This window comes from Sapajus apella, unplaced genomic scaffold (genome assembly GCF_009761245.1).
Source record: "Sapajus apella isolate SASKATOON/1434 unplaced genomic scaffold, GSC_monkey_1.0 scaffold180, whole genome shotgun sequence".
Classification (NCBI taxonomy): Eukaryota; Metazoa; Chordata; class Mammalia; order Primates; family Cebidae; genus Sapajus; species Sapajus apella.
This window is the reverse complement of record NW_022437120.1, coordinates 677,994-750,082: the sequence shown is the minus strand read 5'-3', so window position 1 is coordinate 750,082 and position 72,089 is coordinate 677,994. Positions and strand designations below refer to the sequence as shown.

General features: G+C 40.6%; 1 protein-coding gene across 2 annotated transcripts; it reads left to right on the top strand.

Annotated features, from left to right (window-relative positions):
• Nucleotides 1-21,757: 21,757 nt before the first annotated feature.
• Nucleotides 21,758-69,819, top strand: MTMR9 (myotubularin related protein 9). Of its 2 annotated transcripts, XM_032268384.1 has the most exons (10): nt 21,758-22,468; nt 31,966-32,074; nt 43,443-43,568; nt 48,073-48,246; nt 49,388-49,605; nt 53,033-53,194; nt 58,964-59,105; nt 60,781-61,001; nt 64,067-64,218; nt 67,277-69,819. In XM_032268384.1, exons 1-10 carry the CDS (start codon nt 22,287-22,289, stop codon nt 67,438-67,440), a joined length of 1,650 nt encoding a protein of 549 aa, XP_032124275.1. In that variant the 5' UTR covers nt 21,758-22,286; the 3' UTR covers nt 67,441-69,819. The 2 variants fall into 2 exon arrangements, with proteins under 2 accessions (XP_032124275.1, XP_032124276.1); XM_032268385.1 differs by lacking the exon at nt 43,443-43,568 and having other exon boundaries at nt 67,277-69,165.
• Nucleotides 69,820-72,089: the final 2,270 nt, after the last annotated feature.

Genomic DNA, 72,089 nt, shown 5'->3' with positions numbered 1-72,089 from the left:
TGCAAACATTTTCATCACCTCAAAAAGAGACTCCCATATGCTTTACTCATCACTCCCCAAGTCTCCCATACTCTTGGCTCTAAGCAACCACCAATCTATTTTCTGTCCCTACATTTTGCTTATTGTGAACATTTCGTATAAATGGGTCATGTAATATGCAGTCTTTTGTGACTGTTTACCTCCCATGCTGTTTTCAAGTTTCATCAGTGTGGTAGCATGTATCAGGACTTCATTTCTTTTTGTGGCCAAATAATATTTCATTTTATGGATATATCATGTTTTGTTTATCCATTCATAGTTCATAAATATTTGGGTTTCCATCTTTTTCTTTATGAATAATGCTGCTATAAATATTCATGTACAAGTTTTCATATAGACATACATTTTCATTTCTCTTGGGTATATACCAAGTAGCAGAATTGCTGGTCAAATGGTTACTCTACGTTTAGCTTTTTAGAGAAACTGCCACACTGTTTTCCAAGTGACTGCATCATTTTTACATTTCCACCAGAAATGTATGAGAGTTCTAATTTCTCCACATCCTCACCAAAGCTTATTATCTTTTTGATTATAGCCATCATGGTAGTTGCTAAGAGATATCTTATTGTGATTGGTCATCAAAAAAGAGTGTTGGATTTTGTCAAGTGCTTTTTCTGTGTCTATTAATATGAGCATGTGGCTTTTGGTTTTTATTCTATTGATAGGGTGTATTACAATAATTAATTTCCAAGTGTTAAGCTAATTTGGCATTTCTGGGATAAATCCCACTTGGTCATCGTGTATGATTCTTTTTATATGTCATTGGATTTGATTTGCTAGTATTTTGTGGAGGATTTTTGTATACATAGTAGTAAGAGATAGTTATTGTAGCTTTCTTTCTTTGTGATGTCTTTGATTTTGGAATTAGGGTAATACTGGCATCATAGAATGAGTTGAGAAACATCCCTTCCGTCCTATTCTTTGGAAGAGTTTGTGAGGAATTGGTATTGATTCTATAATTCTAATAATTTAAGTCTTCTTTCTTGCATCTTGGTGAATTCTGTCATTTTTGCTGATCTTTCCAAAGAACTAGCTTTTGGTTTCCTTGTTTCTTTACCGTTTTGTATTCTCTATTTCATTAATTTTCATTATAGTATTTACTATTTCCTTTCTTCTTCTTGAATTAAGTTTAGTTTGCTGTTCTCTTTCCAGTGTCTTAAGATGGAAGTAATTGTTTTGAGATATATCTTTCTTTTTTGGAAGAAGCATTTACTGCTATAATTTTTCCTAGGCACTTTTTTAGCTGGATTTCATAAGTTTTGGAATGTTATGGTTTCCATTTTAATTCATCTCAAAGTATTTTCTAATTTTCATTTTGATTTTTCCTTTGACCTACTGGCTATTTAGGAGTATGTTGTTCAATTTCCACATATTTGTGAGTTCCCCAAATTACTTTATGTTATTGATTTCTAATTTAATTCCATTGTGGTTGGAGAACATACTTTGTATCATTTCAATCCTTTTAAATTTACTGAGGTTCGTTTTATGACCTAGCATAAAATCTACCATAGAGAACATTCCATGTTCACTTGAAAAGGATACACATTTTGCCATTGTTTGGTGGAGTATTCTAGAGCTATAGCAGATTTTTCGAAACTCACTCTGGAAAATTTCAAATATGTACAGAAGTAGAGATACTAATATGATAATTGTGAGTTGAATTGTGTTCCTCCTCCAAAATATTGAAGTCCTAGCCCCCAGTGTCTGTGAGTCCTGACAAGTCAGAGCTCAGTGAATCCCAGGCATTGTAGGAACATGGACCCTCTGATCAATGATGAACTCTCAGGTGAGGAGGTTAAAAGGCACAAAGACACTGTGGCACGCTGACAAAGTGTCCTCCGGTCCGGAAGTGAAAAACAAGCTCTGAGTATTGGACGTCCAAAAATGTTAAAGACAAAAAGTCAACACAGCTGAGCTGAAATGGTTTGGTGCTGTGTCCCAGCAAATCTCCTGTCGAATTGTGATCCCATGTGCTGGAGGTGGGGCCAGTGGGGAGGTGATTGGATCACAGGGGTGGTTCTCATGACTGGGTTAACACCAATCCCTTTGTGCTGTTTTTGTGACAGTGAGTGAGCAAGCTCCGGTGAGATCTGGTTGTTTAAAGGTGCATAGCACCTCCCTATTCACTCTCTTCTTCCTGCTCTGGCCACGTGGGATACCTCGCTCCCCTTTTGCCTTCCATCATGATTGAAAGCTTTCTGAGGCCTCCCCAGAAGCAGAAGCCATTATGCTTTCTGGACAGCCTAGAACCATGAGTGTAAAGCCAATCTTTTCTTTATAAATTATGCAGTCTCAGGCATTTCCTTATAGGAATGCGAGAATGGACTAATCCATGTCAAAATTTTATGGTACACAGAGTAGACAGTCCGATACCAGATTGTCTGAGGATCTCAGGGGAAGGATTTTTAATGCAGAATTAGGTTGTTTGTCAAAATGATTCTAAAATGTTACACTGTGTAAAAGTTGTCAGAATCAATATGCAGTTGCTTGTGTTAAAAACCTAAACAATAGACCCAGGGAAGGCCATGAAGGGAGGGTTCCCATGCACAAATGCCTGATAACAGGAGTTATCACAAAAGACTGCAAGAATCACAACCTTGCATAAAAGATATACTTCTGCAAGGACATCTGCCCAGCAGCTGCCTGTCTAACTTCAGACTGTCACCACCCTTATTATTGCTCCTTGTAGCCAAACATAATTATCTTGAAACAATGATGCAGCCCTCCTCATTTTTCAAGAAATCTTTGTCTTCTTTTACCTCCTGAATAGGCACATAGTTTATTATGACACACATATTCCCATTGCAATGCCCATTCCCAAATGAATATCATTTTCTGTTAGAGAGCATCTCTCTGTTATTTAGGTTGACGGTTGCCAAAGCATGACTTTGAAGCCAGATCTTACCATGTGTTTGTTGTCGGGTTATCAGGTACTCTGTAGTTTTCTGTTTGGGTGCCATTGGTTCAGCATAGGTCATGACAGATGGTAGTTACTGTTTGTAAAACTTGCAAAATGCGTATTTATTCTAAAGTCTCACAGTCCCTTTTATTTCTTTAGATGTATTTAAATATTTATTTTAATTTCCATTTCAATATCCTGTCTTTTTTAATGCATTCCTACTGTTTGTTCTTCCTCGCAATTCCTCCTCAAATGACGGTTTCCTCTTGTGTCCTATAACTCACTGTTGTGAAGTTCTGTTCTGTGGAACACATCTGTAATAATTTTTTAACTTGTGATGTATTCCTCAACAGAAGATTGACAGTTGCTTTTGCAGATACTGGATACATTAGCAATGCAGAATATCTTTTGTGTTTGTTTGTTTTAGTTGTTTTGTTGTTGTTGTTTTTGTTTTAAAGACAGAGTCAAAGGCCGGGCGCGGTGGCTCAAGCTTGTAATCCCAGCACTTTGGGAGGCCGAGGCGGGTGGATCACGAGGTCAAGAGATCGAGACCATCCTGGTCAACATGGTGAAACCCCGTCTCTACTAAAAATACGAAAAATTAGCTGGGCATGGTGGTGCATGCCTGTAATCCCAGCTACTCAGGAGGCTGAGGCAGGAGAATTGCCTGAAACCAGGAGGCGGAGGTTGCGGTGAGCCGAGATCGCGCCATTGCACTCCAGCCTGGGTAACATGAGTGAAACTCCGTCTCAAAAAAAAAAAAAAAAAAAGACAGAGTCTTGCCCTGTCATTAGGCTAGAGTGCAGTGGCACAATCATAGCTCACTGCAACCATGGATTCCTGGGCTCAAGTGATCCTCCTGCCTCAGCCTCCTGAATAGCTGGGACTGGAGCTGCGCACCACGACACCTGACTAATTTTTTAAAATTTTTTATAGAGAGAGGGTTGCCCAGGCTGGTCTTGAACTGCTAGCTCTAGTGACTCTCCTGCCTCAGCTACTAAAGTGCTGGGACTGCAGGCATGAACACTGCACACACTGCAGGATGTCTTTAAATTACGTTGTCAATTTGGTGCTTCCAGAACTCTTGGAGAGTAGAAATTCTGACTCTAAACTTGTGTGATGGTAAAATACAAATTCTTAAACACGTTTTCTCCCCTTCACTCAGAGGCAAAATCAAGGTAGACAAGTTTCCTTACTAACTCCTTAAGAAAGGTGGGATTTTTTTTTTTTTCATGTTAACCATTGTGTGACTTTCAGGGTCCCAGTCTTATGTAAAATAAAAAGGTCTGCAGGGAGACTTCTCACCTGTGTGGGCACTAGATTTTGTCTCCTTTTCTCCCCAACTAAACCATGTCAATGGAATCTCCAGGTCCCCAGAAACTGGCAGATGTTCCTTAAGCAGCAACCGTTTCAGTGTCCTTGCTTATCTTTCTGAATTCATATGTTCCCTTATTTGTGGTCTTCAAGGATTTTTCTTTTACTTTTTTGCCTGGCCACCTATATATTTAATAATTTGTTGCTTAAAAAATATTTAGATAATTAAAGGATTTTAAAAATCAAAACTCTCATTATGGTCCCTAAGTCTGCCATGTTGCTAAAAATGGAAGGTTACAATTTTTTTTTATACATAGAGTTCTATCTCAGCTGGAACTTATTTTTCCGATTAGTTTGAGGTTGGGCTAAATTTCATTTCTGCAGATTCTAACAGCATAAGGAAAGGTACAATGGGCCCTGAATGGGCGTTACGTTAGGCACTTTCATGAGTTCGGCTTTAGGGGCAAAATGACACAAAAGCAAAGATCAAGTAATAAAGAGATGGCTTTCACAGTTTTGATGAATGTCTTCTATCCATCCCAGACCTGCTCCCTTTTGATACAAAAGGTGCAAAGCGACTTTTATTCTGTTCTTCCCAGTGCTTTGTTCGCTGCGTTTCCCCTGCCTCATACCCGAGCTTTTCCCGCTGGGCTTCGGGCACGAGGACCTTCCATTTGCTCTTCATGGTTCTTCCAAGTAAGGTGGGACCTGAAAATAAGTGAAAGAGCAGAAGGATGGGAAGACTTAAGGGCTTTGGACTGAGTCTGGGTCCACGTAAACGTAACTCAGGGCTGTTGATAAGAGTAAGCGTAGAGTAGCTGATCAGCAAATCTCATCCAATTTAAAGACAAACTTAGAATGCCAGGATAAATCCCATTGCAATCGGCTTCAAAGAACTATCCTAATTCTTTGATGTATCGAATATGTGTTAAATAGGTAAGCCATTGGGTAGGACTTCAAAACCTACTTTGTTATAGAGAGATTTAAAGTATAATACATTTGCTTTCAGAGCGGGGGTCTTGATATGTTGCCCAGGCTGGACTGCAGTGGCTATTCACAGGCGAGATCACAGAGCAGTACAGCCTTGAACTCCTGACGTCAAACAATCCTCTTGTCTCAGCCTCCTGAGTAGCTGGGACTACAGGTGTTCACGCCACCATGCCTGGCTCCAGACAGCCTCTTTAGAAATGACAGAACACTAAATGAAGACTCTCCGCTGTTTAAAGGTTAATAGCAGCCTTTTTTCTTTTCATCCCTTCCTACCCTTTGATCAGAAAAGTTTGCTCTGTCTACTTTTTGAGGACACTGTATTTTATTACCATCCAAATATTAGAAATAACTTATATCTATGTGATAGAAGTCCCAATATTCTATTTTTACTTTTTCCTGCAGCAAAGCCTACATATTCTTTTCTGATATTCTGCTTCTCTCCTGTAAAGTCTGCCTTGTTTATTTATCTCCATCTTGCTCATAATTACACAGCATTGTTGGGGGTTTCCCTAGTCCTAACTTGTAGACTTTCCAATGCCTACATGCTTCTGATTGCATTTACAGTAGTGATCACACTGTTTCTTCCCACCCTTCGTGTCATGATTCTGTACAGAATCAGAGCAGCTTCAGAGGTGTTGTCTAACGAGAAGAGGAAGGCTTTTCCAAGCTGTCTTCAAGGCTGATGCCTTGATGTTTTCCCCAAGTAATCTTTTTTACTTAAAATGTCAGACCATAATAAGACCTCTAATTAAATGGTTGCTCTTATGTGAAGAATGGGCTGAGGCTTGGGCTGGGTGCCGTGGTGTGCATCTGTAATCCCAGCACAGTGGGAGGCTGAGGCAGGGGGATCTCTAGAGCTCAGGAGTTTGAGACCAGCCTGAACAACACAGCAAGACTCTGATGCTACAACAAAAACTTTAAAATTAGCAGAGCATGGTGATGCATGCCCACAGTTTCAGCTACTTGGGAAGCTGAGGGAAGAGAATTGCTTGAGCCTAGGAGTTCGAGGCTGCAGTGAACTATGTTTGCACCACTGCATTCCTGCCCTCCAGCCTGGGTGGGACAGCTGTTTGCTAATCATTTTACGTTTTCCCACACTGTTCCAAGAATTTGGCAGGAAGCTGACATCAACATATATGTCTATACTTGCTTTCCAAATAACCCACTCAAATGCTGAAGCTGAAGACTTGTTGCCTGTATCTAGGAATGGAACTGAGAATGGCATTCCATGGAAACATTCTAGTGACCATCTCAGCTACCTGAAAGACTCACAGACCGTGACTGGTGGAGCTTCTCTAAAAGTCACTGTGGTACAATCTCATGCAGTGGAAAGATGGCAGGTCTTAGAACCAAATGGCCTTGGGTTTAAAGCCTAACTCCCCCACCAGCTGTGTGGTCGGGAAAAAGTCGTTGTAAACTCTTTGAGTCTCAGTTCCCTCGTCTGAATAATGGAAATCATACTAACCACCTCGTGGCATTGTTTTGAGCATGAAACAGAATAAGGTATGTGTTTTGGGCTAGAAAATTACCCCAAAGATATCTGAGTCCTAATCCCTGGAAGCTGTGAATATTATCTTATATTTGAAAAGGCAGTTTGCAGATGTGAATAGGTGGAGGATCTTGAAATGATTTGAAGATGGAGGAAGGGACCATGAGCCAAGGAGAGCAAGCCATGCAGCTCAGGAAGAGCCTCTCCAGAGGGTGTGGCCCCATCCATACTTTGATTTTGGTCTAATGAAAATAATTTCAGACTCCTGACGCCCAGAACTATAAGAGAATAAATGCATTGTTTTAAGCTACCAAGTTTCGGGTTATTTGTTACAGTAGTCACAGGAGACAGACATGGTGTGTAAAAGGCCTGGCATCTAGTAAATACTCAATATTGGCCACCAGCCCCACTCCATTTTCCATCATCTGCCTACGCTGGGCACTATTCATTGAGCTGTCACTGTACAGAGGCACAGTGGCAGTCACAGTTTTAGGAACAACTGGGGAGCTTGTAGAAAAGCTTAGCCTCCCAGAGGTTCCTTTTTTTTTTTGAGACAGGGTTTCACTCTGTTGCCCCAGCTGGTGTGCAGTGGCACAATCTTGGCTCGCTGTAACCTCTGCCTCCCAGGCTCAGGCAATCCTCCCAACTCTACCCTCTGAGTAGCTGGGACTACAGGCATGCACCACCATGCCCAGCTACTTTATTTTTATTGTTTAAATTTTTTGTAGAGATGGGGTTTCACGATGTTGGCCAGTCTGGTCTCAAACTCCTGACCTCAAGTGATCTGCCCACCTTAGCCTCCTGAAGTGCTAGGGTTACAGGTGTGAGCCCCATGCCAGCATGGCTCCTAGAGGTTCTGATTCACTGGTTGGGGTTGGGGTTTGGGAATCTGCATGTTCCCCCACACCTACCCAGGATGTCCTGATGTGAATGCTTTTCACCCCACAGTTTAAGAAACACTGCCCAGAGTCAGTAATGATGGGCTGTCACTGCCAAAGTAACCCCAAGGGGACGCTGACGATCAGGAGGAGGCTCTGGAGCCAAAGCAGTCCAAGAGATGGTGGGAAGCAACCTGGCACCTGCAGGCCCCACCCCCTGCATTTCAGACACAGGCAAATTAAAAGACTTGAGCAAACGCTAACGCAGCTTCTCATAGCTCAAGGCCACAACCCTAGGATGTCCATAGTTCCCCTAAAGTGCCTCCTTGAAAAAACAAAACAAAAAAAAACAAAAATTTAAGGCTGCCAAATCAGTTTACTGTTTGTTCTATCCGATGTCTGACATAGGTCCCTTGCCTCTCTTTCTTAGAGCATTTACCAAAAACGGCTTATAACTGTGAATTATTCCTCCATATCTGAGAGGTATAGGTGTGTGCTATGACTCAGAAGAGTCTTTCTCAAGGACCTGAAAGTGCTTCCCTTGAAATGTAACAATCGGCCAGGCACGGTGGCTCCTGCCTGTAATCCCAGCACTTTGGGAGGCCAAGATGGGCAGATCACCTGAGGTCAGGAGTTCAAGACCAGCCTGACAAACATAGTGAAACCCCTTCTCTATTAAAAATATAAAAATTAACCAGGTGTGGTGGTGCATGCCTGTAATCCCAGGTACTCAGGAGGCTGAGGCAGGATAATTGCTTAAACCTGGGAAGTAGAGGCTGCAGTGAGCTGAGACCGTGCCACTGCACTCCAGCCTGGACAACAAGAAACTTGGTCTCAAAAGAAAATTAAAACTTAAAAAAAAGAAATATAACAATCAGGAAGGACAGGACCCATCTCCTGGTGCAGACACAGAGGATCTAACAGCATTGACACTAAGCCTTTGCAATTTTTCACTTCCCTGAATCTACCAAGCCCCCTCCAGTTGTCCTCTGTACTCCCCCATTCTCCCTTTCAAATGCCCTGCGTACAAATCAAAGTAGAGTTCAGTTCATGCTGGACTCTTTTTCCTATTGCAATAGACATTACTGATTAAGACCTGTCCAGGCCAATTTAACTAGCATCTGGCTTTGCTTGTTTTTGACACTGATGCTGACAGAATGCCTAATGAAGCCTTAGGCCAGGAGTTGCTCTAAATTCAAAGTTATGAGAAACAGGCTGTCATCATTCAAAGTGAAAACCTGGAGGTACACAGAGATAGAGATACACACACACACACACGCACACACACACACACAGAGAGAGAGATATACACACATGCACGGTTACTTCTGAAACCAAGGAGAAAATGTGAAAGTGATTCCAGTGACTGAAGACTTCTCATCAGGGAGGAATTGACTAAAATGCAGTGGAAAGCCAAGAGGGCAAGGTACTCCTCTCCTGGTGTCTAGTCACATGCTCCTCCACTCCCTGGTGATGGGAAGTTGCAGAAAACAGAGACCAGAGGCCAGCCCATGCGGCAGTTCGCTGATTCTTCCTTCTTCGCCTGTTCCTCACTCACTGTTAAAGAAAAAATCCATGCAATGCCACTGGTTAAAGCACGGTAAGGAAGGCGTCATTTAAGGCCGTTGTGATAGATGAAAGGACCGCTGCAGGAGCGTCTTGCAGTGGCGGAGAGAGATTAAGCTCCACTCCAGACATAGCCTGGGCAAGTGGGCGGGTCAGAGGGGTGGTTAGTGGGGTGAAAATTACTAAGAGGAAGCATCAGGCACGTGAAGGATTCTGGTTGAACTAATATAAGAGGATTGTTGCTAAAGGCAGGCAAGAGTGAGGACACATCACCTGTGAAATGCTGGAGGATGAGGAACTTGATTAGGTATTAAAGATTGGGTGTTCCTCACTAAACGGACTTAGCAGGGCTCTTTACCGAAACTGAGTTTTACAAGGAAGTGCACAGATGGGCCTGCAAGAAGTTTTAAGACTCTAACTCAAGCTTGGCCAAGCAATGCATCTTTGTCGCCAATCCATCTCTAAAGTAAAAACTGAGCTAGACTAAGCAAGTAACGAGCAAGGAAGCATCGGCAGTAAAAAAGAGAAAAAAGGACCTGAGGGTAACATTTTTTTAAAAAGGATTTCAGTCCCTGTCCTGCCACTAACTGGCTATGTGCTCTTAGCTAAGTCATTTTATGTCTCTGAATCTGTCTTCTCACCTGCAAAACGAGTGGTTAAATTGGAAGATCAACTTCAACTCCATGCAGGCATATGTATCAAGTGCTTATTGTGTACCAGCTGCAAAGATAAATGAACCCCAGTCCCTGCCTTCATGCAAGTAAAGGAGTTATGAGTGCTTGAAAGGGCATAATGAAAATGACTGGCCTGTAGATGGAGCCTGGGCAGGGAAGGGAGTGATGTTAAGGATGGACTGTGGAGACTTGAAGTGTACTGAGAAGGGCAGATGTATCCTGAATGAAAGGCAGGAAAAGGAAACCACAGTCAAAAGGTGTGGAATTTCAGGATTTGAACATTTCAGATGCATAAAAGTTCTTCTTAAGGACAAGATGACAGTGCACAGACTTTATGAATGTGTGACTCAACAATTCACATTTGAACTCCTACAGGTAACCCCTTAACAACAGAACAATAAAGTCCACAGCAGCAGTTGCTGTTGCCAAGTCTTTTGGTGATCTTAGGGATCCAATTATCCTCAAACTGGTAGGTGACTATGCTTCCCAGCGTCAGCCCCATTAAAATCAGCCTACCAACCCTGCCACTCCAGACCATGTGTGGTGCCAGACCTCCACTCATGTCCATTATTGGGTGTTTAGCTGTCAGGTCAAAATTTGATATGTCTTTTCTTAATTTGTTTTTAAAATCTTACTTTTGAAAACATTTCAGACTACAGAAAAGTTGAAACAAGAGTACAATAAACATGTTTAAACCCTTCACTCAGATTAACCAATTGTCAACAATTTGCCACATTTTTGTTCTCTCTCTGTGTGTGTGTGTGTGTGTGTGTGTGTGAGAGAGAGAGAGAGAGAGATATGGTTTGGATATGTGTCCCCACCCAAATCTCATGTTGAATTGTAATCCCTAATGTTGAAGGTGAGGCCTGGTGGAAGGTGACTGGATCATGGAGGTGAATTTCTCATGAATGGCTTACCACCACCCCCTTGATGCTCGTGATAGTGAGTTCGTTCTCATGTAGAAGTGTGTAGCACCTCCCCTGTCTCTCTTGCCCCTGCTTTTGCCATGTGACATGCCTGCCCCCACCTTTGTCTTCCACCATGATTATAAGATTCCTGAAATCTCCCCAGGAGCCAAGGAGATGGTGGCACTAAATTCCACAGTCTCAGGTGCTTATAGCAATGCAAGAACATACCAATACAGTGTGTATATACTTACACACATAACACATGCATATACATAGTACATATAATAAACATGTATACTCATGTTTTCATAAACAATTGAAAATAACCTGCAGATATTATGACAGTTAATCTTCAGACTCTTCAGCGCATGACTCTGGAGAGAAAGGACATGTTCTTCCATAACCAGGTCATAATTATCTTATCAAGAAAATCAACGTGACTCAGTAATGTCATCTCCTATACAACCCATGTTCATGCTTCCCCTGCAAATGTCTTTCGTGGTATGTTTTTCCTGATTGGGAATTTATGAGGTTTTATGTCTCACATTTGGTGGTTACATCACTTTAGCCTCTTTTAGTCTAGAGTGGGTCTCCTGCCTTCTTGCTTTTGTTTTTGTTTTACATGGCGTTGGATTGTTAGGAGAGCCCAGGCCTCCAGCCTGTACAAAGTCTCCCCACAACAGCCCTCCATATGGACCTGACTAATGGCTTCCTCATGCTTAGATTCAAGTTAAGGGTGCTGGGAAAGAGCACCTCCCGGGGGAGTGCACCTCTCACTGTGTCAACTCTGGAGCTCAGCACGTCTGGGTGCTGCACTGCTATCCCTTGGCTATGGTGATGATCACCAGACACCTCCGTTAGAAAGGCATGTTCTTCTCTTTGGAATACCTGAGTTATGGGTCAGGTGGTACCTGCAGATCTGCCCTCTTAAGGTGATCATCTCTGAGAAAAGCAGAGCAGGAAAAGAAGAGAACACCAAAGGGGAAGAAAGTAAGTAAGGCAGGGCATGTGGAAGGCATGTCATAGTCCATTTAAAAAATAAAAAGATTGAAAATGTAATTATATATCACATTTATAATTATATGTAGGCCTGGCACGGTGGCTCATGCTTGTAATCCCAGGATTTTGGGAGGCTGAGGCAGGAGACTCACTTGAGCCCCAGAGTTTGAGAGCAGTCTGGGCAACATAGTGAGACTCCTCTCTCAAAAAAAAGGAAAAAAAAAAGTCAGGCATAGAGGCACATGCCTGTAGTCTCAGCTGCTCAAGGGGCTGAGCTGGGAGAATCACTTGATCCTGGGAGATTGAGGCTACAGTGAGCTGTGATTATGCCATTGCACTCTAACCTGGGCAACAGAGCGAGACCTTGTCTCAGAATAAAATAAAATTGAAAGCGTCACTTAAATAGTGCAGAGAAATAAGAAATGGGAAGCTAGGGAGGTGTGATCAAAGCTTGAGAGCACACTGAGGTTGTTTCACTAATTCTCTGGACATTGACCCTGATTTAGGGTCAATGACAATAAAATCAACCCTAACAGTAATCACTGAATTATCATTGTTGACATTCCCACCTAGTTATGCTACTTCTTAATTAGGCCTTTATTTTAGATGTCTCTGTATTTTAATTATACCCAATTATATGTAATTGCATGTTCTGAGTTCATTTCATTATGGCTGTGAGCAGAAAAGCGCTTTGCCAGAAAAGTGTGCTGACTTTCCACATGCTCTTTTACTCTTCTTTCCAGTTGCCAGTGTGCACAGAGGAAGTTAATTTGTATAGACAAGTTTCCCACCCTCAACAGGAGCCCCGTAGTATAAATTCTTAGACACTGCTCCTATTGGGAGGTGGGGTCTATGTCTTCTTGACATTGGGTGAGCTTTCATGACTGTTCAGATCAGCAGAGCACGGTGGAAGCGACATTATGTGGCATCTGAGTCTAAGTCATGAAAGATGACCCAGATTTCACTTTGTCCTCGAATTCTGCTATGTAGGCAGCCTCACTGCCCTGAGGCTACCATGCTAGCAGGAATACCAAACCAGCTCCCAAGGAGACCATGAAGAGAGGCCCTGAGACTGCAGAGAGAGAGAGAAGAAAAGAGGGAGGAAGGGAGAGAGGGAGGGAGGGAAAGAGAGAGAGAGAGATGCCTGGGCAGCCCTAGTGGCTTCAGCTTCTCTCCACCTGTTATTCCAGTTTCATCCACCAACTGACAGGTGTTGGTTTGAGCAACTATGTTTGGGATATATACCAACAGGGCCTCCTCCTTTCACTTCCCCACTTTCTTCTAAGGTGTTAGATTCTTGTTCTTCTGATTGGTTTCAAAAATGAGTGGCTCAGGGATTGAAGACACAGAACCCAGACATAGGAAATATGATCATTAGAGTGTAACATCAGAAGGCAGAGCCATCGATTACATTAGCATCCCCAGAACTTTCCTTTCGTTGCTCTGTGCAAGGAAACCTTAGTCTTCCATTGACTGATTAAGAAAGACTTATCTTTTCCCGATATCCACAGTTCAGAATCTTTAACAGGCAAAAGCAGTGCCAATTAAGTGTAATTTAAATTAGTGTGACAGAAAAGGCCTGGGCCTTGGACTTAGAAGCATTGCCTTTGGGTTTCTGCCTCACTGTTTGATTTTGTCATTGAAAGGATGTCACGTCCCTCTGAGCTTCCATTCTTCCTCTCTGAACTGGGAACAATGCCTTATCTGTCTCCATCACCAGGTTATTGAGAGAGTCATATGTGAGAGAATGCTGGAAAACATCCTGTAAGCTGTAACACGCTAACCAAATGCAAGAGATTATGAGTTTTATTGAGTTAATTTGTATAGACAAGTTTCCCACCCTCAACAGGGGTCCCGTAGGATAAATTCTTAGACACTGCTCCCATTGAGAGGTGGGGTCTATGTCTTCTTGAAATAGACCCATTCCATAAGGCACTGAGAAGTTACTTATCTGCTTTAATTCCCTCACCTGCAAGGTGGGCACAATATAATTCCATCGTTTCCCTATTCTCATCAAGACACTGCTATAAGTATGTGCAATAGTAACTAAAGTGACTCAGATTGGGGTGTGGGGGGAGAGAGGTCAGGGTGGAATATATTAAGTAAATAATGGCTTCAACAAACATACGCTAAGCGGTTACTATGTACAGGCACCAAGCTACGTTGTAGACATACTGAAAGCAACAAATGGCCCTTCCCCTAGAGGAAATTACTGTCTGGTGGAAGTGCCGAGCAAAAGGGGGAAAGCCCCTTGTAAAACCATCAGATCTCATGAGAACTCACTCTCTAGCACAAGAACAGCAACATGGGGGTAACTGTCCCCATGATTCAATTACCTCCCACTGGGTCCTTCCCATGACACATGGAGATTATGGGAACTACAGTTCAAGACTACGGGAACCAAGTTTATTATGGACACAGAAAGCTCTCAATACAGTTTACTAAGTGGAGGAGGCAGGACTCAACTCCAGGGGCTGGGCTCAGACACTGGACCAAATCAAGGGCTAGCTAAAACAGGGACAGGATGGAAGTAGCTTTCCATAAGACACATCCACCAATGCGCCATGTCAGTTTACCATTGCCATGGCAATGCCCAGAAGTTGCCGCCGCTTTTCACAGCAACAGCCCAGCGACTTGGAAGTTACCACCTTTCCTAGATATTTCTGCATGGTCTGCCCCTTAATTTGCATGTAATTAAATGTAGGTATATGCTAGATGCTGCTGCTCACGCCTGTAATCCCAGCACTTTGGGAGGCCAAGGAGGGCAGATCACCTGAGGTCAGGAGTTTGAGACCAGCCTGGCCAACGTGGCAAAACCCTGTCTCTACTAAGAATACCAAAGCTAGCCAGGCGTGGTGCCATGCACCTGTAATCCCAGCTACTTGGGAGGCTGAGGCAGGAGAATCGCTTGAACCCAGGAGGTGCAGGTTGCAGTGAGCTGAGACAGTGCCATTGCATTCCAGCCTGGGCGACAGAGCAAGACTCTGCCTCAAAAAAAAAAAAATGGTAGGTATAAATATGACTGCAGAACTGCCCCTGAGCTGCTACTCTGAGCACACTGCCTGTCGGGTAGCCCGCTCTGCAAAGAGCAGTGTCTCTGCTATTGCTGTGCACTGCCATTTCAATTAAAGTTACTGTTTAACATCACCGACTCACCCATGAAATCGTTCATGGGCAAAGCCAGGAAGCATCCTGGGCTAAGTCCCGGTTTCCGGGCTTGCCTGCCCTGCGTCAGTAAAATTAGAGAGAGCCACTGAATTAGTCTGTTCTCATGCTGCTAATAAAGACACAGCTGAGATTGAGTAGTTTACAAAAAAAAAAAGAAAAAAAAAAAGTTTAATTAACTCACAGTTCAGCATGGCTGGGGAGGCCTCAGGAAACTTGCAATCATGGCAGAAGGGGAAGCAAACACATCCTTCTTCACATGGCAGCAGCAAGTAGAAGTGCCAAGTGAAAGGGGGAAAAGCCCCTTATAAAGCCAGCAGGTCTCATGAGAACTTACTATCACAAGAACAGCAGCATGGGGGTAACTGCCACCATGATTCAATTGCCTCTCACTGGGTCCCTCGCATGACACGTGGAGATTATGGGAACTACAGTTCAAGAGGAGATTTGCGTGGGGAGACAGCCAAACCGTATCAGTAACCAAGGTGGACTCAGTGTGCATGGCTGGCGACACAGCATGGAGGTAAAGATCATGGGGTCTACACTTGACTGCTTGAGTCTAGATCTGGGCCACTTATTGCCATCTGACCTTGGAAAGGTTCCTAAGTTCGCTATGCCTCAATAAAAGGAGAATAATAACTAACTCTATCAGTTTGCTAGGGCTGCCATACAAAGAATCAACGCCTGGGTGGTTTAAACAAAACTTTCTCTTACAGTTCTGGAGGCCAGAAGTCTGAGATCAAAGTGTTGACATGGTTGGATTCTCCTGAGCCCTCTCTTCTCACCTATCATATGTGTCTGTGTCCAAATTTCCTCTTAGCATAAGGACACCAGTCATATTGGATCAGAGACACCTCAGTTATCTCATTTAACTTACTCTTTAAAGGCCCTGTCTCCAAATACAGTCACCTATGGAGGTACTGAGGGTTGGGACATCAACACATGAATCTGGGGCAGGGGGGAGAGACACAATTGACTCTAAGATCAACCTCAGAGCACTGCAGAAAGAATACATGAGAGACATTTAGCCAACATCTAGAACACAGAGTAAACACTCAATTAGTATGAGCTATTATTCTATGGTGCTATGAAGCTTATGTATGGTGAAGGGGAAGCAAACACATGAAGCCCATATTTGTTAGGGAAACTCACGGAAGGCTTCCCATAGGCAGAGACCTCTGAGAGATCTGAAGGATGGTAGCATTAGCAGGTCAAGAGACAAGTCGCTGGGAGTGAGGTGAGTATATACCAGGCAGAAAGAACACAAAGATCATTTAAAGCACTGCTTTCTCAAATTTAATGTATGTACAAATCATCTAAGAATCTTATTAAAATGTAGATTCTGATTCAGTAGGTTCAGAGTGAGACATTTCTAACAAAGATGCCAGGGGATGCCAATGATGCTGGTCCCTGTTCCATGCTTCCATGTAGTAACAAGGTTATAACTGGGTGCAAAGTCTCAGGAGGAAACGGCAAGCTATTTAAGGATGAAAACTGAATATGGGTGGAGATTAGAGACGGCTGGACAGGGAAAGAATAGCCGAGATGAGACCCGTGATGGTGATCTCTGCCTAAAAGACTGAATGACAAAGGGCCTTATAAGTTAAGGGAAGGAAGAAGGGAAGGGAGGAAGGGAGGGAGGGGAGAAAGAAAGAGAAAAAGAGATTTAGAGCACCAAAGACAACCAAAGAGCTTCCAAATGGATAAATAAGTTGAAGGAGAACCCCACTAGGAGGAAGAAAACCAATTATAATATTTCTCCTGTTAAGTGGATGAGAAATGATGGTAGTCTGAGCTAACACAGTGGCCTTGGGCATGAAGAGAAGTGGAGGGATTCAGAAACAGGAAAGATAGAATCATCCATTTGGTGATTGGTTTGCTCGGGGGAGATGCAGGGAAGACAGAAGAAAGACCTGGAATGAGGTTATTGGGTTGGTTTCAGCTGCTGTCAATCCAAAACGACTAAGCACACGGAGGATGGCTGTTCCTGAGACGCTCACACAGGCCACGTCTTCTCCGTCTTAGATATTCCTGCTAGTTTTGGAAATGGTCAGCCTGCTTTGTTCAAACCACCTTCAAAAGGCCGCAGTTTCTGCTAAGTGCTCACAGCCTAGTAGGGTTACACAAAACCAGGAACATAACTCTGCACTTCATAACTCAACACTGATTTTTGTATTTTCTCCCCTAGTGTGGCATGTGTTAGCCCTCCCAAATTAGCCATGACTCCCTGCGGGCAATGGCTATGTCAGACCTGCTGTTTCCATTTTCCACAGTGATGATGACCAAGTAGGCACTGAACAATGGTTGGCTATTTGGGGGAATGACATCTAGATGATTACAAATCAATACCATTTGTTATGTCACAGAGTGATCCTAATGATAACATCTGTAAGGTGTTGAGTAAGTCTTTTACATGCATTACAAATGCCACTGTCTTCTTTGGGTTATCAGAATTCTCTAAGATCCTTATGTCCTGACAGTTTGGACAAGAATATGTTTTGACTACAGCTTCATTGAATTATTTTAATAGGATGGAAGCTTGTCCCATTACTGTTAAACTCCACCGCCATCTACTGTTCATATAATAAAGCAACATATTGTGCTCTCAATCCCCTACCTCACCTTTACGCTCCATTCCTTACAACTGAATTTTTGTTTTCCTCAGATCTCAAGAGCTTTCTATGCTTTGAGCGTCAACACAAGTAGATGAAATTTTTAAATCATTTTGTTACAATAATCCAGCATGATATTGACAATTTTCTTTCATGGGCAAAAAAGTTCATGGTGTTATAGAAAAGTAAACGTTTTTAACTTTATGAAACCATGTTTTCATGTGCCCACCCCCCGCATAAAGCAACCAAAAGAAAAAGGTAATGGAGTTACTGAAAAATGCATCCCCACCTCTAGCAGGTATCACTAAATTGGATATCTCTGTCGGCCACTTTCCATTCAGAGTATGAAGCTCATCCTTCAAGGTCCTGTTTTCCAAAGATATCTTCTCCACGAAACCTTCCCTGATTCTTCACTCTGGAACTAAATTCTTCCTTCCACAATTGGTAATTGTTATAATGATCCACAAAAAGGAAGAAAGTCAAAAATTCCAGTTTAAAAAAAAGAGCTTTACAAATTATCCCCTTCATCTTCCCTATTCTGTTGCTTCCTGTTTTTAGACTGGACTCTCAGGTGTAACAATATTATTGGTACAGGTGGAGAGTCTTGACTACAAATAGTCCAGGTTCTTAGCATTTAAACAAAGAATTGGAAAAACTCACAAAGCAACAAAAGAACGAAGCAACAAAAGCCAAAAGCATAGATTTATTGAAACAAAAGTACACTCCACAGAGTGGGAGCAAGCCCAAGCAAATACCATCTAGAGATTTCCCATTGGTTACTTGGTTACACTCTATGTAAATGAAGAAGTGACCCTTAACAAGTCTGATTGGTCATGGGAAGTGACCAATCAGAGACTGAAGTGAAGTTACAAAGTTACACAAGAAGATTTGTCTTGCAACCAGTCTGATTGATTGCAGGAGGGAACAAATCAGAGGTACTTTCCATTTTTCATCTGCAATGCAGTGCAAAGGGAGTAGCCTCTGATTCTTTTGTTATTTCGGTGTGGAGAGATGGGGTTTCCCTTATGATTCAGTTCTAGAAAGTAGGTAAGAATCGGCCTTAGGTTCCAGACCCTATTCTCCTGCCTCATTTCCCCTCTGTGAGACACAATCCCCGTAAATCTTGATGGGAGGCAGGGGGACCACTGGTCTTTCTTCTTTACTTCATGCTGACTTGGGATGTGTTCCCTGCTTATTTGGGATTATGGAACTCTCATCTGGCTCTGCCTAGCGGAGACAGGACAGCTTCTTGATGGCCAGGGGTGGTGTCTTCACCTGGAACTGGCTGGAAACCTTGTTGCATGATTATCTGAAGCTTGATGGTCTCTAGGCCAGAGGAAATAAATTTGGTTAATTGATTTAACAAACACGGTCCAAAAACCAAGGCAAGTATAATCATTAAAAACGAGCCAGCCAGAGGAAGGAGCCATCAACTCCTACTTAGCATTTTTGCCCAGGAGGCCCATGACTCAGACAGCTGTTGTCATATCTTAGAAGCTGGTCAGCTAATTTCCCTGTGGCATCCCTTATTAATCCAAATTGGTTGACATAAAAACAGCATTCTTCCTCTAGAAAAAGACATAAGTTGCCTTTTCCAGCAGTTAGGAGATCCAGGCCCCTTCTGTTTTGTAAAGCAACTGCCGCTAGGGGGTCTGTTTGATTCGTATGGTGACGATACTTTGGGCAATGTCATCCAAGCTTTCCACAAAATCCTTGGACTAACGTCGGTAACAGGATAGGGAAGTTGCAAGCCCACTAACTCCCATTCCTACTCCCACTGTTATTCCTAGCCTGACCAAAAGGCATATGAATTGGATGGCTCCTTTGCGCCTGGCGGTTGGAGTTAAAGGTATAATGAGTAATGAGGGATCAGTTGTTGGAAGCTACATATATATATGTATATATATTTTGAGACAGAGTCTCTCTCTGTCACACAGGCTGGAGTGCCGTGGTGCAGTGTTGGCTCACCGCATCCTCTGTCTTCAGGGTTCAAGCAATTCTCCTGTCTCAGCTTACGGAGTAGCTGGGATTACAGGTGTGTGCCACCACGCCTGGCTAATTTTTTGTATTTTTAGTAGAGATGGGTTTTCACCACATTGGCCAGGCTGATCTCAAACTCCTGACCTCAGGTGATCCGCCCACCTTGGCCTCCCAAAGTGCTGAGATTACAGGAGTGAGCCACCGCTCCCAGCTGGGAGCTATATTGATTTCAGAGGCTAAAAACCAAGTGTGCAGGTTTCAGTCCAATTGGCTGGTAAACATAGTAGGAACTGATGTGGCATAGGGAAAAGCCTCGTTTTTCAAGACAAAAATGGTTTTCTATGGTGAACATGTGGGATAGCTTGTTGTTTTCACTTTCCCAAGTGGCTAAGGTCCCTGCTAAAGTGGCCAAGGGAAAATGTGAACCCAGTTAGTGGGCCCATCTTCGCAGTACTCAGACTGTAAAAAGTACCCTCAACTAGGAATGGTTTCTGTGAAAAGCATAGAGGTTTTCTCAGTGATGCAGTTTGGTTAACTGCATAACTTAAGTGATTGTGTGAGGGTTAATTTCTAGGATGTGGTTGCACTGATGACTTCAAGGTTCCCAGGGCCTGACTAGAATTTTGGCTTCTTTCAGTACAAAGTGGCATCTGGAATTTTAGCTCTGTGTATGTTTACATTGGGGCCCTAATGGGTTTCCGTGGGAATGCAACCTCAAAAAGGTTGTTCTGACAGGACTGGAGGTTTACTGCTCATCCTGTCATTTTAACATTTGTCATTTCCACACTTTTAAAGTCTTATAAGTTGTCCAGATTCATTAATTCAGGGAGTTCCTCCCTGGTAGTTGGAATGATAGGTCATTTTTTCAAGGGCCCAAGTACGAGCTGGGATTAGGATGGCAGTGTATCGGGATGAAGGTGGAGATAAACAAAGTCAACAGTCCTTTGCCAGAGCTGGGCTGGTGGTATTTAACAGTCTTTGCATTAAATTTGAAGTTCTTAATAAATACCCAGAATCGATTAATTGCCGGAGAGGTAAAGTGAAGCTGTGTTGTAAAATAAAGCTGACTCCCAGTATGCATGGTCCCAGTATACACTTGGCTGTGGGGGGACCATTATGGAACAAAAAAATACTTATTTGCAATTTTGTACTATAGAATGGGAACTTCAGGGGGTGGATACCTATGCTGTCAGGAATGCTAATTATAAAAATGAATTAAAACACTTTACATATTACAAAGGAAGTGATTCCATTCATTTGGATGAAAGCAATTAAACTATAAAACTATAAAAAATAGCTACTATTATCCAGTCTGAAGTAACTATGCAATAAAGACAGCAAGGAAAGTTGGCAGGCATTTACTTATGTCACTTAAAACAATGCTACAAAGTGTTTTATTTTAAGAAGGGAACAATTTTAAGAAGGGCAAAATCAAAAGCACGGACAAGTGTTGGAATGACCTGATGAGGTTGTGGCAATTTACTTCGTGAATTCTGTGAGATTTTGTTCAACTTGCTGGGCTTAGGTACTAGATGGTGAGGATTTCAAAGGTCAATGAAGGCACAGCAGACCAGCACTCAAACATAGTTCTCTTCTATTTCTTATTTTCGAATAAAAATGTCAGTTTCAAGTGGGCGGTGGGAAAGGAACAAGCAAAGGAGTAATTATTTCGATAAATGTTTGGTGTAAGGAGGGCGTGTGACGGGGAGGCTGTGCGGTGGTGACCGATGCGCGGGGTTTCAGAGCTGCAGACTGAAGCCCAGGCTCTGCCGCAGAGTAACGGGGTGGCCTCCAGCAAGTCAAGCATCTTGCTCCTCTGTTCATTGCATCTACAACTACTTGGCTTCCTCTCACAGGTATTCTTGTTTTTCCTCTTTTTTGCTCCAGGTCACACGTCGTGGCGCGGCGCTCTCGGGGAGCCTGTGGAGCGACCCTGTGTCCCTCCCTGACCCCTGGAGGAGTCCCCAAGGTCACAGCCACCACCTCCATCCCATACTTCCCATCTCTTCATGGCTAACGCATAACTGTCACAATTAACAGCAGCCCCGCACTCTGAAGAGCTGCTGGAGGTGAGCTCTACTCAAGAAGAGGGAGGCAAGACAGGGACTTCCCCCGTCGTCCTTTCTTCCTCGGTGTCTTCTGCTGAGGAATATTTATAGGTGGGTGAGAAGGGCAGCGGGAGGGCGTGAAGGCAAAAGACAAGCTTTTTTTCTCGTAGGAACTCAAGTCTTCCGTTCTGGCTGTGTCTTCGGAGGCATTTCCCGAGTACCTAGAGGGGAGCGACTTCCGGCTGCGACAGCGTCTTCCGAGTTTTGAGATCGGCTGCTTCCGCCCGGAGTTGCTGTGAGCTCCAGCAGCAAGTAGCCACTTCCGCCAGGAGTCCCTAGCGGCCAGGGCGTGGAAGTGGGTCCCGACGCGGCATCCTCCTTCTTCCCTCTGCCTGCCTACGCGGGACCGGGTACCAGCGGCAGTGGCGGTCCTTGGGCCTGTGGAAAGGTGTTCACTGTGGCCGAGTCCTGGGCCTGGCGGACCGGGCGGTGCGAGAGAGGCGCCCGGGCCTAGCCCAGCCCCAGCTGCTGTCCCCCGCGGCCGGTGCCAGCGGCTGCAGGCCTCGCCGCGCCCACCCTTTCTGGGGCGGGCCCAACCTCTTCGCCCGGCCAGCCCCGCCCCACGGCCCAGCCCCGCGCCGGGTAGTTCCGCTTCTCTCCCTGCGGCGGGGTAACCGCCTCGCACCTCCCGGGCTCGGTTCCCTGGCTCCGGCCGCGGGGAGAGCATGGAGTTTGCGGAGCTGATTAAGACCCCGCGGGTGGACAATGTGGTGCTGCACCGGCCTTTCTACCCGGCAGTCGAGGGCACCCTGTGCCTGACGGGCCACCACCTCATCCTGTCCTCCCGGCAGGACAACACGGAGGAGCTGTGGCTCCTCCATTCAAACATCGACGCCATCGACAAGCGGTGAGTGCCGGTCCCACCCCAACTCCGCAGGGGACCGGGCGGTCCCCTGTGGGCGCCCCGGGGAACACTTCCTGGCGTTTTCAGCCCATCCTGCCGCCCAGCTGGCAGGCACAATGAGCCAGCCCTCTGTGGCCTAGAATCAGGAATTGAGTTTTACCAAGCAGAAAGCCGTCCAGGTGGAAGACCCGGTTTCCATTAAACCTGGATGGAGTTCTCAGATGATCGTTTCTGGTTCTTAACACCATTTGGGTGGATTTTCGGCATTGTTTTTATAAATTTCTTTTTCTTGCCCTGTCGTATTCCTTGAATCGGTATGGTCAATTGCTGTTCATGAAGTTGTGGCTGGATGTGATTTAGGTAAAGCCTTTACCATTTTTGAGGAAAACGCAACCGATTACAAAGCTATGAGTGTCTACGTACCCCAAAACCATTTTTGTATTGCTGAAAAATATTCAGTTTATCATGTTTCTTCTGGGTCATCAATTTTATTCTCACTAAGGGAGATTCTGATGTATTCCCTTCATCTTTACCCAGTTCTGTTTGCTGAAAGAACAGGGCTGGCTCTCAATGAAAGGCAGGGGCCAATTAACCTCCTTATCCTTTTTGCACTCCAGGCTTTATCTTTCCAAGGGAGTTCCTCGAAGTAAAAAAGTTGTACTTTCATCTGTTGACAAAATTCCCATCTCCCTAGTGGCTTCTCTCTAGTCAGGAGAGGGCAAACTGATTATCCAGTTTACACTGAAGGATAAATGAATGATAACAATGTTTCTGTTGCTTCACAGGAGAATTTGGGTATTAGGAAGATTCCTAGAGAGGGTATGCCTTAAAATAATAATTTCTTTTCTTCTTCTTCTTTTTTTCCTGAAGCGTAGTCTAGCTCTGTTGCCCGGGCTGGAGTGCAGTGGCATAATCTTGGCCCACTGCAACCTGCGCCTCCTGGTTTCCAGCAATTGTCCTGCCTCAGCCTCCAGAGTAGCTGCAGTTACAGGTGCACGCCACCACGCCTGGCTAAATTTTGTATTTTTTAGTAGAGATGGGGTTTCACCATATTGGCCAGGCTGGTCTGGAACACTCGGCCTTGTGATCCGCCTGCGTCGGCCTGAAGTCTTAAGTGGGCCAGGCACGGTGGCTCATGCCTGTAATCCCAGCACTTTGGGAGACCAAGGCTGGCAGATCACTGGAGGTCAGGAGTTAGAGACCAACTTGGACAAAATGATGAAACCCCATGTCTACTAAAAATACCAAAAATTAGCCAGGCATGGTGGGGGCGCCTGTAATCTCAGCTACTCAGGAGGCTGAGGCAGAAAAATCGATTGAACCTCGGAGGTGGAGGTTGCAGTGAGCTGAGATTCCGCCACTTCACTTCAACCTGGGCAACAAAAGCGAAATTCCATCTAAAAAAAAAAAAGGTCTTGAGTGGACTCTCATTGAAAATCTAAACCCCTTGGTCATTCATGACATTCTGTGTCCTGGCCCTAAACTGCTTTCCAACTTTATTTCTTGCCATTTCTTTTAATGAGCCCTTCTTGCCCTTCCTTCCATGAACCCCTTTTTTACCAGCCAGTCCTCACCATTTACTGGTGCTTGTGTATGTCCTGTATTCTGTCATCTGTGCATTTTATTGACTTCTTCCTTCTGCGGGAATGCCTTGCTTCTCCCAAGTTTGTTAAACATTCGCCAAATGCCTTTATGTTCTGGACATTTTGTGAGGCCTTTAGAACACTGAGATGAATAAAATATATTACAGCTCTTATCTTTCAGGAGTTCACAGGCAATGAGCTTGTTACCCGTCTAATGAGTATTCGGTTTAACTGTTTCGTCCTCCACCTCCTTCACAGATTCTTCTGTTAATTCCACAACTGGAATTCATTTTTATCTCCTTTGAAACTTCTAACTGTGACTTGGGCATACAGCTACATAGGAAATAAAAGGATTGACCACTGAGTGGTCAGCAATGCCATTGAATAAAAATTAGTAGTCTCTCCATGACCGTCAACTGTCTTTTGTTTCTGATTTACCGTTTATGATGGTTACTGTTCATTCATTCGTTTCCACCTGTTTACCTTGCATTTACAAGGTGCTGGGCCTTGTAGTGCATGAAGAAGAAGGCAGATGAGATGTGAACCTTTGACTTTGTTAGAAGAGAATGATTAACTGTACACACATTTATCCTTTTCCTGGGAAGCAGTGTGGTGTAGTGGAAAGCGCATTGGGGAGGGATCTGATCAGAGTTTGTTAAATTTATGCTTTAAAGAAATCTTGACGTCCATTTGTTTTCCATGTGCACTGTCTGAGCTGTACGGCTACAGTGGTAGCTAAGACAAGGTGCTTAGGTACTGGCCGGGGAGATGGACAATCCAGTAAGTGCAGACATAAATAAGTATGATGATGTCAGGTCATAAGTGCCAGGAAGGAAAATAATAGAAGATCAGAGGATAGAGAGCACCAGGAAGCAGTGTCTTTAGAAAGGATTTCAGAGAAGACAGGTGACGACGTCTGACTAGAGACCGGAATGAAATGAGGATGCTAGAAATAAGAGTATCTGGAGGAAGAGCTTTCCAGCCGGAGGGAACAGTGAATGCAAGGACTTGAGATGGTGAACATGCTTGGTGTGTGCAGAGAAGAACAAAGAGGCCAGTGTGGCTGCAGGGCAGGAAATAGAGGGTAGGGGAAGTCTGTGGTAGAGACGTTGGGTGGAGGGATAAGCAGTGGCTAGACCCTGGAGAGCCTGCAGGCCATTGTAGTGGTTTCAGTGGGAGCCCTTGAAGAGGTAAAAGCTAGGAAGCAACAGCTGATAGATGTTTTAGAAGATGTTCTGGCTGCTGGCAGAAAATATACTGTACAGGGGCAAGAGTGTAAGCAGCAGGCCCAGTTAGAGTAGAGTGGTTCACATAAAAGGCGATGGTGGGCTGGGCGTGGTGGCTCATGCCTGTAATCCCAGCACTTTGAGAGGCTGAGGCAGGCAGATCACCTGAGTTCAGGAGTTCAAGATCAGCCTGGCCAATATGGTGAAACCTTATCTCTACGAAAAATACAAAAAATAGCTGGGCGTGGTGGTGCACGCCTGTAATCCCAGTTACCCAGGAGACAGCAGCAGGAAAATTGCTTGAGCCCGGAAGGCAGAGGTTGCAGTGAGCCGAGATCATGCCACTGCACTCCAGCCTGGGTGACAGAGCCAGACTCCATCTTTAAAAAAAAAAAAAAAAAAAAGCAGTAGTGTAGTCACAAGGAATCTGATTTGGGATGTGTTTTTGAAGGTTGAGCTGCCTTGCCTTGCCTTGCTGGTGAATTGTAAATGAGGTGAGAGAGAAAGTCATTAAGGATGACTCCTTCAGTTCTGCCTCTTACTAAATAAGTGCCTTTGGACAAGCTACTCAACCTCTCTGAACCTTGTAGAAAGTTGTGTTGAATAATGCTTTACAAGTCTGTGGAATACTTTCATATACATTGCTAACATCATTTTATTTGAGCCTTTCAACATACAAGGTTGTACACAAGTTTTACAGTTATACCTGGTTTTTTTAATGGACCTCAGAAAATTGAGTTAATTCTACTCAGTTGATGATTCATCATTTTCATGATTGAGTCCTTAAAAGGTTTCCTCTGTTTTTTATTTTCTTCATCCATAATTTTCACTCCCATTTCCTGTCTTATCCACAATCCCCGTAGGCAACCATGTTAGTTGTGTATGGGTGTGTGCACACATGCGTGTATGTGTGAGTTTAATTTGCCTAACAGGGAGTATGTTGTAGATCTTGTTCTGCTCCTATGTTGATTCAGTACTTTTTCAAGGTCTCTTATTGCTGTGTGTACAACCATTTCACTGCTTCTGACAGTAGCATAGAATTCCAAAGTATCTAAAAAGCTTACTTAACAGATCTTTTAGGTAACCTCCAACTCTGCTATCACAAACAACTCTGTTAAACATATTCATGTCCCCTTATGTAGTCTTGTGCCATAATTCCTCTGAGACTGCACCTAGGATGGGATTCAGCCATAAAGGAGGTGCATAACTCATTTGACAAACTAATTGCTTTCCAGAATGATGATTGCAGATTGCCTTCCCATTATGGTGCAGGAAAGGTACCTCTTCTCCACTTTCTTACCAACATTTGGTATTGTCTTTCTAATTTTTCCAGTCTGAAGATTGTGAAATAGTTATTGTTTTATTTTCATTTGAATTTTACTAATTATTAGTGAGTTTAATTATATATGCTTGTGAGCAATATACTTAATTTTTTTTTTCCTTTCTGTGAATGGCCTAATTTCTGTGGTCTTCTTATACACATTGGGTTTATTGTCTTTCTCATGTTGATTTGCGGGTTACTTGTGTACTCTGTGGGTACTCATTCTTCATTTAGGCGTTATGAGTGTCTTCTCCTAGTTTGTCATTCATCTGTTATTTTATCTGTGATGTCCTTTGTTGAACAGAAGTCTTTAATTTTAATGCAAAACTTTCCAATGTTTTGCTTTATGGTGTATGGTCTGTCTTAAGAACTTCTTCCCCGCCCCAAATCACCAGGATGTTCTCCTACGCTTTCTTCCATAGTAGCTTCATAGTTTTACTGTTCATTTTTAGATCTTTAATTCATTTGGATTCTATCTTTGTTTCAAGTATGGTAGGAACCTATTTTTCTCCGTAGAGCAAGGAAGCCAGTTTTCTTAATCCCATCACCTGACATCCCAGCCTTGGCTGATTTACGTCAAGTTATCCTTATGTACGGGTCTATTTCTGAGCTCTGTCATAATCTGTTGGTTCATTAATCTGTTCTTTAGTTGTCATCATATTTTCTTCTATGGCTTTGTGATATATCCAAAAATCAAATGGTGCTAGTTGCCCTGCTTTCCTTTTTTTTTTTTTTTAAAGTTGGCAACACTGTTTTGACCCTTATGTTTCCATGCAGTTTTGGAAAACTTGCTATATTCATGGGATTTTTAAAAGTCTTTAATAATAATTAAAGATTCATAGGCCGTTGCGAAAAATTGTGCATGGAGGTTTTGGAATCTTCCACCCAGCTTCCCCTAATGGTGACATGCTTTATGACTGTAGTATTATCAAAATTAGGACACTGACATTGGTGCAGGGCTGCTCACTAGACCACAGACTTTATACAGGTTTCGTAGGATTTTTAAAAAATGAATTGTTTTGGATTTATAGATTAATTGGAGTCAAATTGACATGGTACATTATTTCGATCCTCCTTTAAGCCCCTTAATGGAGCTTTAAGATTGTGTATATGCTGGGTGCTGTACTAGGACCTGGGGATGTAGAAATTAATCAAACATGGCTTCTACCTGAAAATAACTAAGAGCCATTATAAGAAATAAACATACAAGCTAGAAAGTTTAATAAAGTATTTTAAATGCTCTGATAGGCGCATATACAGGGCATGGATGGGACAATAAGGAGAAAATGATAGAATAGAACTGAATCTGACAATTGATGTGAATCATAGGAATTCTGTGGAGGGAGCTCTTATGCTTTTAAAATATATTTTTCATGGCCTACTGTTTTATAAGTAATAGTAATTGATTAGAAACGTTGAATAAATGGAGAATACTTTGTAGTTTAAAGCATATTTGTTCTGATATAAGGTAACAATTATTTTTAACTCCTCTAGTCATTCACTATACTTTATAGCAACTAAGTAAAACCTGGCAGACTAACAAAACAAAATTCACTTTACAAAATGAGCTTACAAGAGTAGATGATGTGAAAATTTTCAAAAGAATAACCATATGTCTTGTACATTTTTTTTTTCATTTTTTTAACTGATAATTTGGTTATGTGTCTTTCACTTCCAGCTCAGGCAGAGTGACAGTGATTTTTGAAACAGCTTTATTGAAGTACAGTCGACATATAACACTAAACATATTTGAAGTGTAAACTTTGATGTGTTTTGATGTATGTGCACATGCTGATACTGTCGCCATAGGTTCAAGATAATGAATTTATCACCCCCAAAAGTTTACTGGTGCCCTTTTGTAATCCCTTCCTTCTTTCCCAAGTAGTCACAGTTGAGTTTGCATTATCTAGAAATTTATGTTGATACAACGGAAAGCATGCAGTACTCTTTTGAGATTTGTTCATGTTGCATATATTAATAGTTTATTCTTATTTGCTGAGTACTAGTCCACTGTGTAGTACTCCATAGTTCATTTATTCACCTGGTGATGGAAATGTGGGTTGTTTCCAGTTTGAGGCCGTTAAATACAGCTGTTTTTCACATTCTTATGCAAGTCTTTGTATGAACATGTGGTTTATTTTCTCTTGGGTGGCAAGCCATTTACTTGCCAGTGGAATGGCTGGATCAGATATCGGTATATGTTTTACTTTTTTTTTTTTTTTTTTTTTGAGATGGAGTTTCGCTCTTGTTACCCAGGCTGGAGTGCAATGGCGTGATCTCGGCTCACCGCACCCTCCGCCTCCTGGGTTCAGGCAATTCTCCTGCCTCAGCCTCCTGAGTAGCTGGGATTACAGGCACGCGCCACCATGCCCAGCTAATTTTTTGTAGTTTTTAGTAGAGACGGGGTTTCACCATGTTGACCAGGATGGTCTCGATCTCTTGACCTCGTGATCCACCCGCCTCGGCCTCCCAAAGTGCCGGGATTACAGGCGTGAGCCACCGCGCCCGGCCTATGTTTTACTTTTTAAGAAGCTGCCCAAACTGTTTTCCAAAGTGCTTTTATTTACAGTTTTATATTCCTATGAGCAGTGTGTGAGAGTTCTAGTTCCTCCACATTCTTGTCCTCACCTGCTATGGTCTGTCTTTTCTTTTACATTTTAGCCATTCCAATAGATGTTAAGTGATATCTTATTGTGGTTTAACTTTGCATTTCCCTGATGGGTGTAGGGCATCTTTTCATGTGCGTATATGCCATCCGTATGTCTTTTTTTTTTTTTTTTTTTGCTAAGTGACCGTTCCTGTGTTTTGCCCATTTGTAATGAATAATTTGCTTTCTTATTGAGTTTTGAGAGTGTATGTTTGTATATACATACAGTCATGTGATTTATTATATATATGATGGTAGTCCCATAAGATTGTAATGGACCTGAAAAGCTTCTCTTGCCCAGTGACATTGTGTTTGTGGTGATGTTGGTATAAAAAAACCTGGGGTGTCGGTCGTTTATGTATGCTGTATTGTATGTACAGTACAGCACATACAATTGCATACATCAAATAATATTTATAAATGACCATAAACAACTTTGTTACTGGTTTATGTATTTACTACATTATACTTTTTATTGTTATTTTAGAGTGTACTCCTTTTAGGTCTTGAAGAATGTTGACTGTAAAACAGACTCAGACAAGTCCATCGAGAATTATCCAGAAGGCATTGTCATCATGGGAGATGACAGCTCCGTGCATGTTGTTAATATTTCCTCTGAAGACTTCCCAGTGGGACAAGATGTGGAGGTGGAAGACAGTGATATTGATGGTCCTGACCCTGTTTAGGCCTAGGCTAATGTGTGTGTTTGTGTCTAAGGTTTTAACAAGAAAGTTTACCAAACAAACTTTTTTAATTGAAAAAAGCTTATGGAATGAGGATATAAAGAAGGAAAATATTTTTGTACAGCTGTATAGTGTGTTTGTATTTTTTTTTTTTTTTTTTTTTTTTTTTGAGGCAGAGTTTCACTCTTGTTACCCAGGCTGGAGTGCACTGGCGCGATCTCGGCTCACCGCAACCTCCGCCTCCCGGGTTCAGGCAATTCTCCTGCCTCAGCCTCCTGAGTAGCTGGGATTACAGGCACGTGCCACCATGCCCAGCTAATGTTTTGTATTTTTAGTAGAGACGGGGTTTCACCATGTTGACCAGGATGGTCTCGATCTCTTGACCTCGTGATCCACCCGCCTAGGCCTCCCAAAGTGCTGGGATTATAGGCTTGAGCCACCGGGCCCGGCGTAGTGTGTTTGTATTTTCAGCCTAGTGTCATTACAAAAGAGACAAAAAGTTAGAGATTAAAAAGTTTATAAAGTAAAAAAGTTACAGTAAGGTAAGATTAATTTATTGTTGAAGGAAGAAACATTTTAGCAATAAATGTAGTGTAGCCTGTTGATGAATTCCTCAACAGCCCACAGGAATGCCCAGTGGCTTAACCTTTTCATGCTCTTTAACCCTGTCCTTCAAGCAGATGCTTTACATTTTGAAGATGTCCAATTTGTCAGTTTGTTCTTCTAGAGATTGGGATTTTAGTGTCTTATCTAAGAAACCATTTTCTCACCTAAGGTCACAATATTTTCTCTCAGGTTTTCTTCTAGCAGTTTTATAACTTTAGGTTTTACATTTAGGTAAACAATCCCATTTTGAGTTAGTTTTTGTATATGGTTCATGATAGAGATTCAAATTCTTAAAAAAAAAAAAAAAGACTATCCAATTGTTCCAGCACCATTTGTTAAAAAGACTGACCTGTCTTCAGTGAATTGTCTTTCTGTCTTTGTTCACGTGTAAGTGGATCTGTTTCTGGACTCTTTTTTTTTTCTGTTCAGTTGATCTGTTTATCATCATGTAATTATCACATTGTCTTAATTACTATAATTTTATAGTAAGCCTTGAAATTATGTAGTGTTAACCATCCAACTTTGTTCTTACTCAAAGTTGTTTTGGCTGTTTGAAGACATTTGCATTTCTCTATGAATTTTATAAACACTTTTTGAGTTTCTACATAAAAGTCTGCTGTGATTTTGTTTGGAATTACATTGTATTACTAGGTGAATTTGGGAGAGAATTGACAATAAAAAGAAAATTCTGGGTACATTACATAATCATGATCTGCAAGTAAAGACAGTTTTACTTCTTCCTTTTCAATCTATTTTTATTCTTTTTACCTTACTGCACTAGCTATAACTTTCAGTTCAATGGTGAATAGATGTGGTGAGAGTGAACATCTTTGTGTTATTTATGATTTTAGAGAGAAATAATTCAGTCCTTCACCATTAAGTGTGCTATTTAGGGTTTTTTTTCTTGTTGTTTTTTGTAAATGCCTCTATCAGGTTGCGGAAGTTCCCTTCTGTTCCAAGTTTGCTGAGAAATTTTTGGTTTTTCATGTTTTTAAATCAGAAATGGATGTTAGATTTTGTCAAATATATTACTTTTTATAAATTGATACATAGTGTGTATCACTTGGAAGTAAATGAAATCTGAAATGAACTATTTTCCGATGCTCCAGAAATATCTCTCTACAAGCACTTAATACATTAATTACAGATCTTTTTCCTATTCTTTAAAATAAGGCCCCAAATAATCTCCATCAAAACAATTAGCCTAATGTGAATTGCTTTATATATTTGAAATTAAAAAAAAAACGTATATATAGTAAGTAACGTATGGCTCTCGTTTTAATGATGTAGCCTTGCTTCTTCTTTAATTAGACTAATTGAGAAGAAAGTTAATATAGATGATAACTACAACTACATCCTCTTTTCAAATAAATAATAATATATTTAAAGTTAGTAACATATGTGTTCCTAAACGTGATTTTCAATTTCTTTCAGATTTGTGGGATCGCTGGGTACCATCATCATAAAATGTAAAGATTTTCGAATTATTCAGTTGGATATTCCTGGAATGGAGGAATGCCTGAATATAGCCAGTTCCATTGAGGTAAGTATTTTGGAAGCAAAATGTAATGAAACATAATTTCATCGTTTATGTATAGCTCTTACATTTCCTCATTAGATATTTTAGTCATGTTCTCTGACTCAAATACTGAAGACTGATAGGAAAAGCCTCACCCTGGCTCATTGTTATATGAGTGTAATCGGGCTTTCTTAACTTCCAGCAGTGTCTGGTGTTACTCATTTTATATGAGTAGCCCCAGTTCCATGAATTGCTTGGAATTCCATGGAATTGCATTTCCAGTGGCTTCATGGAATTTCCATGAGTTCATATTGGTTAAATAACAGATACCGTTTCACTTGAGTGTATGAGTTCTCATTTGGAGAAACCATCAGAAGATTTAGTGAAGAGATTCTTGGGAGAAATTTTAAAGTTTTGCTTGATGTTTCATGTTCACTATACAAATCTTGGTACTTTTTCTGTGCCTAAGACTGTAAACTTTTTTTTCTTTCCTTTACTTGAGGTTTGCTCGAGTAAAATCTTATATGAAATTCTAAACCAATGAAGTAGATATAGTTAGAATTGCTTTTGGTCAGCTGGGTTCGGTGGCTGACTCCTGTAATCCCAGCACTTTAGGAGGCCGAGGCGGGCAGATCACCTGAGGTCAGAAGTTCAAGACCAACCTGGCAAACATGATGAAACCCTGTTTCTACTAAAAATATAAAAAATTATCCAGACGTGGTGGCTCATGCCTGTAATCCCAGCTACTTGGGACGCTGAGGCAGGAGAATCGCTTGAACCCAGGAAGCAGAGGTTGCCGTGAGCTGAGATCACACCATGGCACTCCAGCTTGGGCAACAAGAGCAAAACCCTGTCTCAAAAAAAAAAAAAAAGAATTGCTTTTGGTGACATTACATTGAGTAGGTATGGATTTGGAGACCTAGAAGCCCTTATTGACTTGACTATTCCTACCTGCCCTCTCAGGAATTCCTTAGAGACACTGCAAACCACTAGTGAGTTAACCAGTGCACTGTTCACTTCTCTGCCAGGTTAGCTGCTAGAAGTGAAATTGTTTCTTCTTGAATATACTAGTATATCTTTTGTAATTAATGCAATCCTAAAAATTTGAATAGAAATGTTAATAAATTACAATATGATTATTGTATATTATTATCACATATATACATTATTACATGTATTAATATGTTATTGAATCATAGTAGTTTGACTCTTCATTTTACCACTTGGTAGCTTGTGAACATTGGTAAAATACTTAATATCGCTCTGATTTGTTTTATACTTTATATAAAACAAGGATAATAATACCTATCTTTTAGGGCTGTTGTAAGAATTTTATTAGTTGATGTGTGTAGAATGCTTAGTATAATACTTGGTAAATAGCAGCTACCATTTGAGGGTCCTCTGTCATTACTTAGTATAATTTTATGGTGACACTTTTTTAAAAAACTGTGGTTAAAAAACACCTAACGTAAGATTTACAATCTTAATCATTTTGAAGTGTACAGTTTAGTAGGGTATAATAACTTTATTCACATTGTTGTGCAATAGATCTCCAGGACTTTTTCATCTTGCAAAACTGAAACTCTGTGTTAAACAACACATTTACCCCTCTCTTCAGCCCCTGATAACTCCCATTCTACTTTCTGTTTCTCTAAATTTGATTACTTTAGATATCTCATATAAGTAGAATCAGAGTATTTGTCTTTTTGTGACTTGTTTTTTTCATTTAGCATAATATCCTCACAGTTCATATGTGTTGTAATTTCAGCCTTTTTAAGGCTGAGTAATCTACTGTTATGGATCTATCTGGTGAGACTTTAAAAAAGTTCTTTCTTTTCCTTTTCCATATATATAAACTGCACTTTAGGTTCTGGGGTACATGTGCAGAACATGAAGGATTGTTGCATAGGTATATACATGGCAATGTGGTTTGCTGCCTCCATCCCTGTCACCTATATCTGGCATTTCTCCTCATATTATCCCTCCCCAACTCCCTACATCGTGCTGTCCCTCCCTAGTCCCCCCAACAGACCCCAGTGTGTGATGCCCCCCTCCGTGTCCATGTGTTCTCATTGTTCAACACCCACTTGTGAGTGAGAACATGTGTTGTTTGATTTTCTGTTCTTCTGTCAGTTTGCTGAGAATGATGGTTTCCAGATTCATACATATCCATATAAAGGACATGGACTTATCATTTTTCATGGCTGCATCGTATTCCATGGTGTATATGTGCCATATTTTCCTTGTCCAGTCTATCATTGAAGGACATTTGGGTTGGTTCCAGGTCTTTCCTATTGTAAACATTGCCACAATGAACATACGTGTTCATGTGTCTTTATAATAGAACAATTTATAATCCTTTGGATATATGCCCAGTAACGGGATTGCTGGGTCAAATGCAATTTCTATTTCTAGGTCCTTGAGGAATCGTCACACTGTCTTCCATAATGGTTGAACTAATTTACACTCCCACCAACAGTGTAAAAGTGTTCCTGTTTCTCCACAACCTCCCCAGCATCTGTTGTCTCCTGATTTTTTAATGATTGCCATTCTAACTGGAGTGAGATGGTATCTCAGTATGGTTTTGATTTGCATTTCTCTAATGACCAGTGATGATGAGCATTTTTTCATGTTCATTGGCCTCATATGTCTTTTTTTGAAATGTGTCTGTTCATGTCCTTCGCTCACTTTTGAATGGGTTTGTTTTTTTCTTGTAAATCTGTTTTAGTTCTTTGTAGATTCTAGATATTAGCCCTTTTGTCAGATGGGTAGATTGCAAAAATTTTTTCCCATTCTGTTGGTTACCGGTTCACTCTAATGATTGTTTCTTTTGCTGTACAGAAATTCTGGAATTTAATTAGATCCCATTTGTCTATTTTGGCTTTTGTCGCCAATGCTTTTGGTGTTTTAGTCATGAAATCCTTGCCTATGCATATGTCCTGGATGGTTTTACCTAGGTTTTCTTCTAGGGTTTTTATGGTGTTAGGTCTTATGTGTAAGTCTTTAATCTCTCTGGAGTTAATTTTAATGTAAGGTGTCAGGAAGGGGTCCAGTTTCTGCTTTCTGCACATGGCTAGCCAGTTTTCCCAACACCATTTATTAAACAGGGAATCCTTTCCCCATTGCTTGTTTTTGTAAGGTTTGTCAAAGATCAGATGGTTGTAGATGTGTGGCATTTCCTTCGAGGCCTCTGTTCTGTGTCATTGGTCTATATTTCTGTTTTGGTTCGAGTCCCATGCTGCTTTGATTGCTGTAGCCTTGTAGCATAGTTTGAAGTCAGGTAGCGTGATGCCTCCAGCTTTGTTCATTTTGCTTAGAATTGACTTGGCTATGTGGGCTCTCTTTTGCTTCCGTATGAAGTTTAAGGTGTTTTTTCCTGTTCGGTGAAGAAGGTCATTGGTAGCTTGATGGGGATAGCGTTGAATCTATAAATTACTTTGGGCAGTATGGCCATTTTCACGATATTGATCCTTCCTAACCAGGAGCATGGGATGTTTCTCCATCTGTTTATGTCCTCTCTTATTTCCTTGAGCAGTGGTTTGTAGTCCTCCTTGAAGACAACCTTTACATCCTTTGTTAGTTGTATTCCTAGGTATTTCATTCTCTTTGTTGCAGTTGTGGATGGCAGTTCTTTCTTGATTTGACACTATTTAAGTCTGTTGTTGGTGTATAGGAATGCTTGTGGTTTCTGCACATTGATTTTGTATCCTAAGACTTTGCTGAAGTTGCTTATGAGTTTCTGGAGATTTTGGGCTAGGACGATGGGGTCTTCTAAATATACAGTCATGTCATCTGCAAATTGACTTCCTCCTTTCCTAATTGAATACTCTTTATTTCTTTTTCTTGCCTGATTGTTCTGGCCAGAACTTCTAATACTATATTGAGTAAGTGGTGACAGAGGGCATCCTTGTCTAGTGCCAGATTTCAAATGGAATGCTTCCAGTTTTTGCCTATTCAGTATGATATAGGCTGTGGGTTTGTTGTAAATAGCTTTTAATATTTTGAGATACGTTCTGTCAATACCTAGTTTATTGAGAGTTTTAGCATAAAGTGCTGTTGAATTTTGTCTAAGGCCTTCTCTGTATCTATTGAGATGATCATGTGGTTTTTGTCTTTGGTTCTGTTTATGTGGTGGACTACATTTATAGACTTGCATATGTTGAACCAGCCTTGTGTCCCCGGGATGAAGCCTACTTGATCATGATGGTTAAGCTTTTTGATGTGCTGTTGCAGTCGGTTTGCCAGTATTTTATTGAAGATTTTTGTATCTATGTTCATCATGGATATTGGTGTGAAGTTTTCTTTTTTTGTTGAGTCCATGCCAGGTTTTGGTATGAGGATGATGTTGATCTCATAAAATGATTTGGGAAGGATTCCCTCTTCTTGGATTGTTTGGAATAGTTTCAGAAGGAATGGTACCAGCTCCTCTTTGTATGTCTGGTAGAATTCACCTGTGAATCCATCTGGTCCTGGGCCTTTTTTGGTTGGTAGGCTATTAATTGCTGCCTCAATTTCAACCCTTGTTATTGGTCTCTTCAGCGTTTTGACTTCTTCCTGGTTTAGGCTTGGGAGGGTGCAAGTGTCCAGGAATTTATCCATTTCTTTCAGGTTTACTGGTTTATGTGCATAGTGTTATTAGTAGTAATCTCTGATGGTGGTTGTGTTTCTGTGGAATCTGTGGTGATATCCCCTGTATCGTTTTTTATTGCATCTATTTGATTATTCTCTTTTCTTTTTTATTAATCTGGCTAGTAGTCTATTTTGTTGATCTTTTCAAAAAACCAACTCCTAGATTGATTTTTTTGAAGAGTTTTTTGTGTCTCTGTCTCCTTCAGTTCTGCTCTGATCTTAGTTGATTCTTGTCTTCTGCTAGCTTTTGAGTTTTTTTGATCTTGCTTCTCTGGCTCTTTCAATGTTGATGATAGGGTGTTGATTTTAGATCTTTCGTTGCTTCTCATGTGGGTATTTATTGCTATAAACTTCCCTCCAGACACTGCTTTAAATGTGTCCCAGAGATTCTGATATGTTGTGTCTTTGTTCTCGTTGGTTTTGAAGAACATCTTTATTTCTGTGTTCATTTTATTGTTTATCCAGTCAACATTCAAGAGCCTGTGTTCAGTTTCCATGAAGTTGTGCGGTTCTGAGTTAGTTTCTTAATCCTGAGCTCTAATTTGATTGCACAGTGGTCTGAGAGACTGTTATGATTTCTGTTCTTTTGCATTTGCTAAGGAGTGATTTACTTCCAATTATGTGGTCAGTTTTAGAGTAGGTGTGATGTGGTGCTGAGAAGAATGTATATTCTGTGGATTTGGAGTGGAGAGTTCTATATGTCTATTAGGTTTGCTTGGTCCAGATGTGAGTTCAAGTCCTGGATATCCTAGTTAATTTTCTGTCTGTTTGGTATGTCTAATATTGACAGTGGAGTGTTAAGGTCTCCCACTAGTATTGTGTGGGAGTCTGTCTCTTTGTAGGTCATTAAGAACTTGCTTTATGTATCTGGGTGCTCCTGTATTGGGTGCGCATATATTTAGGATCGTTAGCTCTTCTTGTTGCATTGATGCTTTTACCATTATGTAATGCCCTTCTTTGACTCTTGATCTTTGTTGGTTTAAAGTCTATTTTATCAGAGACTAGGATTGCAACTCCTGCTTTTTTTTTGCTCTCCATTTGCTTGAAAAGTCTGCCTCCATCCCTTTATTTTTAGCCTGTGTGTATTCTTGCACGTGAGATGGGTTTCCTGGATACAGCACAACGATGGATTTTGACTTTTTATCCAATTTGCCAGCCTATGTCTTTTGATGGGAGCATTTAGCCCATTTACATTTAAGGTTAATATTATGTGTGAATTTGATCCTGCCATTTTGATGCTAGCTGGTTGTTTTGCCCATTAGTTAATGCGGTTTCTTCATTGTGTCAATAGTCTTTACCATTTGGTACGTTATTGGAGTGGCTGGTACTGGTTGTTCCTTTCTTTAGTGCTTCTTTCAGGAGCTCTTGTAAGGCAGGCCTGGTGGTGATGGAATCTCTCAGCAATTGCTTGTTGGAAAAGGATTTTATTTCTCCTTCGCTGATGAAGTTTCATTTGGCTGGATATGAAATTCTAGGTTGAAAGTTCTTTTCTTTAAGGATGTTAAATATTGGCCCCAACTCTCTTCTGGCTTGTAGGGTTTCTGCTGAGAGATCCGCTGTGAGTCTGATGGGCTTCCCCTTGTGGGTAACCTGACCTTTCTCTCTGGCTGCCTTTAGCATTTTTTCCTTCATTTCAACCCTGGTGAATCTGACGATTACGTGCCTTGGGATTGCTCTTCTTGAGGAATATCTTTGTGGTGTTCTCTGTATTTCCTGGACTTGAATATTGGCCTCCTTTGCTAGGTTGGGAAAGTTCTTCTGGATAATATCCTGAAGAGTGTTTTCCAACTTGGATTCATTGTCTGTGTCACATTTAGGTACAACTATCAAACATAGATTAGATTTTTTCACATAATCCCATGTTTCTTGGAGGCTTTGTTCATTTCTTTTTACTTTTTTTTTCTGTAATCTTGCCTTCTTGTTTTATTTCGTTGAGTTGATCTTCATTTGTTGAGTTGATCTTTCTTCTGCTTGGTCGATCGGCTACTGAAACTTGTGTGTGCTTTGTGAAGTTCTCATGTTATGTTTTTCAGCTCCATCAATTGATTTATATTCTTCTCTAAGCTGTTTATTCTCATTTGCATTTCATCAAACCTTTTTTCAAGGTTCTTAATTTCTTTGCATTGGGTTAGAACATGTTCTTTTAGCTCAGAGAAGGTTGTTATTACCCACATTCTGTTTCTGTCAATTCATCAGACTCATTCTCCATCAATCTTTGTTCCCTCGCTGGTGAGGAGTTGTGATCCCTTGGAGGAGGAGAAGCGTTCTGGTTTTGGGTATTTTCATTCTTTTGCGCTGGTTTCTTCCCATCTTTGTGGATTTATCTACCTCTGGTCTTTGTAGTTGGTGACTTTGGGATGGGGTCTCTGATTGCATGTCCTTTTTGTTGATGATGAAGTTATTTCTTTCTGTTTCTTAGTTTTTCTTCTAACAATCATGCCCCTCTGCTATAGGACTGCTGGAGGTCCACTCCAGACCTGGCTTGTCTGAGGATCACCTGTGGTGGCTGCAGAACAGTAAAGGTTGCTGCCAGTTTCTTCCTCTGTTATCTTTGTCCCAGAAGGATACCCATCAGCTATCCACCTGAGCTCTCCTTTATGAGGTGTCTCTTTGGATGTACAGGAGTTTGGGGAGCTACTTGAGGAGACAGTCTGTCCCTAATAGCTCAAGTGCTGAGCTGTGAGCTCCGTTGTTCTGTTCAGAGCTGCTGGGCAGGTATGTTTAAGTCTGCTCCAGCGGAACTCATAACCACCATTTTTTCCCCAGGTGCTCTGTCTGGGAAGGTGGGGGTTTATATATAAGTTCCTGATGTGCTGGTATCTTTTTTCAGAGATGCTCTGCCCAGTGAGGAGGTAGCCTAATCACGGTCTGCCAGCAGAGGCGTTGCTGAGGTGTTGTGGTCTCTGCCCAGCTGCCGTGTGAACTTCCTTGTGATTTTGTTTATAGAGGTATAGTTAGAACTGCCTTGGTAATGGCGGACTGCCTCAGTAATGGCAGACTGCCTCGGTGATGGCGGACTGCCTTGGTGATGGCGGACTGCCTCGGTGATGGCGGACTGCCTCGGTGATGGCGGACTGCCTCGGTAATGGTGGACTGCCCTTACCCCCACAGAGGTGGAGTGTCCTGGGTCCAGCTGTGCTTGCTGTGAAACTCTCAATCCAGAGCGTTTCAGATTGCTGGTCTTTTTGGAGGTGGGACCTGCTGAGCCAGATCACCTGGCTCCCTTGTTTAGCCCCCTTTTTTTCAGTTGAATGGATGACTCTGTCTTCTAGGCGTTCTAGGTGCCAGTTGAAACGGCTGCCCAGATTTGAGTGAGTTTTTCTGTGCCGCTGTGCTGGCTGAATCAGCCATGCTGGAAACTCGTGGCAGTTTTCCGCTTGGGAATCTCCTGGTCTGCGGGCAGTAAAAACTCGTTTGGAAATGTGGTGATCACTCACCCTCTGCATTCTGGCTGGGAACTGCACTCCTGAGCTGATCCTATTCAGCCATCTTGCATCTTGTCAAAAAGTTCTTTCTTTTCTAAAGCAAGTAACTATCACCAGTGATTGTAGTTTTTTGTTTGTTTTTAGTAAGCTGAACTTTCAGATATCAATGAGCTTCAGATAGGGTGTGTTTGCTTTATATTTATATAAACAATATTGAATATTATTTATGTTGAGATTACAAATAATAGAAATACTACCTGGATAGTTTAAATTGAAGAGCTCACACTATTTTCTTTCCATGGTAACCAACTATTTTGATATACACTGAAATTTTAAATTGCCTCATTTTCAATTATTGCCATTAAATTATATCAATTAATCTTAGGTTTGTAGTACTTTCTAGACTACTATAGGGACATTGATTTTTTTTTCCATGTTTGTATAACTAGCTAATCTGGACTTCGTGTCCTAAAAATGCTACTAGCTTAGCTATTAAAATGGGTAGAAAATCTTAAAAATCTGTCAGTAGGATTTTAGTAATTTTAAAAACAGGAATAGAGAAATAGAAGAAAAACTGTTATAATACCAAGTAAATGGCACATAACACATTTCTTTCTGCCTTTGTGGAATTTTAAGGAAATGAGAAGATGAACTGAGCTGTTTGTCTTACACATCTGTCATTTGGAAGTAATGCGTGATGTTGATTTGATATAATTTGTTAAGTTGAATGAGAATGCATGTAGTTTATAGACTGTTAAATTGAAATAATGTCCCACTATCTGGCCAGAGGAAGATTACTCACTTCCATTGAGCATGTGTTTGTTTGTGGGTTTTGTGGGTTTGTTTTTTTTTTTTTTTTTTTTTCTGTTAGGAGGTTGGATTTTCACTGACCGGTCTACATTTTTCTTATTCCTTTGTGACAAGTGATCTGTAAGATGACTGGCTGGTCTGTGTCAGAGATGCTGCCTGTAGTGAGGCCCTGTGATGAAGAGAAAGGGGAAGTGTGTTCCCACTTGCTGATGCTGATCAGTTGTTTAAGTAGCTGTATACATTACCCAAAGTTCTTTAGAAACTGACTCATTATATAGGAACCCTTAGGACTGAAAAGAAGCCATAAATTATGAGCTCATTTGACTTCAGAACATGAATGCTCTGTTGAATGTTCCCATAACACAGTGAATAACATAGTTAATTTGTCCTTTATCCTTTTCCTGGCATACAATCCCTCCTGCTACCCCTTCACCCTCCCCTGAATACATCTGGGCATGATTTATGAGTAATAATTGAATTTCTCACATAGCATAGCTGAGCTGTCCTTTGCAATCAAGAGTCCATATACGCAAATATATTCTGCTGCCACACATAGAATCCCATTGGAAGAATAGCTGGCAAGTGCTCAGTTCTCTAAATTGTTGCAATAAGTTGGTGAAGCTTTTTTTCTGTGCTTCACCTGCCTATGGAGTTGAAATGTTTTCAGTTCTCTCAGCATTAATATATTTAAAGGAAAAGACCTCTCTCTAGTGACCTAAGATCTCATGAAATATGAGTGCTTATTGCCTGTCAAAGTGATTGCTGACTTGCATTTAGAATAATGGTGGTGCTGATTGATGGCAGCTCTGAGTTAGGTCAGACATGGACACTGGCCATTCTGCTTCTGTTTGGTATGATTGGCAGCCAAATACAATATAGAAGTAGGAAAAAATATGTGTGTTATGTGTGTGTGTGTACATATATATATATATATATGTATATGGATGATGGATTATACAGCCATGCTTCTCCATATTTTGTTTTGTGAGGTAGGGGAGAAGGTTTCATGATTTATAGATAGATAAAAAAATACCTTTGGATGGAGATGTTTTTGCTAAACTGCTGAGCTACATGTCCATTCTATTATTAAGTAATCATGGGCCTATCCTTTTGCACGCCTGATCTTCCTCTGACCTGGAGGGAGGTAACTGCATTCTGAGCATGCTGTTGGGCCTTCTCCTCCTGTCCAGGTGAATGTCTCCATCATTCCTGCTGTTCGAATTATGCTAATTGATATGGTATCCTTTTTTTTTTTTTTTTCCAGTCGTAGAAATACTTTTTTCCATAGTCCCCCTGTCAGAAGGATGAATCTGCCTGGTGATAGAGAATGTTCTGTCTGTTCCTCCCATCTACTCAGGTTTTCCTGTGTCTATTACCCAAGATTCAAGTGCTCCAGATAAATATAGGTTCATTTGGGGTTGATAGGGTAATACCCCCATTCGAGAATGGACCCCTGCAGCATAAAGATATGATACCTGGCCAAATGGCATACCAGTCTAGGAAGGGAGGAAATGAACAGTGATGGAATTTCTACATATGTAGAGCATATATAATAGCTGAAATTGGCCAGGTACGGTGGCTCATGCCTGTAATCCCAGCACTTTGGGAGGCTGAGGCGAGTGGATCACCTGAGGTCAGGAATTTGAGACCAGCCTGGCCAACGTGGTGAAATCACATCTCTACTAAAAATGCAAAATAATTAGCTGGGTGTGGTGGCGGGTGTCTGTAATCCCAGCTACTCACGAGGCTGAGGAAGGAGATTTGCTTGAACCCGGGAGTCGGAGGTTGCAATGAGCTGAGATTGTGCCATCACCCTCCAGCCTGAGTGGCAAGAGGAAAACTCTGTCTCAAAAAAAAAAAGCTGGAATTAGTTAGCTTTTATTATGTGCCAGACACTGCTCTACACCTGTTACACATTATCTCTCTAAATATCCAACAACCCTATGAAGTAGGTATGTTATTTCCCCCATTTTACAGTCGAGGAAACTGAGGCATAGAGTGTTTACATTACTTTCCTACTGCATAGCTAGTATTTGGAATTTCCTTCCAGCATTCTGATTCCCATCTGACCATAGACTTCTAAGCTGTATCATCCTTTTTTTACAGCTACTAACTAACCCTGATTTCAAATAATTCACATATGTTTATTTAGGCTGTAACTGGATTTTGAGACAAGACCTTACTAACCAAAAACTGATCCCCAGAAATACTTAGACTTTTTTATTAAACTTTATTAAGTGATGTCAAGGGGTGTTACTTGATTTTTCTTCTAGAATTGGTATGTACATTTTTTGTTTGTTTTTCCTCCCATCAACACTTTTTAGTGTTATGTGTCAGGTGCCTTATTAGTTACTAGAACATGGAAATTGCTTCAGTAAGACTGTAATTGTATCTAGTGATAAACTCAATGTTAGAGAAACATACTGGGCACCTATCATTATTAGGCTGCGTTTGCTTAATACTAATTTTTCAGTGAGAATGTGTTTCCAGTTGTGGGTGTTCCTTTTTTGTCTTCTTTTTGCCCCCAGGCATTGTCTACCCTGGACTCCATCACTCTGATGTACCCTTTCTTTTACCGTCCTATGTTTGAAGTGATAGAAGATGGCTGGCATTCCTTCCTTCCTGAGCAAGAGTTTGAACTCTATTCCTCAGCTGTGAGTTAACTTTTGAGAACTGTCGGTTATGAAAAGTAACCCAATACCTTATTTAACTTGTGAAAATGATCACTTCTTTTGAAGAGTACTAAGGTGAAGTTGACTTGTCCATTGCTAATCTTAATACATTTAAAAGGATTGAAGCCATACGGAGTATAATCTCTGATCAAAAAGGAATTAAATTAATAATAAATAATACTAAGATATCTAGGAATACCCCCAAGTATTTCTAAATTAAACAAAACACTTGTAAATAATCTGTGTGTCAAAGAAATTAAAAAACATTTTGAACTAAATGATAATGGTAATGTAACCTATTGAAATTTGTGGAATACAGACAGCTAAGGCAGGGGTTAGAGATAAACTTATAAATTTAAAATTTTTATACTAGAAAAGAAAGAAAAATTTAAAATCATTCATCTAAGCACCAACTTAAGCTAGAAAAAAGAGCAAAGTAACTAGAAAGAAAAAATAATAAAAATAAGAGCAGAAAGCAATAAAATAACTAGAATAAGCAAGTTTAGCCAAGTTGGTTGATCTAAGATCAGTATACAAAAACAAATTGAGTTGGCAACAAGCGATCTGGCAGTGAATAAAATAGGAATAAATTTAACAAGAAACTCAAGATTATGCACTGAAAGACATAAAACATTGTTGGAAGAAGTTACAGGAGATCTAAGTAAAAGGAGAGATATACTGTATGCATCAATTGGAAAACAATATGGTTAAGGTCAGCGGTTAGCTGACACATGTGAAGGACCATTAGATAATAGATGTTTTAAGCTTTGTGTGTCATGTGGTCTCTATTACAACTACTGAACTCTGCTGCTGTTGCATGAAAGCAGCAATCAGACAAGACATCAATGAATGGGTGACACCATGTTCTAATAAACTTTATTTGCAAAAACAGGCAGCAGGCTGGATTTGGCTCATTAAAGTGGCAGTTCTCCCCAAATTGTTCTATAGAGTCAGTGCAATCTCTGTTAAAATTCTAACAGGTGTTTTTGTGGAAATGGAAAAGATGATACAAGTTTTATGGAAATGCAAATTTAAATATATAAGTTTATGTGGAAAGTCAAAACAGCTTTGAGAAAACAGTAGTTAAAAGGATTTACATACTTTATTACAAAACTTGTAAAACCGCAGTAATCAACAGAGTATGGTACCGGCATAAGGAAAATGTTAAGTAGCTTATTAGAAACAGCTAAAGGGAGAATAAGTGATTTGGAATATAGATCTGAAGTAATTACTCAGAATGCAGAACAGAGAAAGAAGATGGAAAAACAGAGAGGTTAGACACATGCATGCATAATAAAGGAAGAAGATCCAATATTTATCACATGGGAGTTTAGGATAAAAGATGATAGAGACTGGGGTATGGTGGCTCACACCCGTAATCCTAGCACTTTGGGAGGCTGAGGGAGGCAGATCACTTGAGCTCAGGAATTTGAGACCAGCCTAGGGAACATGGCAAAACCCCATCTCTATGAAAAAATTTAGCTGGGTGTGATGACGTGTGCTTGTGGTCCCACTTACTTGGGGGTCTGAGATGGGAGAAATGCTTGAGCCTAGGAGGTTGAGATTGCAATGAGCAGTGATCATGCCACAGCACTCCAGCGTAGATGAGAGAGAAAGACCCTGTCTCTCAAAAAAAAGAAGAAGAAAAAGATGATGATGATAGAAGAAAGACAATATTCAAATAAATAATGGTTGATAATTCTCCAGAATCAGTAACAGTTATTGAACCCTTAAGCCAAGGTATCCCAGCAAATGCCATACAAGATAATAAAAACATCTTTATACATGTTGTTGTTCAGCTACTGAACAATAAAGCAAAGAGAGTGTCACAGAATTAGCAAAAAGACAAATTACCTGCATGGTGTTAGATTAATAGAGGAAAAAAATTTGATCAATGTCTATTCATGATAAAAGCCCTTAGAGTTGGATTTGAAAGGAATTCGTCTAATCTGATAAAGGATGGCTACCAAAACCAAAAACATACCAAAAGCAAATCTTGTATTATTCCCTCTAGGTTCAAAAATGAGGCAAGAATGTCCATTATTACTGTTCCTAGTCAGCTCAGTAAGAGAAGAAAGAAAAATACAGGGTATAACGATTGAAATAAAGGTAGAAAAATTGTTATTTGTTGATTCTATGCTTGTCCACATGGGAAAAGGAAAGAACCTTGAGATCATGGGGATTTCTCTACACCAAACACAATTCAAAGAGATGCAGTTAAAGTGCAACAAAGGTTATAAGGTTTCTAGGAATATATCTAAGAAAAGATAGTAAGACCTTTATTGAGAGCGTTATAAAAATTTATGGAAAAATTTTTAAAAGCTTAAATAAGTGGAGAGAAAATATACTCATGGATAGAAAGACTGAATATTCTAAAGATGTAACTCATTCTCTCTGATTTATAAAGTCAATACAGTCTTATTAAAAACCCCAGTTGGTTTACACTGAATTTGATAAAAGTTACATGGAAGACCAGAAGACCAAGAGGAGCCAAGTTACTCTTTGAAGAATAAAAAAGTAAGAGGAGGAGACTTAGCCTACTAGGTATCAAACTTATTTTAAAAGTTATGGAAGTTACTAAAGTGGACCAGTGGGATGGGATAGAGAACACAGCACATTTGGACTGACAGAGTGGCATTGCAGATCAATGGAGAGTCTGTCATTCTCCAGAGTAGGAAATCAATAAATAATGTACCATGGTGAAAATTCAAGCAATAACAGTATAATCATGTTGTTTAGAAATTTAAAGGTAAGTCGGCGTGGTGGCTCATGCCTGTAATCCCAGCACTTTGGGAGGCTGAGGTGGATGGATCACCTGATGTGAGGAGTTGGAGAGCAGCCTAGCCAACATGGTGAAACCCCATCTCTGCTAAAAAATACGAAAAATTAGTTGGGCGTTGTGGTGGGTGCCTGTAATCCCGGCTGTTCAGGAGACTGAGGCAGGAGAATTGCCTGAACTCGAGAGGCAGAGCTTGCAGTGAGTTAAGGTTGTGCCATTGTGTTCCAGCCTAGGCGACAGAGTGAGACTCCGTCTCAAACAAAACAAAAGAAAACAGAAATTTAAACACCAAAAAAGCTAAAAATACTGAAAACGATTGCCTTTGGGGAAAGCAAATTGGGATGGGCTAGCAAGGAACAGGTAACTCCATTTTTCTAAAAATAATAAATCTTTAGAAACCGTGCGTTTATTTATTTATTATTTTTTGAAACAGAATCTCACTCCGATTGCCCAGAGTGGAGTGCAGTGGCGCTATCACAGCTCACTGCAACCTCAGCTTTCTGGGCTCATGTGATTCTTTCACCTCACCATCCCAAGTATCTGGAATTATAAGGGTGTACTACTACACCTGGCTAATTTTTGCATTTTTAGTGGAGACCTGGCTTGGCCATTTTGCCCTGGCTGGTCTTGAACTCCTGGACTCAAGCAATTTGCCTGCCTCAGCCTCCCGAAGTGCTGGGATTACACGTGTGAGCCACTGTGCCTGGACTAAAAACTATATTTTTAAAACTGGTAACATAAATATATTTGAAAGGTGAAAAAAATTAACTAAAAATGTGATACTGTATGTTACAAAAGCATTTTTAAAAAGTGATAATGTTGTCTTAGAGTACATCTAACATACTACATTAGGTTAGGCCAGCTCAGATATACAGAACATGCTGAAATTTACATATAATTTGATTTTTTTTTTTTTTTTACTGTAAAACCTTTTGACAGTCTTCAAGCAGTTTTCAGTTCTGATTTTTAAAATAAGTTGTCATTTGATAGTTTTATGTTGTATACTTTTAGCCCTTAGTGTATTGAGTTTGAAATTATTTCATTGACTCCTGAGCTTAACCTTCCTTAGTAGTGAGTTGTTACTGTTTTAAGAAAGGTGTTACCAATCTTAGTACATTTTTCTCCTTTTCTAAATAGCAGAAAAGAACAAAGGACTTGATCTAGCTAGTAGCTCTGTTCTCATCTGTCCTGGGGATGCATTATCTGTAGTCTTACAGTCTTACTTGTGCTTTAAGAGGATCATTAACAAACTAAATGGGACCCAGAAAAGGAAGAAGTGGGATGATGCTGGCCATGATAATTATGGGTGTGCTTAATATATTTAACTTGGAGAATAGAACACTAAGGAGAAACAACCGTCTTTCAAACATTTGGTAGGATACCGTGTGAAATAGGGAACTTGTCCCGTATTGTCTGAAAGTTTGGTAAAAACCAATAGAGAAAGTTACAGAGCAATGATTTTTGCTCAGTACTAGAGAGAACTTTCTAGGAATTGTTGATACCTAGCAATGCAGGAAGCTGGCCCTGAACCATAGAACCCCTTTTCTCTGCAGCCATTTACGTATAAGCTAGATAGCCTCCTATTCAATTCCTGCGAAATGGCTTCTTCGTCGGTGAAAGTTGATCTGTAAGGTCTTTTAAATTTTCTCAGATGATTTTGTGATATTGAGATAGTTGTTTAGCTTTGAAGTATTCTGTGTTTTTCAGACCAGTGAATGGAGGCTAAGCTATGTCAATAAGGAATTTGCTGTCTGTCCCTCTTACCCACCAATTGTCATAGTGCCCAAATCCATTGATGATGAAGCTCTTCGGAAGGTAGCTACATTTCGACATGGAGGGCGCTTCCCAGTACTAAGCTATTATCACCAAAAAAATGGGATGGTAAGTGCACAGCGCTACTGTTTGATGTACCAAAAGATTTGGCTGGGGGATCTTTTCGTAGAAATGTTCCTTTTTTCTATCTGTCTGTTCATTGACATGATTGTCCAGGTCTCCCCCACTAGGGCTTCCTTTATGTCAGCTTTAGGGAATCAGGAGTAGAGTGTTTTCTGTGGTGAGGATGTGACTGAATTCTTTGCATGATCCTGCTCAACCGCACAGAAGCCCTGAGAGACACTGTATAAAGGAAACTAGTGTTTATTTGATGCTTATGGCGACATTCTTCTGGTAGAAAAATGAGAAATTTCTCGGCTCAGAATAATTTAATTTTTCTTACCAACTTTCCATGTGAAAGGCAAATTGAGCAGAGCTATTTTCAAAGGTAGAAGAGTGATGCTCATGTCATTTAGTCACAACTCTTGTAAACACTGAATTAAAGAAGGAGCTGAGATAACTTCCTTATAATGGTGGTCTCTTGAAAGAACTCTAAACCATTCACCAGGGAAGAGATTAGTATAATGGGCACTGATTACTTGAGAAAAGTTTCAAAAGCGAACATTTCCAGATAGATAGTTGGTAGGATAGTTTTTGGAAACAAGTAGTTAAATCCTGGAATACTGAAAAGGATGGTAGAGGCCACTGGAGGATAAATAATAGACAATCAGCTTTTGAGGTATTGAAAATGATTTCCAAAACAATGAGAACAGTGTTTGAACTTTTAAATTTTGCCACTGGTGCCTTTACTTTCTGTAATTTTTGTTAAAACCTGCCAACTCTATGTATGTTTAGTTGAAGTCAAGGTTTACTGGCTCATAGGCCATTATTATCTTTATTACAGGGCCAGGTCTGTGGGTATTTGACCCACACGCTAAATGAATTCCAATATTTGATCTTAAAGAGGCGATATGATTTATTATGTGAAAGTATTTTGAGACAGAGAAATTGTGTAAAAGCTTAAGGCTTATCTTTTACAGTTACTAATTGTTGTCAATACATGCAAATATTTCTTTGCTTGTGGGTCAAATCCATCTCCACAGCGTCACAGGATTATTTTTGAGATACTATTAATCTAGCTAATTTCTTTCTGTATTCAGAAACTTTAAAAGCAACTGCTGTTGAATTTTCAGCTTTACTGTGCTTCTAGGTAATCATGCGAAGTGGCCAGCCACTCACTGGCACAAATGGGAGGAGGTGCAAGGAAGACGAGAAGCTGATCAATGCTACCCTCAGGGTGGGGAAGCGTGGCTACGTCATTGACACCCGATCCCTGAACGTGGCTCAGCAAGCTAGAGCCAAAGGAGGTGGCTTTGAACAAGAAGCCCATTATCCCCAGTGGAGGCGAATTCATAAGTCCATTGAGAGGTAAAAGATTCCATAGATAGTAAGGACTCTTATTAGAAGCTAATTACAGTGGACAAGGTGTTAGTTGTTCAGAAATTACAAGTGTTCAAATTAACCTATGCATTAATTTAGGGTCAGTAATTGGCTAGTCATCTTCTCATTTTTTTGTCAGCTTTATAAGGTTTAATTGACAAGTAAAAATTACATATTTGTGATGTACACTGTGCTGTTTAGATATATGTATGCATACATTGTAAACTGATTAAATTAAGTGAATTAACATAACTATCACCTCACATAATTACCATTTTTTTGGATGGTGAGAACATTTAATATTTATTCTCTTAGTAATTTTCAAGCATACAGTATATTATTTTTAACTACAGTTACCATGCTGTACAATAGACCTGCAGAACTAATTCCTCCTAACTGAAACCTTGTAACCTTGGATCAGCATCTCCCCATATCTGTCTCCCCTTCCCCAGCCCCTCCTGCCAACTTTCTCTTCCTCTGGTAACCACCATTCTACTCTCTGTTTCTATGAGTTTAACTTGTTTAGATTCTACATATTAAGTGAGTTGATGCAGTATTTATGTTTCTGTGCATGGGTGCCTGGCTTATTTCATATACATGCTGTCTTCCAGGTTCATCCATCTGTTGCAAATGAAAGGTTTCCCCTCTTTCTTATTTTTACTTTTATTTTTGAGATAGAGTCTAGCTCTGTCATGCAGGCTGGGGTGCAGTAGCACAGTCCCGGCTCACTGCAACCTCCGCCTTCTGAGTTCAGGTGATTCTCCTGCCTCAGCCTCCTGAGTAGCTGGGGCTACAGGCACACGCCACCACGCCTGGCTAATTTTTGTATTTTTAGCAGAGACAGGGTTTCACCATGTTGGCCAGGCTGGTCTTAAACTCCTGACCTCAATTGATCCGCCTGCCTCGGCCTCCCAGAGTGTTGGAACTTCATGCGTGAGCCACTGTGCCCAGCGCTTCTTTTTTTTTTTTTTTGGGACGGAGTTTCGCTCTTGTTACCCAGGCTGGAGTGCAATGGCGCGATCTCGGCTCACCGCAACCTCCGCCTCCTGGGTTCAGGCAATTCTCCTGCCTCAGCCTCCTGAGTAGCTGGGATTACAGGCACACGCCACCATGTCCAGCTAATTTTTTGTATTTTTAGTAGAAACGGGGTTTCACCGTGTTGACCAGGATGGTCTTGATCTCTTGACCTCGTGATCCACCCGCCTCGGCCTCCCAAAGTGCTGGGATTACAGGCTTGAGCCACCGCGCCCGGCCCCCAGCGCCTCTTTTTTAAGGCTGAATTGTATTTTATTGTGTATCATACCACATTTTCTTAATCCATTCATCCATTGATGGGCACTTAGGTTGAATCTGTATCTTGGCTATTATAAATACTGCTGCAGTGAACATGGGAGTGCGGATACCTCTTTGAGATCCTGATTTCATTTTGAATATTCAAAATATTTACCCAGCAGTGGGATTACTGGATCTTACCACATTTTCATCTTTAATTTTTTGAGGAACCTCCATACTGTTTTCCACAGTGGCCATACTAATTTGCATTCCCACCAGCATTGTACAGTGGTTCCCTTTTGTCCATATTCTCAACACCGCTTGTTGATCTTGTCTTTTTAGTAATAGCCATTCTAACAGGTGTGGGGTGATACCTCATTGTGGTTTTGAATTTCATTCCTCTGATGATAAATGATGCAGAGCATTTTTTTTTTTTTTCAAATACCTATTGGCCATTTGTATGTCTTCTTTAGAGAAATGTCTATTCAGGCCTTGCCCATTCTTTAATCAGGTTATTTGTTTTTTTGCTATTAAGTTTTTTACATATCTTAGATATTAACCCCTTATCCAGTGTATTGTTTCCAAGTGTTTTCTCCCATTCCATAGGTTGTCTCTTTACTCTGTTGATTGTTTTGCTGTGCAAAAACTTTTTAGTTTGATGCAGTCTCATTTGTCAATTTTTGCTTTTGTTGTCTGTGCTTTAGAGGTCATATCCAAAAAAATCTGTGCCCACACCAATGTCAAGAAGCTTTTTCCTTGTGTTTTCTGCTAATGGTTTTAATTTCAGGTCTTATGTGTAAGTCTTTAATCTACTTTGAGTTGGTTTTTGAGTATGATGTGAGGTAAGGGTCTAGTTTGTTGTGTATGTGCATACCCAGTTTTCCCACCACCACTCACGGAAGAGACTCTTTTTGCCATTGTAAGTTCTTGGCACCTTTTTCAAACATCAGTTAACCATAGATGCATGGATTTATCTCTGGGCTCTATATTCTATTCCATTGGTTGATGTGTCTGTTTTTATGCCAGTACCAAACTGTTTTGATTACTGTAGCTTTGTAGCATATTTTAAAATCAGGTAGCCTGTGAGGCCATCAGGACGTGGGCTTTACTTTGATGAGAGATTTTTTTTTTCAGTTTCCTTACTCATTATTGGTCTGTTCAGATTTTCTTTCTTCATGACTCAGTCTTGGTAGGTTGTGTGCTTCCAGGAATGTATCCATTTCTTCTAGATTGTTCAGTCAATTTGTTGATGTGTAATTGTTTACAGTAGTCTTTTATGATCCCTGTATTTCTGTGATATCAACTGTAATATCTCATCTTTCATTTCTGATTGTATGTATTTGTGTTGTGTCTCTCTCTTTTTTTAGTGAAAGAACCTTTAGCTAAAGGTTTGTCAGTTTTATCTTTCTTTTTGAACAGCCAGCCCTTGTGTTTGATAAGTGGAAGCTGTGCTCTTGGAGGCCTGCAGGAGTCCCTGTCACCAGCGTTCTTTCTCTAAGCCAGCCCTGTGGTCTCATCAACACAAGGCCAGCCCCTGTGCATGTGGATTAGCAGTTGCCACACTGAACAGATTTCCTACCTATGCTTGTATTTTCCTAAGTCAAAGACTTTAGAGATTTAATTTCTCCCCATATGGACCTATTTTCGCACAGCTTCCTCCACCTGTAGTTTCTTGTTTGCACTGTAAAAGAGTCATTTGTAAGTGCCTCTAGGGGGTGAATGGGAGCTGTAGCTAGGAAACAGTGGGATCTGAGGTGGGCTGGGTAAGACTGCTGATGGCACAGGCTCTCTAGTGTTAGATTGGTGGGAACAGGATTGCAAATGTCAGTGGCGCTGTGTCTCCTGACCTGTCACGAAATGCGGGGTTCTGGCCTCTCCTCTAGCCAAATAATTCACCTATGTGAACTGGGTTTCATCTGTTTAGATGAGGAATAGGTTACCATGGCAGGCATTTTAAGCTTTACAGCAATGTGTGAATATTAGTTTTTCAACCTTTAATCCTCAAATTACTGTATAGCAGTGTTAATATTTTTATAGTATTTTGAACTACTTTTGCTCTTGGATATGTTGGGGGCTGAATCTTTGGTTTCTTTATCTTTCTGTTTTCTGGGTTTTTTATTTTTTACTTTCTTATTTTTAAAAGGTATCACATTCTTCAGGAAAGCTTAATCAAACTTGTGGAAGCTTGTAATGACCAAACACATAACATGGACCGATGGCTCAGTAAATTGGAGGCCTCTAACTGGCTGACTCACATCAAAGAGATTCTGACAACTGCCTGCCTCGCGGCTCAGTGCATCGACAGGTAAAGTGCATTTCAGCGTTCCTGAGCGGACATGCGCTGATAAGTAGACTTTGTGTTTATCCAGACACATTTATAAATTATGTGAAAGTCTGCAATAAATTACTGGGTAGGCTAGTCAGCAGCATCCCATTATTGATGAGGTGCATGCCTAGCGTCTGGCATTTAATAGATAATGTTTGTTTGATGAATGTGAACCATGTACATGTACATGTCTTCTGTGACACACATTTTTATAAGTACTAATGGACCTCCTTTTTTTTCTATCACATCCTTAAATCATGAATTAGCCAATTTTTTCTTAAACTATGAAAAAGAATGAAAGGAACTTTTCTTAAAGAAACAAACTTACCTCCTTACTTTTGAAATATCAGTGAAAGAAAACATAAAATTTTGTTACACAGTAAAATGATCCTTTCTAACCTCTGGGATATCTTATTTCAAACTCCTTGATATGTGCCATTACGTCTGGATCTCAAGTTGAGAAAACGTAATGGTAGTGATGTTGAGTATATGAAGTGATTTTAGTTTATTCACTCAGTTAAAGGTTGCTAATCCTTGAGCCTTGTGGCAGAAGACTTGAACAGAGGCAGAAGGATTGGCATAAATTCTTGCAGAAGCTTAGAATGCCCTTTTTAAGAAGGGGATTCCACTGAAACAGTAGGTAGGTATAATGTTATCACCACATGGCTAGATGGCACTTTTCTTTGAGATTTTAATTTGTTTTATTGATGCTTCTGTATGAGGGAAATATATACGTAATTTGTTATGGACAGAGAGAAATTCATAGAATGGGTTGCTAAAATCATGTCGTAAGTCAGTGACAGAACTGTGAACAGGTAGAATCCCTTGGGGTCAAGATTGCCAGGCTATCCCTGTTCTTTTTGTTTTAGGCGTTAGGTAAGCCCATTTCGCTAATAAAATGCGGGAATTAAAGACCAAGGTTCTATGGCAGAGAAATAACAAATGCATAATGATACTGTTAATACTGAGGGTTTTGTTTCTTTTTAACCTAAGTTTACCAGATTTCTCCTTACATTGAAAGTATGGAGGCTTTTGTTTTCTTATGAAACAGAAATTGCAATAAACAGTTACCACCACATTGTCTCAGTTTTCAACTCTAATAACACGATGATACAGACGAAGACATCCCACAGTGCAGAGTGCAGAACAATTCTCATGATCTCCACCTTCATTTAGTTTGAGCTGGTCACCTTAAATGCAGAGACTTCCAGACTCTTGGGAAGATTCAGGATTTTGGTTTATTTTGCCATGTTTGGGTTTCTTTTTCTGATATATATTAGCCTATTATTTATACCTCCATAAAAATTTGCCCTTGTATATAATTACTGAAAGCATAAAAATAGACTTTAAGTGAATTGAATTAAATTTAGAATATCTCAACATAATTAAGGTATATCTGCAATATATACAGGAGACTTAGAGTACATGCTCATCCCTTTCAGCCTAGTCATTAGATTTTATCCAGAGAATGGGGTTAACCTATCCATAAGTGACTTCGAGGAATCCGTTAACTTTTAAATTCGAAACCCCCAAATAGTTCAGCAGAAGACAACATCTACAGAAGCTAAGTACATCATCTGCAGTGTAATAAAAATTGGCATAACCCAAATGTCCAACTATAGGATTAAGTAAACTGCAGCTCATCACTGAATAGAATATTATACACAGGCATAGCTTGGAGATGTTGCCAGTTTGGCTCCAGAAAACCACAGTAAAGCAAATAACGCAATAAAGCGAGTCACATTAATTAACAGTATTTGGTTTTCTAGTGCATATAAAGTTATGTTTACACTATGATGCAGTCTGTTAATTATGTAACAGTATCATGCCTAAAAAAGGAATGTATATACCTTAATTTAAAAATACTTTAGGCTGGGCGCAGTGGCTCATGCCTATAGTCCCAGCACTTTGGGAGACCGGGGGGGTGGATCATCTGAGGTCAGGTGTTCAAGACTAGTCTGGCCAATGTGGTGAAAACCTGTCTCTACTAAAAATACAAAAATTAGCCAGGCATGGTGGCATGCCTCTGTAGTCCCAGCTACTTGAGAGGCTGAGGTAGAATTGTTTGAACCCAGGAGGCGGAGGTTGCAGTGAGCTGAGATCATACCACTGCTCTCCAGTCTGGGCGACAGAGCAAGACTCTGTCTCAATAAATGAATGAATGAATAAATAAAATTTTATTGGTATTTGAGATTATTGACCCTGGTAGAGGGTCTTGCCTCCCCATTGATGGCTGCTGACTGATCAGGGTGGTGGTTACTGAAGGTTTGGATCGCTGTGGCAATTTCTTAAATAAGACAGCAGTGAAGATGGCCACATGAGTTGACTCTTCCTTTCATGAAAGATTTCTCTGTCGCATGTGATACTATTTGATAGCATTTCTCCCACAGTAGAACTTGCAAAATTAGAGTCAGTCCTCTCAAACTCTGCCACTGCTTTATCAGCTAACTTGATGTAGTGTTCTAAGTCTTTTTTTTTTTTTTTTTTTTTTGGTCATTTCAACAATATTCATAGCATCTTCACCAGGAGTAGATTTCATCTCAGGATACTACTTTCCCTGCTCATTCTTAAGAAGCAACTCCTTATTCATGCAAGTTTTATTATGAAGTTGCAGCAATTCAGTGAAATCTTCAGACTTCTATTTAGGAGACAGGGTCTTGCTTTGTTGCCCAGGCTAGAGTGTAGTGGCAGGATCACAGCTCACTGCAGCCTAGAACTCCTGGGCTCAAATGATTCTCCCACCTCAGCCTTCCAAGTAGCCAGGACTACAGGTGCACACCACCATGCTCAGCTAATTTTTTTTTTTCAATTTTTAATAGAGATGAGGTCTCTCTTTGTTGCCCAGGCTGGTCTCAAACTCCTGAGCTCAAAGTCCTCCTGCCTCAGCCTTCCAGAGTACTGAAATTACAGTTGTGACCCACTGCATCCAGTCTTTTTTTTTTTTTTTTTTTAAGAGACAGGGTCCTGCCCTCTGTCACTCTAGCTGGAGGGTACTGGCACAATCACATCTCATTGTAACCTCAAACTCCTGGTTTCAAGCAATCCTCCTGCCTTGTCCTCCCTAAGTGCTGGGGTTACAGGCATGAACCACCATTCTCCACCTTCATGTTCCACTTCTAATTCTAGTTCTTTTGCTATTTCCATAACGTCTGCAGTGACTTCTCCAGTAAAGTCTTATAACCCTCAAAGCATCATGAGGTCCAGAATCAACTTCTTCCAAAATCCTGTTAATGTTGATGTTTTTACTTCCTCCCGTGAATCACAGATGTTTTTAATGGCATCTAGAAAGGTGAATTCTTTACAGAAAGGTTTTCAATTTATTTTGTCCAGAACCATGACAGGAATCGCTAGCTAAGGCAGCTATGGCCTTATGAAATATATATTTTTAAATAAAACTTGAAAATTGAAATTACTCTTTGATCCATGGCCTGCAGAATAGGTGTTGTTTTAGCAGGCACAAAAACAACATTCATCTCCTTGTACCTCTCCATCAGAGCTCTTAAGTGACCAGGTGCATTGTCAGTGAGCAGTAATGTTTTGAAAGGAATCTTTTCTTCTCAGCAGTAGGTCTCAACAGTGGACTTAAACTATTCAGTAAACTATGCTGTAAACAGACGTACTGTCATCCAGCCTTCATTTTTCCATTTATACAGCACAGACAGAGTACATATAATAACTCTTAAGGGCTCTAGGATTTTCAAAATTCCAAAGGATCACTGGCCTCAGCTTGAAGTCACCAGCTGCATTTTCCCCCTAAGAAGAGAGTTAGCCTGTCCTTTGAAACCAGGCACTAATTGCTTCTTTGTAGCTATGAAAGTTCTAGATGACATCTTTTTTCAATATAAGGCCATTTCATCTACATTGAAAGTCCGTTGTTTAGTGCAGCTGCGTTTATCAGTGGTCTTTGCTAGATCTTCTGGGTAACTCTACAGCTGATGCGTGCAGCACTTGCTGCTTCTCCTTGCACTTGGATGTTATAGAGAGATAGCTTCTTTCCTTAAACCTCATGAATCAGCCTCTGCTAGTTTCCAACTTTTCTTCTACAGCGTCCTCACTTCTCTCAGCCTTCACAGAACTTTATAGAATGGAAGAGAATGAAGGCCTTGCTCTCAATTAGGCTTTGGCTTAAGGTAATATTGCAGCTGATTTGATCTTCTATCCAGACCACTCAGACTTTCTCCATGTGAGCAGTAACGCTGTGTCACCGTATCATTTATGTGTTTGCTGGAGAAGCACTTTTAATTTGCATCAAGAACTTTGTCTTTGCATTCGGAACTTGGTTAACTGGTGCAGGAGGCCCAGGTTTTGGCCTGTCTCAGCTTTCAACATGCCTGCCTCACTAAGCTTAATCATTTCTAGCTTTTGATCTAAAATGAGCCATCCTGCTCTCCTTTCATTTGAACACTTAGAGGCCATTGCAGGGTCATTAATTGGCCTGCCTAATTTCAATCTTGTTGTGACCCAGGAAATAGAGTCTCCCTGAAAAGAGAGTCAGAGGTACAGCTGGTTAGTGGAGCAGTGAGCACACACACAGCATTTATCAATTCAGTTCACTTTCTTAGATGAACGTGGTTCGTGATGCCCCCCCCAAATTGCAGTAGTAATATCAGAGATTACTGATCACACATCACGATAACAGTGGTAGTAATAATGAAAACTTTTAAAATATTGTGAGAATTACCAAAATGAGGCAGAGACACAAAGTAAAACATGCTGTTAGAAAAAGGGTGCCAGCATACTTGCTCGACACACGATGGCTGCACACCTTCCATGTGTGGAAAATGCAGCGTCTGAAGAGCAGCGGAGGGAAGCTCTGTGAACGAGCTGTGCCTGCCACTGTTCATATCCCAGCTCTGAAGATGATGTACAAACGTGGAAGGGCACGCATGTAGAATGAGAGTGAGGATAGAGGAAACTGCCTCTTACGAAAGCTCTATGTAGTATATACGTACATGGGAAAAAAACTGACAGCAGTAACCATACCTGAAGCTCTTGTGTGAAGGTGTGTATGTGTGTTTTTTTTTTTTTTTTTTTTTTTTTTTTTTTTTTTTCTAAAATTTCCTTTATTGTTTCAACGGAAAGGGTGGAAGAAGGAGAGGGGAGAAGATGCAGTAAATTGGGTTTTGGTGTTTTCTTTCATTCTCTTTAGAATAACGGGGTCCCAGACACTCATGAGTCACATGATGCAGTGATGTATTTACCACTGACCTTCTGGATTGACAGTTTTGTGTTTGCTTTTTTCCTGTTGTCGCGTGAAAGTGTGGTCTACATCTTGTTTTCCAGATCCATTACAGTTTATGAAGGTGTTCTTATAGTCAGCTGATGGTGGAAAGGTAGAGTCAAAGTCAGAAAACTCATTTGAATGTATGTTTATAGGTTTGGTGAGAAAAGGCTTTAACCAGCAATTAAAACAGAAAGCGTAAATGCCTTCTGTGATAAGGGCTGCTTTTTGGTTTTGTATAGGGAAAGAAAAATTCAGCTAAAAACTTCTGTGAAATTTGTTACAATTTAAAGAGGTCTGGCCATGTGAAATTTGGGATTCATTATAGTCGTATTTTTTTCCCAAGAGAAACTCTTATCTATCATATGCCTCATTTAGATTCTAAACCCTACCAGTCAGAGCAGAATGTTGCACTCAGTAAACTGAATAGACTAAAATCTTATACTCAATAAGCGTTCGTTATTAACATAGTTCATTGACTATGTCAGGCATTTTCCATTTGTCCTCCTCCCTGACTTTCCTTTCAGGGAAGGAGCATCAGTATTGATTCACGGGACAGAAGGAACTGATTCCACACTCCAGGTGACCTCCCTGGCCCAGATCATCTTGGAGCCAAGAAGCAGGACCATTCGTGGTTTTGAAGCCCTGATTGAGAGAGAGTGGCTGCAGGTGAGGAGAGCTGTTTGATTCCCAGAGGAACTGCTAACTGATGCTGTGAGCCTGGTTTGTGTGGTAGCTGACATAATATGTGAAATTTTGATTAAAATTTCTAAATTGTGTGTTTAATTTTCTGCAGGCTGCTTAATGTATCTTCTCTTCATTTCTGGATCTCTCTTTGCCTGTATTCCTTACTTGACACTTCCTTCCTTTGGCACACTCTGGTTGGCTGTGCTTTGTCACATACAGGAGAAATACAAAGAATGAAATGGAAGATAGTACGGTCTCCCAGAAGCTGGGTCTCGACAGATCAAAGACATAAGCAGTCGGGGAAGGAGGAGTGGGGCCTGTAGTTGGGGGGAAAGCACTTTAGCCTTTTCTGCCTTTTCCCATGCTCCACCCTGCCCTCATACCTAACCAGGTGAAACGTCTCTGCTTCTGAGATCAGCTTCATGCCCCTATTTTCACGAAGTCTGAAACCTTAGTTTCCTTCGCAGGTAAAACTGAATCATGTAATGTTGGATGACTACCGGAAATAAAGGTCTCACTCATAACAAGGATTAATATCCTCCAAATCAGAGATTACTTATGAATATAGTTTTACTGTGTAACCTGGTAAATAATTGTGTTTGAAAACAAATGCTTAGATATCTTGAAAGCAGACGTGTTTCTGGCAGAAAGAATTTCTGGCCCCTCTGGTTACAATTCATATTTATTATGTCCTCATGCTGTTACATACACCATGTCCACTCTGCCTGACAACTGACCTTACCTCTATTTAAATCAGACCATCCTAAGTTTATGCTTTGTATTTGGTGAAAGTCTGTTGAGCTGTATTCCTCATGAGGCATAATAGACAAATAAATGACTGACTAGTTATATGTTATTTTAATGGACATCAAAATTCTGTGAGCCACTGTAAAATTTCTAAGGCATTACCTTTGTCACATACAGTGGTAGAAGGACCCAGAGACAAAGCAGATCTGTGAAATTCCTAGCAGAGTGTATGATTTGGGTTAAGATCAGTACTTGGGTTCTTAACAGGAGTCAAATGAAGCTTTACTTTGGTCAGTAGATGGCAGACTCTTGCCGTTCTTTTTGGAAGAAGAGGGTAATTAAAGATAACTTTATCTCCAGTAGAAAAGTGTTCATAAACATCTTTCAATGCAATAACTTTCCATATGTAATTAGAGATTTACTATCAGAGCTGATGTTATAAGGTTGATCAGAGTTCCAAATCTGTCTCTACTTAGAGGAGGCTTGTGTATAACACAATCTACAGTGTTCGACAGAAGGTGATGATTCTTCTTTGTTTGTACTGAAGCTTATGTTCTTTGACTTTACTTCAAATTCTGCAGACCTAGAAAGATTTATTTTGTAAGTTTATTATGACAAGTTCATTATTCTTCCGTAGGATATTCTAAGGGCAATTGCAGTTCCTATGGTCACGCTTTAGCTGCAGAGCCTCATTAGAGATTTGGAAGTGTCTTTTTCCTTAGTTGTTGAAATTGTCTATTTTATACCAAGAAATCATTAATCTGTACAACAGCTACCCTAATAACTGGGATTGTCACTGTGATTGTGTGTAGTAGTGTCGCTACTGTGATTGTGTGTGGTGTCGTCGGTAGAATGCGCTGCCATGTGATCTCACCAGGATTTGACTGTCACGCCTCCATCTTCCCCCTAGGCTGGTCACCCGTTCCAGCAGCGCTGTGCACAGTCAGCCTACTGTAACACCAAGCAGAAGTGGGAGGCTCCTGTATTTCTTCTCTTCTTGGACTGCGTGTGGCAGATCCTTCGTCAGTTTCCCTGTTCTTTTGAATTTAATGAGAATTTCCTCATCATGCTCTTTGAGCATGCTTATGCCTCACAATTTGGAACATTTCTGGGCAACAGCGAGAGTGAAAGGTGAGTACACTGCTCACAGGGGGACCTTTCCGATTCTGCTGTTTTGGCTACTTCCTAAAGGAGACCACGACTTGGCTCTCTATTAAAATTATTTATAAGAAGGTGGAGGCTACAGTTAATTATAAGTTAAATGACCTGAAGTATATTCTTATTATGAGACAATTTCATGGTAGGTGAGAGTATGTCCTAGACTTTCCTGTTACATTAAAATTAGTCCATACATGAATTAAATGGGGCAACCATCTTAAATGTTAATTTCTTTACATAGGATCATAGTATCTTACACATGGAAGAAGTCTTAATTTACAATTCAGCTCTTCCCTCTAATTTTATTAAGAAAGTAAGATCCAGAGAAGTTAAATGACTTTTCCCAGGACATACAGCCAGTTGGTCATCAAAAGTATGGCCTGGAGCAGCGGCCCCCAGCCATTTTGGCACCAGGGACCAGTTTCGTGGATGACAGCTTTTCCATGGATTGGGTTGGTGGGGGACTGGTGATGGTTTGGGGATCTGATCCAGCTCAGATCATCAGGCATTAGATTCTCATAAGGAGAATTCTCATAATTCTCTCTTAGATTCTCATAAAAGTGCACCCTGGATTCCTCGCATGTGCAGTTCACAGTAGGGTTTGTGTTCCTGCGAGAATTAACGCGGCTGCTGATCTGACAGGATGTGGTGATGCTCGCTCACTTGCTGCTCACCTCCTGCTTTGTGGCTGGTTCCTAACAGGCACAGACCCTTACTGGTCCATGGCGTGGGGTTTGGGGATCCCTTGCTTAGATTACAGGTCTTCCTCCTCCTGCTCTAGACTTTGTTACACCTAGAAACTGTCCTCAGGCCCAGAGTGACAAGCTCACCTCACAGCCAGGCACCGTCAAGTGTATGGGTTCATTTAGAAGATTTGCATCAGAATGATCTTTCAGGGAGCTTGCCCTGTAGTCTCTGTGGGTACAATCATCAGGCTTCCTTGTCTCATGGCTAGCAGCCACTGTTTTCTAGAGCATGTGCTGTTTAGCCCTGGACTGTACTCTGGCAGGGAGGGACAGGCGGAGGGATTGGCAATTTCTATAGCCAAGGAAGTTTGGCGAACGTGGCATAATATCTTACCGTCTTAGAGGGTCACAAACACATAGTCATCAAAAGCTTTAAGACACCCTTCAGTAAAGCAGTGTCTATAACTTTAATTCAACATTTAAGAAATGTGTCTGACTATGAATTTCTTTTTTGGTGTTAATATCTTCAGGACTAGCTTTCAAGAAAGGGATCACAAATAGATTCCCATTCTGCTTCCTAGTTGGTAGAGGCTGCAAGTAATGCTGATTGAGGAGGATTCTGAAGTGGTGTCAGGCTCAGCCAGAACAAGTTCAGTGGTTGGCTGGCCATGGGCAGGGGCACAGGGCTGGAGGCAGTGGGTGTGGTAATATCCTGTCCTTGCCATCCCTGGCTCCTGGGAACATGGCATGGACATGCTTCCCCAGCAGTTAAAGCCCAGTGCCACATAGGCTCTGTGATTATGTGGATGATTTTTACTGCTAGAGTAAAAGGAATACACTAACTAAGTCACATGTAGCTCATGAATAATCAGGTGGTTTCAGAGACCAAAGTGATTTTATAATAAAATTTCAGCTTAAACGGATTCTTATGAGAATTGAATGTACTGTCTTTTAGGGTGATGTAAGGTGACTTTCTTTCAATCTTTGTTAAAATGTATTTTTTTCTAAAACATGTCAGTCGAGTGTCTTTCTCTAACAGTTTATTACTTGATAAAGAGTGTTACAGAGTTTTAGAATTATTATGAAGCCTGCTCATTGTATGTGGATATAGATTAAATATGTTTTTATATCAAGAGTCACATTGATTTTTCTTCTGTGACAATCTGTATTTTATGTACATGTAATTTATTTTCCCTAAAAGCTAAGTCTCTAAAAAATTTTAAGTTTGTTTGAGATTTGACTCAACCTCCATTTTTAATATTAATATGGGCATAAGAAGGATACAGTGGACTTCGGGGACTTGAGGGGAAGAGGGGAGGGGGACGAGGGATAAAAGACTACAAATTAGGATGCAGCGTATACTGCTCAGGTGATGGGTGCAGCAAAATCTCACAAATCACCACTAAAGAACTTATGTAACCAAATACCACCTGTTCCCCAATAAATAACTTATGGAGAAATTAAAATTTAAAAAATTTTAAAAAATTAGAATGTGACTGGGCGAGGTGGCACATGCCTGTAATCCCAGCGCTTTGAGAGGCCGAGGCGGGTGGATCATGAAGTCGAGAGATTGAGACCATTCTGGCCAACGTGGTAAAACCCCGTGTCTACTAAAAATACAAAAATTAGCTGGGCGTGGTGGCGTGCACCTGTAAACCCAGCTACTTGGGAGGCCAAGGCAGAATCGCTTGAACCTGCGAGGCGGAGGTTGCAGTGAGCTGAGATGGCATCACTGCACTCCAGCCTGGTGACAGATGAAGACTCTGTCTCAAAACGAACAGACAAACAATTAGAATGGAGTCATCAAACAATGTAAATAAGGCCCTGCGGGTCTTTCCAGGCATTCATATTTGTAAGCTACCCTGGTTGTTTCCTTACAGCAAGCCCTTTCTTACAGAAACCGTAAATAGGACACAAATGTAAAAAAAAATGTGTATAATTTTTGTGTTTATATTGTAGGCTTCTCAGAAGCAAACAAAAGGATTAGAAAGTTTTTTTACACTTAGCTATTTTAAATTAAAATACAATCCCAAATCCAACAAAGGACTTTTGTATAGTAACGTTCTCTGGGTTAAGATTTAACGCCAAATGTGATGTGACCAGATTCTGTTTTTATCATCCTGCCAGCTTCTTGGAAGCCTGTAAAATACTCTTTGGTTTGTTGCTGTTAAGTTCTAATGCCGATTAAGCTTTTTGACAAACCTGTTTATTTTTCAACATTTTGTTTCTCTACTGAAAGTCTTGTGTTTCTGTCTTCTTTCATATTGAGAAGAAATTGTCCTATTAAGAGGAGCATTCATTAGTGGTTGTTGTAAATTAATTACTTTAACAACAGTGTTCTTTCTTGATCAGATGTAAGTTGAAGCTACAGCAGAAGACAATGTCTTTGTGGTCCTGGGTCAATCAGCCCAGTGAGCTGAGTAAATACACCAATCCCCTCTTTGAAGCCAACAACCTCGTCATCTGGCCTTCAGTTGCTCCGCAGAGTCTTCCGCTGTGGGAAGGTAAACCACGCATCCTTTGCAAACTTCTTAATGGTTAGGTGTGCACCCAGCTGCCTGTGAGTTTGTGCTGTTGGTGACATATGAAGATGGTGAGCTGGACCATATGAAGATGTCTCAGTGGTCCTCTGACCCATGTGAATTGTCATTCTCAATCTGGGCACGGTTCTCTCTTTCAAATCAGTTATATAGCCACACTTTATTTTTCTGTTCCCATTGAGAAATTAACACTGTTTCTTTACATTGCTGTTTATGTTGGATATTTTTTCTAGATAAGAAAGTATATTATTCTTTGCCTAAGAGAGTTGGTAGGTAGTTGGGACATGAATAAATTGTAAGCTCCTCAGGGAGGGTTTCTATCCCTTTATTAAGCAGTCATTAGCACAGGTTCTTGTATTAAATGCTATTAAAGAGTTACATGGCTGGGATTCCAGGAGGTTTGTATAAATGGACACAAAATACCATCAGTGCAGTAATGCAGATATTTCATGGTTCTTATGGGACAGTAATCTATGCTTAATGTTTAAATCTATTCTAAAGTAGGTTTCTTATATACACTGATTTTTCCAACTACTAAAGCTTATCCCTTTAAGTATTGAAGCTTGTTAATAAAAAAAAATAACCAAAATCTGGCCACGTGTGGTGGCTCATGCCTGTAATCCCAGCACTTTGGGAGGCTGAGGTGGGTGGATCACCTGAGATCAGGAGTTTAAGACCAGCCTGGCCAACATGGTGAAACCCCAACTCTAATAAAAATACAAAAATTGGCCAGGTGTGGTGGTGCAGGCCTGTAGTTCCAGCTACTCAGGAGGCTGAGGCAAGAAAATCACTTGAATCCAGGAGGTGGAAGTTGCAGTGAGCAGAGATTGTGCCACTGCACTCCAGCCTGGGCGACACAGCAAGACTTTCTCAAAACAAAAATAACCAGAATCTATCTAAACTATATAGTTGTTCATTAAACAAAGACTATAAAATACCATTTAACTTTTTAAAGTTATTTTGAAGATAGTAAGCACATATTTATTGATGTTTATGTTAAACAGCATAACGTATGCATCTAAGAATGGTAACTTTTTGGTAAATTAGACTGAATTACCGTTAATGCCAGTTGTTATGCCGTGTTCTATTATGTTACACTCTCAAAGGCAATTCATGTGTAGAAAACTATTTGCCCTTTGTGGAAACAGGTCTCACGTTGCTTTGCCTTCCCAGTCTGAGACAGTTTCTGTCTCTTCTCTGGATGTCAGCTGTCACGTCTAGTTCCTCTTGGCTTATCTGCCATTAGTGGCTTCCTTCCACCTCAGTTCATGCTTCTAATCTTATCTGTTGAGGCGTCCCCTAGTTATCGTTGTGGGGAAATGGCCTTAGATGGTCTTGAGGTTCTGAGCGTGAGCTTTAGTGCTTTGATTTTGTGAAGCGACAGTGTCTGCTCAGAACTTCTCTTTGCTTGCTTTCGTGATTGTTGTCACAGTCACAGTGTAGGGCACATGAGCTCTTAAATGAGAGGTTACAGGTGTACTTCCTGTTCAAGACTTCTGGGACAATGTACCTAAAAGCGACTGTCATGTTTAATAACTGATGAGAGTAGCTGTTTGGGAGAGAAGCCACGTTGGCAGCTGGGTGGCCTGACGGATTTCACTGCTTTGTACAAATCTCCTTGGGAGCTTAGAGACAGATGATGGGATGCAATCCTTGTTGTTCTGTGGATGAATTCCCGCCACACCGGAGTTTCAGTGTGGGTTTCATGCTCCTCAGCCTAGAACTGGGAGAAGCTCTCTATTAGGTAAAATCCTACGGTAGGCATACGTATTGAATGAGACTGCTCTTCGGCCTTAAAATGTCTCTCTGCTGTTTACATTTACATCACAGCTAACCATTAATATTTAGTAGTTCCTGGATTGAAGAATAATAGGTTCATATAATAGAAAAATCAACATGGGTGGGTCAGGCTTTAGGCTGTGGTTCTGCTCCCCCTTTCTGATAGAGCCTGACATTCGGACCTGCGTAGAAGGGCTCATTAGTACCCGTGGCAGTTTGGTTTGTAGAAAGTATTTTAATGCATCATAAAACCTTCATGCACTGGCCATCTGCTGACACGATATGGCCTGGCAAGTTTTCATGCCTCCTTACTCAAGTATCTTAAGGCCTTATTTTGGTATGATACAGTTAACAAAGGGCTACGGAGTGGAAAAAATATTTCCTTCTAGTTCATAATAAAAGGATAATTATTACTATTTGGGAAAGAAGCGGTTGGCTGCAGTATTGAAAGATTGCCTCTCAAGTAACTGAGAGAGAGCCTGTGAGCACATGTGCTACAGCTTAGGCTTTCAAATAACAACTTGTGTGCTTCCGCCTTGCCTGTAGCTGTCACTTCTCTGGTGAAAATGGTTTCACACATTTAAGAGATCTTACATGTCCGAGTAAAATTCTATAATTATAAAAATAAATGATTTGTATTGGGAAATCGGAAAGTTTATGACATTGTAAATGATATATCAACTTGTTTTCCTGAATATATCATAGAATGGTATTTGGATCTACTTGATAATTTTGTGGGATATTTCTGAAGAATCAATGAGCATGTACATACAACTAGTGACTTTTCAGATATTGTGTTCAATTGCGTTATTTTCAGTACCTCAAGATTCCTGTATATTTTAGAATATAATAAGACACAGATGTGAGTTGTGGAAACAAGACAAAATGATGTATTTGGGAGGCCGAGGTGGGCAGATCACGAGGTCAGGAGTTTGAGACCAGCCTGATCAATATGGTGAAAACCTGTCTCTACTAAAAATGTAAAAAATTAGTCGTGTGTGATGGTACGTGTCTGTAATCCCAGCTGTTTGGAAGGCTGAGGCAGGAGAATTGCTTGAACCCAGGAGGTAGCGGTTGCAGTGAGCCGAGATTGTGCTATTGCACTCCAGCCTGGGCTACGAGCAAGACTCCATCTCAAAAAAAAAAAGGATGTATAATACATAAATTATATCATCCACAAATATAATTTTAATCCATTGTATATACCTTTCTTCCTTCTGTTTTCCATTCCTGGATTCAATAGGTATTTTCCTACGTTGGAATAGATCCTCTAAGTATTTGGATGAAGCATATGAAGAAATGGTTAACATCATTGAATATAATAAGGAATTACAAGCAAAAGTCAATATCCTTAGAAGGCAGTTGGCAGAACTGGAAACAGAGGATGGGATGCAAGAGAGTCCCTGAAAGGTCTCCTCACACCCTTCATAAGGACCTTCCTGGGCCTGTGTCCACCTCTCTCTCCTTGTGCCCTTCAATTCACTTTTACACGGTAGCCTTGAAGTAAAGGCTTTAGACGTGGGTCCCCTCTAATGTAATGGATTTCTCAATACTGTATGAATAATGAAACTATCATAACTCATGTTTCATGTGGCCTGTTAGGTCCTGTCACTTGGAGCAGGAAGGAGGTGCTAGTCATTTTATTTTTACGTGAAATAGATGACCTATTTAATGCCATTTGTGTTCATGCCATTTTATCCAAAGCTTTTTTCTGTGTCCACTCCCTAAACAGCATTCTAGAGCAGTCAAGGAGACGGTTAATCTCTCTAAGGACTATTTGGTGGTTTAAAAAAGGGTCAGACTTTTAAACCCTCTGAGAACAGAAATGTTTCTCAAAATGGTAGTGATTGATAAACCAAGAATTTTGTGTTTAACATCCCATTTCCAGTTTCTTTGCCACATAAAATAACCATTTTCTTTAAAATAGTTTTGGACTAACGAAGCTGAATCTCTTCTCATTCTTGTTTGTCAAGAAAGGAAAATCTGTTGTTCAAGGTAAATTATTTCTTCACGCGGAACAGGTATGGTCCTCTGATATTTACATTGAGAAGAGTTAAATTTATTTTAACATAGACACTAAATGTATGTGCAATATAGAATTAAAGTAGGAATTTGTTACTGGTTGAGAATTGTTACTGTTGAAGTGTTCTTATTTTAGGTTTTGACCATACATATACAATGTGTATCAAATGCTGGTTGTAAAATTAAACCATCATCTAGAATAGAGTTAATTTGTTATAATCAAGCTACAAATACGTTTTCTTAAACCAGAGATGATGCACTGCCCTTGTCTAAAGTTCTTATTGCACTGGTTTATATATGTATGTGTGTTTTATTGTGTGTGTTTTTTTTTAATTTGTAAGTATTCTAAGAGTTTACTAATACTAACGTTAAAATTTTCATCTTGACCTGAGCCTTTTGCAGATTTATTTTGACTCTGTTGATTTGTCCATTATGTGTTAAGCAAATATAGCTTAAGTGAAAGGAGATGTTTATAAATATGATGTAACTCTGTGTTTTAAACTTCAGGACAGATTTGAGTGTTTCAGTGTTACAGAAACCGTGATGGCTGTATCCATGTTCTGCTAGTGTATGCCTGCAACTCTAAATATTTGTGGTTCGGTATTTCACACCTACATTTCTGTTAGGTGACATTGCTCATTTTAACAAATACGACCAGTTCTAGTTTTTCTTTAAAAGGATAGCTATGAGTAATCTTTAAAACCATTTTCATACCATCTGTATATAACCATTTCCGTAAAGAACACACCACACTGAACCCTGCTTTAGAGCTGTGTATTGAGCTAAAAATGTAATTTTTAAAAAACCGACTAGTAAAATCTGTGGCTACATTGAGAGCCTTCGAAATTGGCAAATACTTTTCATCACCAGTTGTCCAAGTTTCATCTTTCTTCTGCTTCTTCAACCTTGTAGCAAAGGCTAGACAGCAGCCCATAGTCCACAGTCTCTTTGGGAAAATTTGCCTGCTGCCTTCTTTAAGCTCAGCTTATTCTTGACTTACTTTCTTTGCTGTAGTTATGAACCTTGAGGCATTAAAACTCCATGGCAAGGAGCATAAGAGGTGTTGTTATATCTCTGCATTGTGTGAAATGCCCATCTTAGTTTTGTAAAGAAAGGAAACAGCCTCACTTTTTGTGTCCCTCAAAATTGCTTGCTATATCTGTTAATACAGCTCACCCTTTTGTTTTCTCCTCTTCTTGTCTCAAGATTGTATATGAAGGAGCCCTTTTCTTCTCAGCTAACAGGCATGTAAGGAAAACCATCTAGAGACTTCTCTTTAGAAGTGACTCCCATTAGCTGGGTGTGTGCCTGTAGTCTCAGCCACTAGGGAGGCTGAGGCAGAAGGATCCCTTGATCCCAGGAGGTTGAGGCTGCAAGTGAGCTATGATCACATCAGTGCACTCCAGCCTGAGCAACAGAGCGAGACCCTGTCTCTAAAGAAAAAAGCAAAAGTGACTCCCACTGCTTATATTGATAGGTCCATAGGGCTTCTGTGGGTGGAAACTTGCAAGGGAGTTTGTGTTAGGCTTTGTCATGGAGTGATTTCTGTGCCATCAAGTTAGACCTATCTTCCTGATGAACATTTGCTGTGTGAGTCAGAGTACAATCATAGCATGGAATTCACATTTCATCTTCTCTGTCTTATTGAGACAACAATCTACAATGTTTTGGCAAGTTTGCATTTTAGTATTAATTTATAAGGAGGGGTTGTCCAAATTTCAAGTCTGTTTACAGGTTGTAAAAATAAACTTTGGTGTCAGTGCATCTTCAGAAGTGTCATTTGGTAATGCAAATATTGGAGTTTTCCCAAAGCCAAAAACTCTGTCAAAAATAAGTACATTATCAGGCCGGGTGCGGTGGTTCACGCCTATAATCCCAGCACTTTGGGAGGCCAAGGCAGTTGGATCACGAGGTCAAGAGATCAAGACCATCCTGGTCAACATGGTGAAACCCTGTCTCTACTAAAAATACAAAAATTAGCTGGGCATGGTGGCCTGCGCCTGTAGTCCCAGCTACTCGGGAGGCTGAGGCAGGAGAATTGCTTGAACCCAGGAGGCGGAGGTTGCAGTAAGCCGAGATCATGCCATTGCACTCCAGCCTGGGTAACAAGAGTGACACTCCATCTCAAAAAAATAAATAAATAAAAATAAATAAGTACATTATCAGTACAATTGGAAGAGGGTTTTTAGTAGTACTGTCCTTTCTTGGATAAGAGTAAATAACATGGATACACTCATGAGAAGACACTTGTTAAACATTGCATTTGGAGAGTTGCCTTTGATAAATGTGGTATTAAACACTTTAATGAAGAGAATGGTGGCAGAATGACTGAGCAAGCAGATTGCCCTGGAGGAGCCAGTAATAATCACATGAGAGATAACCAGATTCCTGCATATTCAGCATCTTCTCTATTCATGTGGAGTGAAAGCTGGTTTTTATTTGGAGACACATAATGTAGGCCCCACAAAGGATATTTTTAAAATACAAGGGATCACCACAATCCTCTATCGAACATATAGGGATCCTTAGATTCAAATAAATACTTTTTTTTTTTTAATCAGAAGAACATTGATGGTTGATTATACATTTTTAAAAACCTGAAACTTTTTTAGTGGTAGGACTTTTCAATAAATATTAATTTGGCCAAAGATTTTTATTTTGATTTTATTAAATGGGAAGAAACAAGTAGAAATAGTAACATTCGGTAGGTTTAAAACAATCTATAAATGTATTTTATTTCCAAGAAAACTTAGGATCTCAAAGCAAGATTTTAAAGTGATTTTTGAGAAGATTGGGGGGACAATAGTAGACATTCATGTCAAATCCCATGTGGGGAATTTTAAAACATTTCTTTGAACTTCGAGGCCTTTAGAGGTGGGATTGTATTGCTTTTTGTTTTAAAGGATGAAATTTCAGGAGATTTTATTCTTTGATTCAGTCAGTATTTGGTTTATGTTAAATAAAAAATCAATATCATGGAAAAGATTTGACCATAATTTACTTTCTTCAAGTGAAAAACAGGAATAATGTTTAGTTGCACTTTGAAAAATCTGCTTAAAGGCATAACTCTTATAGTTGTCTGGTTTCAGGAATAGCTGTCCTAATTGTCAAGTCAGAAGTAGGTCATCAGGTTCACTTATTGTCAGACGTTAATCTGAGATAAAGGTTTTGGTATATGCCTGCTTCTAGACAGAATGAATGAAAACAACACAAGGGTATTATGAGCACTCTTTATCAGAAAGGTGTTTCCGGGACCCAAAATGGGCAATAGTTAACAATAGTTGATCCTCTATTCTGGAAGCTTTGAAATTTATTGGAGAATGAAGTCATTCAGTACATCTAATACAGTTTTTTTTTTTTTTTTTTTTTTTTTTAAATTGGGCAACGCTTAGAACTGAAGAGATTCAGAGAGCTCCCAGGTTTGTGCTATACCTCAAGACCACGTAGATAAGCTACTGCGTATTCTTTCACATGGGCCAGGCCTGTTCTCCTCCAGACCTAGTATTCTAAGTTATTACCAGATAGTATTTTTATGTTACCCATCATCTTAAAAAATAGGCCGGGCGCGGTGGCTCACGCCTGTAATCCCAGTATTTTGGGAGGCCAAGGCGGGTGGATCACGAGGTCAAGAGATTGAGACCATCCTGGTCAACATGGTGAAACCCCGTCTCTACTAAAAATACAAAAAATCAGCTGGGCATGGTGGCGCATGCCTGTAATCCCAGCTACTCAGGAGGCTGAGGCAGGAGAATTGCCTGAACCCACGACGCGGAGGTTGCGGTGAGCCGAGATTGCACCATTGCACTCCAGTCTGGGTAACAAGAGTGAAACTCCGTCTCAAAAAAAAAAAAAAAAAAAAAAATTATAAGATTGATTTCTCCAGTTATATGTATTCTCAGATGATGACATATATACTATAATTTTCTTATAGTATCAGTTTTCTTTATTTTCTTGAATAAAACCACTTCTACCTTCACTTGGTCTTTATAATTCACTGTCCACAGCATCTTCCTTTAAACCAGTAGTCCCAGAAG

Excerpts from the sequence above, each read along its gene's own strand:
- MTMR9 (XM_032268384.1), top strand. The coding sequence starts at position 22,287 with ATGGAGTTTGCGGAGCTGATTAAGACCCCGCGGGTGGACAATGTGGTG. Across the intron at positions 22,469-31,965 it reads ATCGACGCCATCGACAAGCG|ATTTGTGGGATCGCTGGGTA; the intron begins GTGAGTGCCGGT and ends AATTTCTTTCAG. Across the intron at positions 59,106-60,780 it reads TTGAGAGAGAGTGGCTGCAG|GCTGGTCACCCGTTCCAGCA; the intron begins GTGAGGAGAGCT and ends TCTTCCCCCTAG.